General features: G+C 36.0%; 4 protein-coding genes, 1 non-coding gene and 3 pseudogenes across 7 annotated transcripts; 5 read left to right on the forward strand and 3 right to left on the reverse strand.

Annotated features, from left to right (window-relative positions):
* Positions 1–1,090: 1,090 nt before the first annotated feature.
* Positions 1,091–3,401, forward strand: LOC143602231 (tetraspanin-2-like). Its single transcript, XM_077079416.1, has 2 exons — positions 1,091–1,595; positions 2,906–3,401. Exons 1-2 carry the CDS (start codon positions 1,095–1,097, stop codon positions 3,215–3,217), a joined length of 813 nt encoding a protein of 270 aa, XP_076935531.1. The 5' UTR covers positions 1,091–1,094; the 3' UTR covers positions 3,218–3,401.
* A 2,055-nt stretch (positions 3,402–5,456) lies between these two features.
* LOC143602227 (beta-fructofuranosidase, soluble isoenzyme I-like) lies at positions 5,457–9,645 on the reverse strand. Its single transcript, XM_077079414.1, has 6 exons — positions 9,266–9,645; positions 6,653–7,512; positions 6,379–6,543; positions 5,944–6,179; positions 5,766–5,853; positions 5,457–5,651 (listed from the first exon to the last, which is right to left on the reverse strand). The coding sequence occupies exons 1-6, from the start codon at positions 9,588–9,590 to the stop codon at positions 5,460–5,462; spliced, it is 1,866 nt and encodes a 621-aa protein (XP_076935529.1). The 5' UTR covers positions 9,591–9,645; the 3' UTR covers positions 5,457–5,459.
* Positions 9,646–12,895: 3,250 nt separating this feature from the next.
* On the forward strand, positions 12,896–15,716 carry LOC143602230 (uncharacterized). Its single transcript, XM_077079415.1, has 8 exons — positions 12,896–13,001; positions 13,086–13,147; positions 13,247–13,335; positions 13,507–13,564; positions 14,035–14,481; positions 14,579–14,839; positions 14,933–15,248; positions 15,652–15,716. The coding sequence occupies exons 1-8, from the start codon at positions 12,896–12,898 to the stop codon at positions 15,714–15,716; spliced, it is 1,404 nt and encodes a 467-aa protein (XP_076935530.1).
* A 6,688-nt stretch (positions 15,717–22,404) lies between these two features.
* Positions 22,405–22,485, forward strand: TRNAL-AAG (transfer RNA leucine (anticodon AAG)). The gene has a single exon. It is a non-coding gene; the product is annotated as a tRNA-Leu (tRNA).
* Positions 22,486–24,838: 2,353 nt separating this feature from the next.
* LOC143602224 (GATA transcription factor 21-like) lies at positions 24,839–26,310 on the reverse strand (annotated as a pseudogene). The gene is made up of 3 exons (XR_013147793.1): positions 26,069–26,310; positions 25,433–25,759; positions 24,839–25,243 (listed from the first exon to the last, which is right to left on the reverse strand). The product of XR_013147793.1 is annotated as a GATA transcription factor 21-like (transcript).
* Positions 26,311–56,123: 29,813 nt separating this feature from the next.
* On the forward strand, positions 56,124–61,799 carry LOC143602228 (beta-galactosidase-like; annotated as a pseudogene). The gene is made up of 18 exons (XR_013147794.1): positions 56,124–56,417; positions 56,753–56,848; positions 56,953–57,065; positions 57,262–57,328; positions 57,421–57,513; positions 57,590–57,733; positions 58,186–58,274; positions 58,369–58,474; positions 58,907–58,994; positions 59,119–59,237; positions 59,343–59,507; positions 59,601–59,773; positions 59,868–59,977; positions 60,106–60,215; positions 60,307–60,417; positions 60,542–60,652; positions 61,201–61,406; positions 61,485–61,799. The product of XR_013147794.1 is annotated as a beta-galactosidase-like (transcript).
* A 30-nt stretch (positions 61,800–61,829) lies between these two features.
* LOC143602226 (uncharacterized) lies at positions 61,830–64,735 on the reverse strand. The gene is made up of 6 exons (XM_077079413.1): positions 64,562–64,735; positions 64,295–64,481; positions 63,425–63,614; positions 63,140–63,343; positions 62,774–63,061; positions 61,830–62,676 (listed from the first exon to the last, which is right to left on the reverse strand). Exons 1-6 carry the CDS (start codon positions 64,733–64,735, stop codon positions 61,830–61,832), a joined length of 1,890 nt encoding a protein of 629 aa, XP_076935528.1.
* Positions 64,736–69,276: 4,541 nt separating this feature from the next.
* LOC143602229 (putative polyamine oxidase 5 pseudogene) lies at positions 69,277–71,188 on the forward strand (annotated as a pseudogene).
* The last annotated feature ends 901 nt before the right edge of the window (positions 71,189–72,089 follow it).

The raw sequence follows: 72,089 nt of genomic DNA on the forward strand, positions 1-72,089 counted from the left end.
TTGAACTAAAACAAACTCATTTGCTCTCAATATCTATATTAGCACATAAATCATGATTCTTAAATAATTACAAGATATAGAGCTTATGGTACAAGATATGGAGCTTATGTTTCAACACCTAATGCAAGATAAGTAGGGCAAATTTGTCTTTTGTCATACTTTATCCGGGTAATTAGCTATATAAGTGATATATATTTGTTTTCTAAACTTTACTCATCTTTTATAGTTGAATGTGGCTCAATGGTAGAGTACTCACTTTACTAGTGAGAGGTAGGGGATTCAAACCTCACAATCACCAATTTATATGGGAGATATGAGGGATGACTCTAACCTCGCTGTCGTGCCATTTGGCGGGCGTGAGGGGTCGGGTTTTATCCGGTGAATCCCTCAATAGGTGGACCGCTAGGGCTCCGTCCGTCCGGACTAGCGGCCGGCTCGGGCTACCTTTAGCCAGTGGGGGGCCGCGTACGAAGTACCCGGTGTTACTTAGTTGGTCGTTCAAAAAAATCTAAAAGTATTTAAAGTTTTGCTTTCTCATCACTAACCATATACTTTTTTAATTTCATTTGTAAACTAAATTCACTCACAATTCCTAAATCATAACTTTTTTGTACTTTAATAAATTTTTGAAAAAACACATCATAAAACAAGTATTTTATTATTATTTTTTTAGTATTAAGCATCATATTTCTCTATGTTATACAATGCCGTTGGTTGACAGACACCGACTCAATACCTTCTAAGCTCAAAATTTTTTTAAAAAGATATATACATTAATATTTTTTTTTTTAAATATATAAAATTATAAGTTATTAGTTATAACGCCAACGCATTCCCGTTCGTAACTAATAAGTCCTAAGTTCATAACAATTAACCAGACCAACAGCCGATTGAAAACCTTTGCAAAATACTAAGACGGAATTTCAATTTTCAAATGAAAAACCAAAGATCTTATTATATACACATGTCAACCAAACCGATAGACACATTAACTTTGTTTTTTAATAAAAAAAAAAAGTTCTCCTTAACGGATATATATAACTTTATTATTACATCTACCATCCTTCACATTCCCAACCACTTGTTCATTCACGATGGCCGTAAGCAACAACATCATAACAACTCTCAACGCCATAGCCATCTTATGCTCCATCCCCATCATCACCTTAGGCATCTGGCTCGCTTCCAAACCGGACAACGAGTGCGTCCGCTGGCTCCGTTATCCCGTCCTCATCATCGGCATTCTCTTCCTCTTACTCGCCTTAACCGGCTTCATAGGCGCATACTACAACAAACAAGCCCTGTTAGCCTTATACCTATTTTGCAATGCTCTTCTCATTATCATCGGTCTTGTTCTTTTAATACTAGCATTCGTTGTTACACGGCAGACTGGAGAGTTTAATGTTAGTGGAAGGAGGTACAAGGAGTATAAGTTGCTCGGGTTTTCGACGTGGTTGAGAGACCATGTTACGGATGAGGAGAGTTGGAGGAGGGTTAGGGCGTGTTTGGCGTCATCGTCGACTTGTAGTAAGTTGACGCAGGATAAGACGTATAGTGCTGATCAGTTTTTTGCTAAGGATATCTCGCCTCTTCAGGTATTTGGTTGTTCGGTTACGCTTGTTTTGGATTGTGTTGGGTTATTAGAAGTACTTACTATGTGTTAATTTCACACTGTATATCTGAGTTTAGACTTGTTTAAGGTTTTTCTTAAAATAAATAAAAGTGATGGAAGAAACATACATTAATTAATTAGTTAATAAATAATAAACGAGTTGAGTCTGAACTTGAAAAAATGACCCACGAGCCGAGCTCAAGTTTTAGAAAACAGAGCTTGAAACGAGCCGAGTTTGAGCATGAGCTCTCCTAAGTCAAAAACGGGTCGAGCTCAGGCTCGGTTCGTTTACACCCCTACTAGGGGGTGTAAACGAGCCGTGCCAAGCTTAGCCCGATCTCGACTCGTTTTTGACTTATGAGAGCTCATGCTCAAACTCGGCTTGTTTCGAGCTCTGTTTTCTAAAGCTTGAGCTCGGCTCGTGGGTCATTTTTTTCAAGTTCGGCTAAGCTCGTTTATTAATTATTAACTAATTCATTAAAGTATGTTTCCTTAATTATTTTTATATATATTGAGAAAAAACCTTACAAAAGCCTAAGATCGGTTCGAGTTCAGCTGTGTAGCTTAAAATATATACATGGAAGCTCAAAAGAGTTAAAACTTAAAAAAAAATAAAGCTTGTTAAGGCTTGACGAGCCTAAACGAGCTTCTTATACCGAGCTCAGGCTTGAAAACTAAAAAAGTTTTATCTGAGGCTTGGGTTCAACTCGAGCTCAAAAAAAGCTCGGATCATTTCACGCGTTTTATCGATTCGATTGCAGTCTAGTCTTGTAGAACTTGTTTTTCTACACCAGATTGTTCTGGTTTACCTCTAATTTATGACCTGTTGAAAAAAGTAAACTATTTTCAGAAGTAGCTATATAAATGTTTAAATAAAACTATAAATACAAATGTTTATTTGGTATATTGTTAAAAACTCAACTTAAAATTGTTTTCATACCCTTAACAATATTATTTATGAGATAATTGCTAGTGGGCCTACTTAATTTGTCGTTATTTATTGATCAAACTTGTCAATATAATTGATAAGCTAAATGAGTGCTAAATTAGACTAACTAAAGTGTATAATGTGTGAATTTTCTACCCACTTCCATGTGGCAATGATTTTAAAACTTGCACCCAACCCATTAAGTTTCAATTTTTGGCCTCATTCAAGACACTTCAAAAAGCATCACATGCCATCCAATTTTTCTGTCTGCCTTAATGATTGGTCATGAATAAACCTATTATATACTTTATATTTATTAAATAAAATAAAAATTATATATTATCTTATTTCTTGGTATTGTTCAGTCAGGATGTTGTAAGCCTCCAACCGTGTGCGGATACCAATACGTGAACCCGATTATGTGGATCAACCTGAGTAACCCAACGGGCGATACGGATTGTCCTATATGGAACAATGACCCGAACCATTTGTGCTATGACTGTGACTCGTGTAAAGCTGGTTTGTTAGGGAACCTAAGGAAAGAATGGAGAAAGGCGAATGTGATATTGATCGTAGCTGTGGTGGCTCTCATATGCCTTTATCTTATTGCTTGTAGCGCATATAGAAATGCGCAAACCGAAGAAATTTTCCGAAGGTATAAACAAGGTTGGACTTGAAAAGTTGTAACAAACGGACTTTAAAACTTGCTAGAACTTGTTGTTTTCGGTTTCTTTTAGGTGTTTAGTGGTTTGTTTAGTTATGTTTTGGTTATTAATGTGGTAGAATGATAGCTAGTGGTGTGTATGTTCCTTTTGTGTTCTAATAGTATATGAGAGAAAGCAAGTTAACAATGGGATTGAGTTTATATAATTACATCATTTTCAGTATTTTTTTTTGTTTACTTAGTGTCAATTTCGCCATTTCAAAATAGAAAAAAAAAACCCTGAAATCTAATGTGCATTTCTATATAAAAAAATAAAAATTGAACACATTATTGTTGACAAGTGGCTTGATTTTAGTTTTACAATGATTTATCTTTTTGCATATATACAAAGAAAATATAAATTGTGAGGATTAGAGTCTTGTGTTTATTAGCAAATGTGTATCTTAGGAATAAAGCTTAAGAGTTTGATTTGCCGTTTATAAAACTAAAAAGGAAATTATGATTTTAGTAGTAAACAACCAAATAATGTAATATGTTTTTAAGTTTAACACTATAAATAACTAAATAAGTAGCCCGCTAATTTTTTTTCTTTTAGCTCTGTGATACGATTTAATCTAATTACTTTTACTTCATTAAGTACGGCAAACATGAATCTAACGGACAAATGAACCCTGAACCAATAGACAAATTTGAAACCTAAAATATCAGGGAGGTGTAATTCGACAAGTATTTAGCTATGGAATCAAGCATGTTATTAGTTTTAACAATTTTCTTAGGTTTTGGATCCATCCTGATTACCCGAAACATATATAACCATTTTACTCTTACCAACTATGTAAATTTTTTTTCTTTTTATTGTTAGCTTTCTTCGTCATTAGGTAATAGAATAATCTATTATTTCACTAATTTTATAATTTAATATTTCTATATTTTTTATGTATTTGAAATCCTAACGGGTGGTATTTATTACACTAACGACTACATTTGATTTCCGATGAGTGATTACCCAACCAATACCTGCATATATATGACACGGTTTTGTAATCAAGTATGGCACTAAGAACTCTAAATCTCATTGACATCCCTATATTTCACCTGTTTAACTTGTCTAAATAACTTAACTCATTTTAAAAAGTGTATAAGTAACTATTATAAAAGGAGATTCTAAACCAATTTTAAAACCTAAACAATGAAAAAAAAAATTGATGCATTATTAATTTATTATAGAGGAATATGTCGGTGTTTTGTTTGTTTTGGTGTTGTCTACAAAAGATGTGTTGATTAGTGTGATTCAATGTTGAATGCTTGAATGTTGCATAATATGCACCGACTTCATGAGACCAATGTTCTTTAGTCTCGGTATTCCATATTTAATCTTTTGTCCCTTTTTCCTAGTAATATTTTAACCATTGTATGAATGTATCCATACTATAAAAACATTAACATTATTGAAATCCAAAAAAATTTAAAAAACCAAGTCTTTTTTATTCGCGCGTTAATCTTTAGAAAAAACATCAAGCACACGCCATTAATCTTGCTTCTAAATCTATACATTCCGTCACCACTTTGAAGGGATACATTTTTATAAAACCTCGGTACTTTGATGTTCGTGTGGTATATGACTCTAGGTTTATTTATTGCTAGCGATTTTATAACTTTCTATAATACTACTAGTTAATTCTATAGCGTATAAACAGCTTAAACGCAAATATTTAATCATAATTAATATCGATAGAGGCATCAAGCTGGGTGTAACATCTACCTAGCTCTCGTACATATCAATATTGTCCGTTTTTTCTTTTCACATGGAGCTTATGATTTTAATTTGGTTGCGGAGCAAAGACTTCCCGAGAGGTCATTAGGTTTTGGCTTGGTTCTGTCGATTTTCGTGGTCTTGTTCTCATGTATGCTTTGGTCTTCGAATAAAGAAAAGATGGTTTTTGGTTTATAAATTTAAATCTTAGTTTATCTATATGTATGCTTTCTAATGGGCCGAGTTCACTCTCGCAGCCCATTTCTTATTAATGTATTTTGACATGGATACAAACTTGTTGTAATTTTATTAAGAAAAAAAATTATCTAAAGTTTAAAGATACAAGTACCATAATTAACCATATACGATTTCGATTCAAAGTTATTTCAAACATTAATTTCCATAAGCTTATTCGGTAGTTGAGAATACGATTATTTACAGTTACAAGGATATATAACCCAAATAAAAACAAGCTTAGAAAATTACGAAACGCAAAAACAAACTAAAGGCGGAACTGGTTTAGTTTTGCTCCACCCATCTTCCATATCTTGAGAGATGCCTTAACAGTGATGCCAGTGCCATTGTTGAACAAAAACACTTTCGCTGCGTCATATATCGCCTTTGTAGGATACACTCTTGATGTGATCACCGTTCTTCCTCCTTGCGCAAAGCTTTCGATGATTGAATGGTCCACCTGCACACAATTATAGTTGGTTATATACATAACATAAGTGTATGCGTGTATGTGTTTACACATATTTATGTGCGCGCGCACATATTTATGCATGTCGTAATAATATTCACATACCAATAACCTCATGTTGTAGTTTTCACCATGGAGGACAGGAACAGTACTTCCATATACAATTTTTCCCACATCTAAAAGCTTTGATGATCTACATAAATTCCATAAAAATAGTTATTTAGTTTAATATTAATGAATCAAATTAATAACGAAAAAAAAAATTACAGTATCTAACACGAACCTTGATTCATCGGCACAAAAATACGTTCTTGAGGTACCATCAGTATTCTTTGCAATATAGAAATAAACAGGAGTTTGTTCTGAAAGCGTTGCATCGGCTAGAACCACGATCCCAAATGGTCCCAAAACACCCCTCATGGCCGAACCCTCGCTCGTAGTGCAGTTGAACACCACATCTGCTTCTACGGTTGCATCTAACAAAGCTTCATCTACCTCAAATGAGGCACTTATGTCCAACTATAAACATTGTCATATCAAATGTAAGTTAATGCCTACTAGGGTGTCATTATATTAGTGATACATAAATATATATAAATTTTAACTATCGGGTTAAATAGTTCGGATAAAATAGTTACATTAAATTATAGTGAAATTAAATTTTCAAAGACCTATGTATGTATAATATTACTATACAAGTCTGTAACATATTATTTACCTCTGCAGCTGATCCTATATCAAGCGGTACAAGTGATCCGGGTCGTAACTCAACTTCTTTGAATTCATCATATGTTTCCGATCTCAATGTCTCTATTTCCTCGACAGGCCATTGGATCAAGTTAGTTTGTGTCTTTAGGTCCAACACCACGGTTCTTGGAACATTCTATAATAAATAGATAAAATAAAAAACTAATTATTTATTTAGAAGAAAATTAAATATTTTTAGTAAAATTTAATTGAATTTTGTTTGGATTAATGTTTTTAATTATTACCAACATATTTGCCCATCCCTTTTTAATGTCATTTTGTGGAAGATCTGTTTCTCCAACGTAGCCCCATAACACCCGTCTCCTCTTACTCGGGTCATAAAACGTCTTTGATGCATAAAACTTTCCATAATCGTATCTGAGTCCGATACCCAAATCCATCTCTGGATCATCTGGATACCATTTATCTTTTACTGGATCATATGACCCGATTGCATACCAATCATGCCTATCTTCATCCCCACTTTGCTTCAGCACATACTTAGCATCTGGCTCATAACTCAACATATCTAACCCGTATGTATTCGTGGTGGATACCGGGTAAAGATCTACGCATTCCCACATACCCGTACCTGGAACCGCATGGAGCACATCATCCAATAACTCAAAATGTGTGAAATTAGTGGTGTGGTAAACCAAGGCACAGCCAATAGTATTATTGTGCTTTGATCCCATAACCATTCGATACTTGCCATCCGACCCGATCCACATAGTTGATGGGTCTCGGAAGTCTTTCAACCCGACACCCGGAGGGGGGCCGAGAATCGGGTTGGCTTCATGTTTGACCCAGTCAATGAGAAAGGGATCAGAGGAGTTGACCGGGCTAGCAAGGCATTGGAGCTGAGAGAGGTCGTGCGCATTGCCTGTGTAGTACATCATGATTTGACCGTTGGGGAGTATGGTGGCGGACCCGGTCATAACCCCTTTGAGGTCGTACCAGTGGTCTGGAACCATGGCTAGAGGAAGGTGCAACCAGTTGATGAGGTCTTTAGAGATTGAATGGGCCCATGTGATATTACCCCATATTGCTGAATGCGGATTATATTGATAGAATAAGTGGTACCAACCCATATGGTATAATGGACCTGCACTTCAATTTCATGCAAATCATGTTAAATAATTATTTAGAAAAAGAGAAAACAAAATTTAATAAACTACATAGAGAATTGTGTATAGACCATTATTTAACTCAATTTCCATTTGTCCATGTTTTCATATGCATGGTGTTCACACACACAACTTGAAAAGTTGAAATATTTGTGTTTAATATTTGAATTGAATTTGAGAAAACTGAAATTCAAACTGATGTCGATTTCGGGTTGAATTCATTAATCCAAACCAAATTCAATTATGTAGTTTAGATTCTTTACTAAACGAAGTTTATACTTTTTTCTTAATTTTTTAGGGTCGAGATATATTGTACAATAATGCCTTAACGTACGATCGGTACTCGAGACGCTCAAAAGCAAAAAAAACAAGGCAAAAGTACTAAATCGCTCAAAAAATGCTCAGATGGAAACCTAAACGCTCAGCCAAAACTAAAACGCTCCAAAACGAGTTTCGTGAAAAAAAGTAAAAATTTGATCAATTAAAGATCCAAAACTGTTTTCTTCGGTGAATCGATGATTAATTGAGCATGTATTGATGATTCTGAGATGTTGGGATGTGATTTCATCAATCGATTCGTGAAAAAAGGGATTCACGTACGTATTGTACGTTAAGGTATTATTGTATTGGATATTTTATCAATTTTTTTAAATATATCTTTTATTAAAAATAGTGAAAAAAAGAATATTTATAATTAAAAAATAAATCTTGTTAATTTAGTATATATTTATATATTTATTTTTCTCATAATATAAGAACTTTTTTCTAGCTAACTTAAACCCATAACTCAAAACTGACGTGATAAACGCACATGCAAGCATGCTAAAAATAAATATTCTCTTTATTTTTTATTTTTGTACACAACATATGAACGTATTCCTAATCAGGGTCTGGTTCAGTGGGTCTAGTTGTTCCATGACGTATTTGATTTACTAGTCTAGTGTGGATGTGCTCGGTGTGGTGATTAACGTGTCCCTTGCAAACCAAGTACACGTGTGGCTAGGTCTATCTCCTACACCTATAATGCTTATTTAGTATATATATGATGTAATTTTTATATATTTATAATGAAATAAGTTGAATCCATATAAATTCCATATAACCTAAAAGATTATGAAGTAAATAAAAGTTTCTCATTAGAGAATACTTACCATTAGGATCTTGGAGAGGAGTATATGAGAAAAATCATCCATCAAGCCAAAATCATGACATATAAGATAAAGAAAAAGATATGTTAGTGAATAATAAATTTTTAAGTATAAAAACAAATATACCACTTCTTGAACACAGATTAGAGCTTCAATCAATATGAATTCGTCATATTAATTAGATCTAGGATCTAGTTATGTGATATACGTTATGTGATAGGTAATGATCGATAATGTTAATTGAAGTATTGAGAGGATAAATTGACAGAGTAACAGTATACGCTAAGAACACTTAAATTAAGTGAGGCATGAACAACCTTATATAGAAGACGAGTTGCCATTCATGACACATCCCGTAACGAATGACCTTCATTCGTCTTCCTTACATACGTTATCTCTATGGTATAGCGAATGACTCATTTATACCCCATTCTTTATTAAATCTAAATCATAATGATTGCATAAACATTTTGTTTTATTGTTTTAGTTATGATAAATAAAACGGTTATATAACTTATAATATATTATGTACAAGTGTTTATACAGTTTTTATATAATATAATTTAATTTGACGCATATATACCACTAATGAAATTCTTATCGGGTTGAAAGTGGTAAACCGATCGTTGCCATCCAACGCTATAATCGACCTTGTCCTGCCAACCCGCTCTTGGCTTGATTTGAAACTCCCGCAACGTTGAAGTAATTATGATGGTGGCAGTGGAGTGCCCATGGTTACCATGAGGTTTTAGTAGTTGGTGGTAAACTACGGCAGTCAAGGATGAAAGAGCTAGAATGTATACCAATAAACCCGCGAGTACCCTTCGGGTGGATGATCGAGGGGTACTGGTGGAATGTTTTTCTAGTTCATTGCATGCAACAAGAGGGGTGAATATAGAAAAGGCCATGGTGGTGGACTACTGGTGGTGCAGTCAATAATAATATTATTGTATGTTTACAAGGTTTTGGATGAGGGTTTTATATATAGGAATATAGGATCACTTAAGTTAGGTGACTTTCATGGAACATGTGGGGTCCAAAGTGAGTATAATACGTAACAAAGGGGAGATATTTTTAATACACAATAGAGAAAATTACTCTAATTTTAGTGTACGTGGTTTTTAAGCGAAGTCACTTTTAGTCTGTGAATAAAAAATTAAACTTTTCTAATCCCTGTGATTTAAAATTTGAACCGTTTTCGTCCCTCTGTTAAACAGTTGTTAACCTAAAGGTTACAATCAAAGGTATATGTGTAATGTTGGTCCTTAAACATATTTTGCCCTAGATATTATTAACTGTTCAATCAAGTTACCACCAGCAAGAACAAAAAATCTACTGGCTTTCACGATGGCTACGTCTACCTCTTTCTGGCCTTCACGACGCTCCAAGAAATCAATTTTACATCAACAACAACAATTGGCCTTCACAAGGCTCACATTCGCTGGTCACAACTCGCCAGATTAAGCCGGCTTGACGGAATGTACAACTGGTCTTCACGACGCTCGCAGGTGTGACAGAATATCATATTCGTTCGCTGACCCGTGGAGTATGGAGGCTACGCCTTCCTGACGAGGAATTTGATATACAAACTTACAGTAAGTTAAAATTAGGCTTCTCTTCTTTTTTGTTTTTGTAATTAGTTCAAATTATAATGAAAGATTGATTTTTTTTTCGCGTTAATTATAGATGATAACAGTTTATTTATATTACCATGGAGGTGTAATCTAGTGAAGAAGGGGTTGTAAATTAGCGTTCATATGATGATAGTCGCTGTGTCTTTCACCTAATATAATTAATCAGGGGTAAAACCGTAAATGCAGACATTTTAAGATGGAAAAACTAACGTGAAATTGACGGTGGGAATAAAAAGGTTCGATTTTTAAACCACGGGATTAAAAAACAGTTCAATCTTTTATTCAAAGACAAAAAGTGACTCCGTTTAAGAACTATGGGACTAAAATAGTAATTTTCTATATACAATATAAAAGCGAGTAATTTATATATATATGTAATAATAATTTTTTTTTGTTGTTATTCATGCTTCATCTATATATCTATCCATCCATGTTCGATTTTGGATACATGCACACGTGTATGATGATAAGTTTCCACTTGTCGACTTATTTTATAACTTGTTTACTTGTATACATGCACTGGTTCTCTTTGGTTTACACGTTTTCAATGACGTGTTCTTCTTGCAGACATCACATACTGTGACCACCGCATAACCACCGCTTCACCACCATCGGGTTGTTCCATTTGGTGGCGTTCTGTTGTTTTTCTCTCTTGCCCCCTGGCGTCCATTTCCGGCAACGCCATAGCGCGCAGTTGGCTTCCAAACCAGACAATGAGTGCGTCCGCTGGCTCTGTTGGCCGGTTCTCATCGGCATCTCTAAACAACCATGACTTTTTCATACGTTTTTTTTTTAAATTACATCGTAAAAACGAATATTTTATTCTCTTTAATTTAAACATGAAAATAATATGTTTTTTTCTTCTCATTAACAGTTATTATTTTACATGCTAAATTGTTACGTAATTACTGGTGTCTGTGTTTCCTACCATATCACGCTGGAACTTTGAGTGAGGTGTCAACTTAAGAGATTATTATGAGTATGAGTGTATTGTTAAGTGTTATATTCTTGAAGTCTTGAGTTCAAAATAACTGAAGAGAGTTTAACATAGTGTTAGGTTTCATCCTTGCGCATGGTATTTCTGTTTGAGACCTGAAACGTCAAACTCAGTATAAACGGCTAACAACCCGTTTCTTTTTATAAAAAAAAATTATATATATTATGATTTATGAGCACTCAAAAAGTGAAGTATCATCACCGTGGGCATTTGGCTCGCATCTGATAGCTCCGTTGTTCTTTCTTTTGTTAATTAAAATATGAACATTTTATTCTTTTTTAATTTGAGTAATACATTGTTACAATTTTATTCTTTTGTTAATTCAAAAAACTTAACGTATTATATGACTACCCGTGTCCATGATCGATAAATGTATAACGGATATACATAACTTTATTATTCCATCTACCATCTTCCCACTTTCCCAACCACTTGTTCACTAGTGGCAGTAAACAACAACATCATAGCCACCCTCAACGCCTTATGCTCAATCCCGATCATCGGGCACTTGGCTCGCAGCAGCGCGCTGGCTCTGTTGGCCAGTTCTTGAACTATTACAAAACTCGAACTATAGATATTAAATTTATTAAATTTCAAACTTTTATATATTGTTATGTTTCTTGAATAGCAAGGCTTTAGTCTTTAGAGGCGTTCATATGATGCACATGTACCATGCATATATATTTATTTAATTTAATGATTAATGATTTACATGATCTGTAAACTTATAAAGTTAACATAAACTATTTTAAGATATAATATATAGGGGAAAAGATCCAATAGAATAATATCTTAACGTACAATAGGTACGTGAATTCATTTTTTTACGCAATCGATCCATGAAATCACATCGAAACAAATCGGAATCGTCAATACATATCCAATTAATCATTGGTTTACCGAAAAAACAGTTTTGGATGTTTAATCGATCAATTTTCATTTTTTTCACGAAAACCGTTTTTGAGCGTTTTAGGTTTTTGGCTGAGCATTTTAGAGTTTGGTTGAGCGTTTTTTGAGCGTTTAATACTTTTGCATTTGAGCGTCTCGCGTACCTATCTTACGTTAAAGCATTAACGTACAGTATTTCTACCCTTTTATATAAATTCCATCTATTTTAAGTATTTGAGAATATAAAATATAAATGCTTATTAAATACCTATAAACCATTCTTTTTAATTGTATGCAACTGTATGATATTATTAAATACATAATTATCGAAAATATAGTAATTTTATACCTTTAATAAACAAAATATATTATTATCAAAATATTAAATCGTAATTGAATTTAATATAAATTGTATTATGTATGAAAAAAATAAGAAATAATAAACCGTGTTTCTCCAAAACTTGGTTGCCAAGTAATAATATTATTTTGTCAATCATGCTTCCTAATTTAAATCGATAACTATAAACTATATAAGCTTGTTTAGTTTTTGTTTTAATTCCAATCAATTAAAATTTCTCTATTAATCAAAGCAAAGAATTTGATTAATTTTTTCAACATATATTATCGACCACCAGAGTTTCTCCAAAACTTGGTTGCCAAGAATCCGATTTCGAATACGTCAAGAAGAGTGAATATGGCTCGAAACAAACTAATGGAGCAGGATTTGAGCAAGCTGGATGTAGCAACGCTACATCCGCTTGCTCCTGAGGTCATATCTGGCCAGGCTACGATTAATATTGGTAAATAAAATTATTTATTCGATAGTTTATTTTTCTTATGTTGACCGGAATTAACTAGGGTTTTATATGTGTTTAACTTAATAGGCACTATTGGTCACGTGGCTCATGGCAAGTCAACAATTGTTAAAGCACTATCTGGTGTACATGTAATTTTTCTTGTCTTTATCATGCATATTTTGTTTTAACGGTTTGGTTAAAATTGTCATTTTAAATAACCTGACATTGTTATTATATATTATATCCAGACTCTTAGGTTCAAAAACGAGTTGGAGCGTAACATTACTATTAAACTCGGATATGCCAATGCAAAGATATACAAATGTGAAGACGAAAGGTGCCCTCCACCCATGTGTTACAAGTAAACATATATATCATTATATAAATGTATATATGTGATCAATACTTTAATTTACTTTAATTTTGTTGTCTGTTTGTCTGCCACTTTATTGTAATTGTTTTTGAATTTAATGGTATTACGTAAATTTGATAAAAAAAAATTTTGCAGGGCCTATGGAAGCGGAAAAGAAGATAATCCCCTTGTGACGTACCCGGATTTGAAAAAAGCAAGATGAAGTTAATGAGACATGTATCCTTTGTCGACTGCCAGGTAAGTATTATGAACCATCTATCTTTTCCTGTTTAATATTTTCGTTACGACACTTGATGTACGCAGATTTGGGTTTGGTATAAAAGGGTTCGGGCCAGTTATGGGTTGAACTCGTGAACCTGTTTAGCTAAACGGGTTGAGTTCAGGTAAATCCGTTGGGTTCGTGGGTGTTTTTGTAATAAATTAAATTGGTTGAATGGTTGGGTGTCTTATGCCAAGATATACATTTGTAATTTTTTGTTGTAAAATATAAATTTTAAGTATTAATACGTGAAAACAAGAAAAAAAAAACTTTCTTGTCAAATGGGTCGTGTTCAGGTGTCTTTTTTCTGATTTTTGTCATGTTTGGGTTCATATCAAATTTTCGAGTTTGTGTCAGGTTAGACCCGTTTCATACCCATAATATTTTTATTACTTTATTCGCAGGGACACGATATTCTGATGGCCACTATGCTTAACGGGGCAGCTATAATGGACGGAGCTTTACTTCTCATAGCCGCAAACGAACCATGTCCCCAACCTCAAACTTTAGAGCACTTGGCTGCTGTTGATCTTATGAGACTCAAACATATTATTATCCTTCAAAACAAGGTTGATTTAGTTCAAGAAAATGTAGCCCTTAACCAACACGATGCGGTTCAAAAACTCATGCAAGGCACAGTTGCTGACGGTGCTCCAGTGATCCCGGTCTCTGCTCAACTTGGGTATAATATTGACGTGGTGTGCGAGTACATAATAAAACGAATCCCTATTCCAACAAGGAACTTCGTTTCACCTCCGAATATGATAATAATCCGTTCGTTTGATGTTAATAAACCCGGGGCTGAAGTTGATAAGATTCATGGTGGTGTTGCTGGTGGAAGTATCCTTAAGGTTTGTTATTATGCTTTAATATTAATGTTTTTTAAATATATTTATAACAATTATTATGCAACTAACATGGTTTGTTAATTGTTATGTACTTATGTAGGGTGTGTTGAAGGTAAACCAGAATATCGAGGTACGACCTGGGATTATTGTTAAAGATAAGAATGGTAACGTTAAATGCAGCCCGATTTACTCGAGAATCGTGTCACTATTTGCAGAGCAAAATAAACTTCAGTTTGCTGTACCTGGAGGTCTTATCGGTGTTGGAACGACAATGGACCCGACGTTGACCCGAGCTGACCGGTTGGTGGGTCAAGTTCTCGGGGAGGTTGGGTCACTTCCTGATGTCTTTGTTGAACTAGAGGTACAATTTTTTTTTAATTTTTTTTAGTTATTAATAACTTAATATTGTTTTTATAATGTTAATTAACACGTTAGTTATTTATAAAAAATGTAGGTGAAATTTTGTCTTTTGAGACGGTTGTTGGGCGTGAAGACGGAAGGAACCGAACAACAAGCGAAGATATTGGACTTGTTAAAGGCGGAAATAGTGATGGTGAACATAGGATCGATGTCCACAGGGGCTCGTGTTTTGGAAGTTAAAGTTAAGAATGATGAAGCAAAAAGGAATGGTGTAGCGAAGCTGCAGTTGACATCACCCGTGTGCACGACGAAAGGTGAAAAGATTGCGCTGAGCAGGATAGTTGAGAGGCATTGGCGGTTAATCGGTTGGGGAACAATTCGAGGCGGTCTAACTCTTGAGATCCCACCCTGTTCAATTTTGAGATTTAGACACGTTTTTTAACTAAAGTTTTGTCTATAAATGTTTTAATGTTTGGTTACTTTTTATTAAATGTTTGGTTTTGGATACTAAAGGTCTTGTTATTTATAGTCTTGTTTGATTATTTAATTATCAAAAAATTAAATAAATGCTTGTTTTTGTTGTAAAACTATCCGTAAAACAAACGCTTATTTTCGCAAAGAAGACTAAGATTGATAAAATAGTTGTAAAACTTGCCGCGAGACAAACGATTGTTTACACAAAGATGAAGATTCAAGCAGAACCCAAAAGGCCAAAACTGTATGTATTACAGTATGGAATATTTTTTTAACATTTATCAAAATAAGAACAATATCTAAATATATGTTTTTGCCAGTTTAACTATATTTAAACAGATGATATTCAAGGGGTTAAACAAGAGGTGTACAAAGCGGTTGGGATTGAAACTGGTTCGGTTTAGTAAACAATAGTCAAAACCGGTTTACGATCGGTTTCGGTTGAAACCTAAACAGTTAATGTGGACCAATATTTGAGATATCATTTATAGCAGTGAGATATCGGTAACTTTAATATCATGCAGAATTTATATATATTTCACTTAAACGCCAACAATTCAGTATACTCTCATACTATTAACAAATTATTCTTTTGCAACTTGCAAAACACTAACAAATGTAGCAAATATGAACCGATTAAGACTCAAAATACCAACATTAAACACTAAAAAGTTGAAAATTAAGACTTAAAACACTGATATCGGGAATATCAGTGATATACCGGTGAAATATCGGTCAATATCGCCGATATTATCGGTACCGATATTCTGACCGATATTTCACATGAGGACCGATAATCGAGATACCACTGAGATTGACTGCATAGGTTGAAACCGGTTTCTTGACAAGGTTATGATCGGTTTCTGTTCAGGTTTTGATCGGTATCGGTTCGAGTTTTGACCGGTTTCGGTTGGGAACCGGTTTTGGTGGAGAAAATTACAAACTGGTTCCGAACCTACTGTTTCAATCGGTTCCAAATCGGTTTCTACATAATTGGTTTTAAACCGGTTCGATTTCGAGTTAACCGGTTTATTTGCCAAAAAACAGTTGAAGGCTTATCTATTTAATTTAACCAAAAGACCATCAAATTTAACCACTAATATTATATTGCACAACTTCAACTAATTTCCTTTTGTGGCAACCATAACTTTCTATTTTAAGAAAGTATTAGCTATGTTTAAGCATTACCAATCCTTAATGGCATAAAACCATCCTCTTTTCTTCTTCCTCACCTTCTACCTCTTTTAGAACACAATGGCTCTTGCAAAACAAACCTTAGCCCTCATCTTAATCGCTACTTGTATTGTTTTCTCAACGTTTTCGGACGCTAACCAACATCTCACACAATCAAAGCCGTGCAAGACGCCACAAAAACAATCTAAACCTGTTAAGACCGACAAACCTGTTAAGACCGAAAAATCTCTTAAGCCCGAAAAAACTTCAAAGCCCGAAAAAACTTCACAACCCAAAAAACCCGAAAAACCTTCAAAGCCCGAAAAAACTTCAAAGCCCGAAAAAAATTCAAAGCCCGAAAAACCTTCTGAACTTCCGGTTCCTGGTGCCAAGGACGGGCCACCTAAAGGAAAGGCCGAGGTGGCTAACATGGTGGCAAAACAAATGCAATGTGTACAGAAAAAAATCGATGAATTCAATGCAGCGCTCAAGAAACGGCTGGGCCATCATAAATCATCGCATAGGACCCGCGAGTGCGTTTCAGAATGCGATGAGGTGTTTGGTGCAGCCATTGCTGATATCAAAAAGACCCTTGATAGCCTCAAGAGCCTAAATCTAGTAAAAGCCAACTTTGATGTTAGCGCGGTTGCCACCAATGTAGACACGTGTAACGACTGTTTTAATGAGATAGGCTGTGGTGGCGATGCCGAGGTAAAGAAGTTAGGTGATTGGGTACGGAAGATTACCGGAGATGCCCTTGCGGCTATGCAAAAAGCAGGATAACTCGATTTTATAAGCTTGCACAAAAGGGTTTCTAGTGACATTTTGACATCAACATTTATCTTAATTAAGGTTTTTTTCGTTGTAAAATACCAATGTACTTTCCCTTTTAACATGCTCTAGTCATTGCAATTCTTTTGTATATTTGAGTTGCTAAAAGTTAGTTTTTTTGTCCCCTATCGGTCATTATGCGAACTTCTAATCCTGTTTACCCGAACGGGACAAAAAACGTTCATTTAATGACTCAAGACGTGCATAAAATATAATGACTGAAGGGGGACAAAAGTGAAGATAGTAGGTATTTTATAAAAAAAATAAAACAAAAACTTAAAGATCTATACACAATATTCCACATCATTAGCCTGCACATGAAGCTTAATAAGTCATAACACAAAGAGGGATTAAATCCTCTACCATTATTGTATTCTCAAGCGCCATTTTACAAGTAAAATGTATATCTTAATTCTTAATTATTTTAACACTATAACGATAGAATGTAGTTACTGACTCATTGTACAAACTATGTTAGATACACATACCAGGATCATGTATGAAAAGTCCATTAATTTGTGATATTTATTTGTTCGGTGGAAGTACGGTTCCTTTGTAAATCTTCCAAGGACCACCATAAAATTTTGGTCTAATGATCGGTACCGCCTCGCCAGGGTGATCTTCCCAGTATGTTTCCTGTTAATTAAATGAATGAAAACTTAGCATATTTAAATTGCAAGTGATTTTCAAAATGCATACCAAACACCCAAGAAAGATTGAAGTTTACCTAGTAAAGTTTCTTGGTGATTGCAGCTCCAACGACGCCAGTATAGAAAGCCGCCATATAGATTGTTACAAGAGGAGTAAACGATTTTGGGCGTTTAAATGGGTCAACCATGGTCCAAAGGACCTCTTTCTCCCATTTAGTGTGTAAATAATCAGCATATTTTCTCCATAAATAGGTTGTTATTCTCAAACTTGTACAAGATTCCTGAATTCTAGGACATGTTACAATGTTACAGAGCCAAGAGCTTAAACGGTCATAGTTAAATTTTAGAAATCATTGAAAAGAAGCAACCAAGAGAACAATAAATGTGCATATACAGAATCAGAAATATAGCTCAGATCTTGCATAAGTATTTTTTGGGATGTTTTGGTTACAGTCAACAAATTTAGTGGGATGAACTTGGTTGAAAACCGGGCCAAATTCTTTTCAGTTTGAACCTTACTGATATGAACAGTCAATAACCAAACAAGTTGGCTTATTCAGTTATTTTCGACATGCCTGAATTGTAACTACTTTTATAATGCAGAGCATTCTCTGCACATATAAGTACGAGATGGTTTCTTTGCATATTAATCTAAGAGAGTTTGTCTGATAAGTTATATTTCAACTAATTTTAAAAGTTCATGTTCTGTTTAAATGGACTTAAAAGCACAATTTCTTTAATGTATCAACATACTTTTGCAAGAAAACGGTTTATATGCCACTGAAATTAACATATGCGCATGTTCAATGCCTAAGTATTCTTGCCAATCTGGACTGGTAAGACTAGAGAATGAACAAGAAAGAATGGCTAGCTCCACAATGTGTCCTACGTGCAGAGAGGTGTTATATTTTTTTCTTAGAATGTTTCGTACAATTTAAGTTAATGATTAACTTAGTATGAAACGATAACAAAAAATAATAACACCTTTCAACATATAGGACATTCTGTGGTGCTTGGTATACTCTGCGGTCCATCCTCCACTCTTACCTATCCCAATCAGTAAGAACACCTCAGGCATAGAAGATGCGCACACGTCAATCCGATTAGCATATAAACAGTATGCAGGCAAAAATAATAGTTAAAACAATATGGAGATTGTGATCTTCGACCTTTTTCTTGTCTTATATTAATATGACACAAAACCATGAACACATATACGAGCACCGAGTTCTCTGCATTACAAAAAAAATGTTAAAAGATAACCTATGCCTAAATAACCAGTCGACCCATTTATGATTCGGGCAGTTTATAATAACAAAGAGGTGATACATGATTCATGATTGTTACATGGGTACAAACAATTGAGCTAGTGTATAGATCAAGAACTACAAACAACTATACACGCCTAACCTAAGCCTCGCACGTAACCAATGCCGAAAACAAGAAGCTAAGCCGAAATGTACAGTAATTTCAAACTAAGAAAAAACATTTTTTAAACCAGCCCGTTCTGACCCGACCCATTTCAATCCCAACCCGTCCTAATCCGAACCAAATTAACCCTTTTCTGAATAGACCCGTTCCGACGATAACATGTTCTGACCCAAACCACACGAACCCGTTACCCGCCCGACCTGACCCGTTTTCCAGTCTTACAAACAAGTGATACATTATAAGGCTATCCGTAGTGGGGCGACAAAAGGGGCAAAAAGGGGCGATTTTTTGGGTAAACACCGCCGCTGGGCGACAAAGGGACGATTTGCGGAGGGGGAATATACGTCGCCCTTCATCATTTTCTTTTATTATTATTATATTCAAATGTGTGTGATACACACACACATATATATAGGGGCTACAACACCACTACACCCCTAAAACACCCTTTGCTAACTGGGCGCACACGACACAAAACGCCCCATTTTGTAGCTCCTCCCTACACATAGCCTAAGGTCATTTGTGTCAGTCAGGCATTTCTACAAACAGGTGGTGTGCATAAAAACAAATAGGCATTCACCATCAACATTCAACACTGTTATGGACTGAAACCATTGCAAGGTATGGACTTGTCCCACATCAGTTGTATGGGCAATTGATGTGGGGTTTATAAGCCAAATGGGTTCCCTCATCTATCAGACTAGTCTTTTGGGTTGAGTTCTTCTGTTAATGTTACAAGCCAAACAGAAGAACCAGAAGAACTCAACCCAAAAGGCTTGAGTTCTTCTGTTTGGCTTGTAACATTGGTATCAGAGCCAACCTCGGAGTGGTTGCCTGGAGGAAGCCAGCCGTGACCAACGTGGCCGTGACCAACGAGGACTCGGAGTGGTGGCCCACGGAGTGGTGGCCTGGAGTGAGCCAGCCGTGACTGTGACCAACGAGGACGTTGGCCCTTAAAGAGGGTGCATTGTTATGGACTGAAACAATTGCAAGGTATGAGACTTGTCCCACATCAGTTGTATGGGCAACTGATGTGGGATTTATAAGCCAAATGGGTTCCCTCACCTATCAGACTAGTCTTTTCAGTACGTAACAATGCACCCTCCTTAAGGGCCAACGTCCTCGTTGGTCACGGCTGGCTCACTCCAGGCCACCACTCCGTGGGCCACCATTCCGAGTCCTCGTTGGTCACGGCTGGCTTCCTCCAAGCCACCACTCCGAGGTTGGCTCTGATACCAATGTTACAAGCTAAACAGAAGAACTCAACCCAAAAGACTAGTCTGATAGGTGAGGGAACCCATTTGGCTTATAAACCCCACATCAGTTGCCCATACAACCGATGTAGAACAAGTCACATACCTTGTAATGGTTTTAGTCCGTAACAAACACAAATCAATACATACTAACACAAATGTTGAATCTTGATGATAAAAAACACTCTTTACCTAAGAATAACAACAATGGATAATGCTCAATTGTAGAATTAACCATGGATGACGTCATCTAACAAGAACAGTGATTGAAGCTCATATATAGATCTACATTTACACTACAGCCCTTTAAGTAGCAAGAGCACATAAGTAGTCCTCATATTCTATAAGAAAAACGTTATTTGGATCTTTTAGTTGTTGTCGTTAAACAATAGAGTCGTATAATGACCTCTCTAATAAAAAAAAGTTTCAGTTCCGCGACTTAAAACGTTAAAAGTTAAAAAAAAAAAACATACTTTAAAGGTAAAAGAGTCCAACACATCTAGAAGCACCGAATGAGACAAAACCGAAGCCCTATAGTAAGATACAGGTTCGGTTATTGAACTCTATCTTTATATGTTTTTCGAGATCAAGTCGGTTGGGTTTAACCTGGTTCGGTCTGATTACTTACCTCGTTTCCTTAACACCATTAAATTATCAACAATTAAAAAAAAAAATCTTAAACGAGCTCAAGTTCAAATTATGTGTGACAAACAAGAATGTGTTTTATATACAAGCATATGTGTTATAAAAATATCATATAGTATATGTTGGCATAGTTATACATTATACATACAATACAAAATAAACTAAACAAAATATCGTATTTTATTATGTATAAAGTTATAAAAATGACTTTACATAAAATAAAACAGTTAAATTATTAAAGAACAAGCTTATTTACTAATTAATCAAGCTTGAGATGTTAAAAACGAATTATGAATCAGACTCTAGCTTTCTTGAACGCAAAACTAAATAAACCTTTTTCAACTTAAACACACGTAGCTTAAGTTTAATCGTGTGACGCTCGACTCATGCATTCCCGTATACTTTACATACAATATGTTTATTATCATTTTTCATTTCAACATATGCTAAATGGAACCGGGAGCCATCAGTCTATTACCTCGCTCATATGGTAATTTATATACTTTATAATAAATAAAAGATCACTCATGTCATGTGTCGTCTCTATATTCTTACTATTATAACCATATATTTAGCGCATCTAAGGTCTTTAATGTAAATTTAAAACAAACTTATCTTTTTAAGTCTTCCGAAAATAATAATATAGTTGAACCATTTAATGTATAGATCTAAATAGTCCAATTTAAAATGTACGAGTGTAATAAATACATTATATTTATTTCTATATAATGTAAGAGCATTCTCAATCGGTTCCCCATCCCTATCTCTATAATTACACTAAAAACACTACATTTCTCTCTCTTGTTTAATTAAATAATATTTTTTATACATTTATCATTACAGTTTATACTCTCATCTACTCACAACCAATCCAACAAATATTAAAAAATAAATAGGGGAAACAATATTTCCCCAAATGTTTCCCCAAATTTACAAAAAATCACTACATTTCCCTCTCCACCCTATAATTTACACTCACAACCTCACCCTATAATTTACAAACTTCCCTCACATAATTATAGGGATTCGGATGAGAATGCTCTAAAATGATACTTAACGTATTGTGTCTTCGGGTACTTGGTCATTGTTTTCTACGTTTAGTGTAACAAGTTGAGATGGCCGAGTTGGTCAAAGGCGCCAGATTAAGGTTCTGGTCCGAAAGTGCGTGGGTTCAAGTCCCACTCTCAACATTAGTTTTTTGTACTTGCAATATTTTTATTTTAGAAGTGAAATAAACAGACATACTACGGCCCAGTTTCCTGGTATACTGAACTTTATGAGCCCGGCCCACAATCCAAAAACATGAAATGTATGCTAAAAGCAACATGCATGAAACTTATGTTTATATTGAATAGCTTAGGCAATTAGCCACTTCATTTTCATTATTTTATTATTTTTATTTATTAGACTATATATAATTATATATTTTTTTGAATAGCCAAATTTTATAAAAAAAACTAAAAGAACCTCATGCAAGTAGAAAGAAGCCTAAGGTACAACGAACCAACCTGGAAAACCAACTAAACAAACCTACATTTATAAAGGAAAATTTTCAAAATTAAATTTGCACCAAGATTTCCAATAATGATATGTTTTGTCACCAAGATTTCGAAATTAAACAAACCTAAAATTATATGTTTTGTATCTTTAGTTTGGTTAACATTCTCTGGTTTCCAAAATTTCTCTTATTCGATTACCCTCTAGACTATAGGGGATACCGATGCACCAACCTCTCGATGGGCACAATCATTTTATCCTGCCACGTTAAGACCACATTTCCCACATGCCTCTGCTAACACCTTTCTGAATCTCGACTTCTCATTTATTGATTGTGATGACATCTCTAATCTTGTGATCAAACTAACTACGATAAAGAGTGTGCTTAGTCTCACTGCCTCTTAGTTGTGGCACATACATTAACTAGATGTTAAAATGCATTCTCATATGGACTTGAAAGACACAATATATGTGCTCCAACCGCCCGGTTTTGTTGATGAGATAGTCTTAGTTGCTTTAAGTGCCACCCTTTTCCGTCAGAACATTCATTTCATATCAAGTATCAACCGAGTTCGCCATGAATGATATGGGTGTTTTACATCATTTACTTGGCATCAATGTTGTACATAAAGCCAAGGACCATGTATGTCTAAGAGCTCATATGCCACAAACAAACTCGAACACACCAACATGATTAATTGTAAACCATCACACTAGTCACACCTCCTCAAAGTTAAGTGTTGACTCCCCAATGTATGATGGCTCTCTATATTGAATCCTTAATAATATCTCACATTCATGATTCATTTACCCGAATATTTCATACGTTGTTGAGCAGGTTTGTCTTTTCGTGCACCCTCCTAGCTAGTGACACCATTTTAAGTTCCACAAACATTTTAAGGCACTAAAACTCTTGGCGTAAAATAACACCCTCCAAATCAACTAAACTAGCAACTATTCCGACGCCATTTTTTTATGTGGGTAGCGGTGGGATATGATTTGACTCTAGTTGGTTAACTTATGGCTATTGTGTGTATGCTGGTGAAAATCTCATTTCTTGTCATCTAAACGTCAAGCCCACACTTTCATGATCCAGTGCGGATGCATATGAAAATTCACTTCAACATCAGCATACTGAACACGTTGTAATTGACATACGCTTTGTTTCAGAGAGGGTACCATTCGGTGATGTTCGGGTTCTTCATGTTCCTCCCAATGACAATCAATATGTCGATTTATTTACAAAAGGCCTTCCTAAGTAGCCATCCAATCAATTCCGATCCAGTCTACACATCCGCCAAACTGCTGGTCACACCGCGAGTACTATTAGACTATATTTCTTTAATGTTATATTTATTCTTTCGTTTAAAAGAATATTTTTAGTTAATGAAAGAAAAGCTCATGAGCTTTGTATCTTATAGATTAAAACTCTTGATACTATTTTTGAAAAGAAACATGTGTTGGAAATCGGGGCCTTGATCGAACACAAAAGTAAACTTTTATCATTCGATACACAGAACTTTTTTTTACATAAAACCCTATTTTTAAAGTAAACTTGCGTTGTGTTTGTAAAATGTCCTATCTATGTATAAACTTTTTTTTAATATTATTATTAATATATTTTCTTTTCTGCAAATTTGCTTTTCACTTGCTACTATTTTTTGTTTGTGTTCGTGACATTAACGTATCCATAGGTGCTGACCGTTCACAAATTTCTACTGTTTGAATCATCTCTTTCACCTTCCATCTTTTTCTGCAACTGTAAATTAAATCATTACAGATTCATAGATTGTTGTACTTTCAGTAACAAAAAATATTTGACATGCAATACTAATATTATTGATAACATGTTCATCATGTATTCAATTATTCTTATACAGGCATATAACTGCTCATAAAACATAATTTAATTAACCGGCCTCGTGATCACTAATTGTTAGCGAATGGAAATGAAAAATTGAAGTACGTAACACATCGACACATATGTTTAAATTGATATAACTAGCCTGGAAATCGAAAAAAATATTGAATATTTTTTTTTAGGTTTCATGAGCTATAGCCACAAGAGAGTGCCATTAGTAGGATTGCAGCCTCTCTATCATCTTGTGGCAACACATGGTAAAGTGTCAAGTACTTCTTGCTTAGGCTTACAAGAAACTCCTCCACACAATTCTTTCTTACGGGTGAAGACGATGGTGGTGGTGACGGTGATGGTGATGAAATGATGGTGGTGGTGGTGATTTGTTTGGAGTGTTGCCTTTTCTTGTACTTTGTAGCATGCCCTTTATTTGGTTTTTTAATATCTTTGTGTTGAGTTTTCATAACCTTGATTGGTGCTGTGAACTGATCATTGAAAATAGAGCTATTGCCTTTTTCTGCTGCTGCGGCTGCAGCGACAGCCATCGCTCTTCTTGCCTTCCTTTGTCTGATTCCGCAAGCATTGCAAAGTGACTACATATAAAAAAATAGTGATTTGTGAGATCACAAATAAAAATTACGATTATTTTATATATCTTACATATTATCTGAGTTTATTATCTATTATAGTTATTATTATTTAATTTTATTATTTACCAACAAGTTTGTTTTGTTTGTTACTATTCTATATTTAGTTTGAAATATTATCAGGATGGTATATACCTTAGGACCTCTAGGTCCGCTTCGCCATAGAGGCGTCTTAGTAGTGTTACAATCCGAACAAACCCTAATCGGTATGTTGTTTGAGGAAGTACTATTGCTTGAATTGTCGGTTTCTTCCATTGGAGACGACAATAGTTTATGTTCGTCAAGCTTCGCTACTTTGGTACTAGTGGAGCTATGGGTGTTTAGATTCAATGGATGATCAGATTTCTTCATTTTAAGCATCACCCTCATCTTGGAAGACATCCACTTCACTTGATGTAGATCAGTATTCATATCATTCTCAATTCCATGATCATTGTATGCTTGTGATCCAAAATTATCTCCCTACAAATGATCAAGAAACAATGATCAACCATCAAGCCTTAAATTCTATGATCATTTCAAATTTCAACAAAAACAAAACAAAAAGCATAAAGAATCAAGATGAACTCTTTTTTATCCATCTATATGTTAAAAAAAAACAATATTCACAACTTATTATTATATAGTTAACATAATTAGATGTGATTGAATAATTACTTCTTTGTGATTATCTGTCACTATACTGCTATAAATAGTTGATCAATAATTTTCTAAACGAGATTTTATTATTCTATAGTGAAGTATTACGCATGATCGATCAAGTTCACTTACCTCGTGTTGATATTGTGGAGACTCTCTCTATTGAAGATCCCATTTTCATGAGTTGAGTTCAAGAACATACGCGTTGTGAGCGATTCAGAAGACGACGAAGATCGAGATATAGGGGACAAGAACTGGTGGGTGTGAAGGTGATCTTCATAGTGATCAGTTGGGTATGATGAATAAGTGTTAGAAGATGAGTTAAAGAAGACTGGAGTCATAGTAAACTGATCAAATGATGCAAGAAAAATGATAGATTTGCTTTGTAAATAGGTGTGACAAGCAAACAATAAAACCTATATGGGCTATATGGATGATTGAATTCTTTGCTAGTTGTGTTGCATATGCCCATCACGTGACTAGAAGGCACAAAACTACATAAATGATCATAAATATCATAGGTGTGTAACCCGGTTCGTTGGATAACTGATAATATTGAGCTGAGAGTTGAGACTTGGATCAATAATAGTAATTTAAATGGTATGTATCTGTTAAACTTCACAGATATTTTTTTTTTTTGATATGATAGTTATTTGTTTTTTTTAACAACCAACAAATTAAATTTTATCAACATAAACAACCGATGATCAACCGACTGGGCTAGCAAGAAACGAGACCACACCCGAGTTTACATTTTTAACACCCCCCCCCCCCCAAAAAAAATAACTATTAAAGCTAGCCTTACAACATTTCCAAGTCAAAAGCACACCACCTTATATCCCACAATTCCAAACGAGTGAACCCATAGAAAGCTTAACGCTTTGATTTCCCCAACTACGTAATATAAGTGGGCCGGATACCCTTCAAATTCCACCGGATTTTGTACCTTCCATACACACCAAAGCTTTGTTAAACAAATTGACAGGGTGGTGTACCGGTGCAAATCTAGTATATCCTAGTATATAGTTAAATTAACCGTTATCTTCATAAAAATTATAAATTAGAAAAACTATAAATTAGTTTTATAATTAAAATATATTATTAGGCATGCAAAGGAACCGACCCCTTCATGAACAATTCGGCAATAAACTCATTCAAGTTCGTTTATTTAATAAATGAACAAATATGAAAAAAAATATTATTTATTCATTTACCTAATCGAACGAACACAGGTTTTGTTCATTTATTTATATTCATGAATGTTCGTTTATGTTGTTTATTTAATTACCTCTGTTTATATATGTTCATGATGTACCCTTAGATTTTAATTAATACGTAAGCAGTTATATTTATATAAATGTAAACATAAAAGGGGCTCGCTTAAATTGTGTGTGTATTTGGTTATGTTTGGTCAATTATGTTCATTTGTGTTTGTTTAAGTTTTTTTTTTCCGTCTGTGTTTATTTACTTTTCTTAACTATTCGTTTAGGTTTGTAAATTAACTAACATGAACATGCTCGTTTCCTTAGTGAACAAACGTAAACACAAACATTGATCGATTATATATTTGTTTTCGGTTAAAGTTAAATAAACGGACACGAACATGCCCCATTTCGTGTTCGTTCGGTTCGTTTTGTTTTGAGGCTTATATATTAGCATGGGTCCACTAGGGATGCCCTAAAATAATTGCTGCAATCGACAAACAAATCTCCAAAAATGTTAGGACCCCAAAAAACGGCTGGTCTCATGACTCATGATGACACACAATTTAAGCCTTTAAATTTTGAAAAGGTATACATCTGGAAAAATAAATTTGTAGCCATATATGCATCCTTGTGACAGGCTACCACATGATCAGCATATCATGTTTTTTTGGCAACAAGGGACCTAGATCTACTAAATTTGTTTTGTACGTGAGGCATATACGTATACGAGAAAGATCAAATAAATTTAATTTAGAGGAAATAAAATTACTTTATACATTAAAGCATGTTTTAATAGTTGTGTATATTAGGTTACTAATATATGAAATATGAACAAATACATTATATTCTTAACATGAAAACATTGAGAACCAATTTGTTGTTATTATTAGTTTTATTTTAATAGGTATTTGCTGTTATTTTTTGTTCGTATTTGCTAATTTTCGATTATGAGACGTTATGAGTATTTGTTGATTTATATTTTGTTGTTATTATTAGTTTTTTTCTTTTGTTGTTATAAGTATATGTTGGTATTTGTTGTTATTATTTTTTTCTTGTTATTATTAGTTTTGATTCTTTTGTTGTAGTTTTTAGGTTTTTTTCTTTGTTATTATAAACCATTATTTATGTATATTGGTATTGTAGTTGGTATTGTCTTTTACGTACTCATTTTTTTATAAATTAGTATTATTTTCTACGTTCTCATGTTAAAATTAAAATGTACATGAAGCTTTTAAATCTATAACGATGGCGTAAAACATGATTTTTATAAACTTATGTACAAAATTGTAAAGCGTGATTTTATTAAAATAACAATTTCATTGTATATTTTAAGATTTTTCATGTATGCATTATTATTATTATTATTATTATTTTGTTTTTTATTGAAAGATCCCGTATAATACTCATGTTTCAATCTAATATAATCTATTTTGTTATAAAATTAAGATATTTATGAAGTTGTATCAGTTAAATATACAAAAAGTAAATGATCCATATATAATATAGTTATCCTTGCCTCTTTAGAAGAGAACAAAAAAATTGTATGTTCTCGTTTGAGACGATTTGGTGCAGTAAGATAAAGGGCAATCATAACATGCAAGGCCAGGATACGTTTTATAATTTAAAATTATTTGACTCAATATTCAAATAAAACTTCTTTCGTTATATAGAAACATAGATATTACATCAACATAACAGGTAGGCGGGCAACAAGCTGCGTCGCCACCCCTTTCTGAATTGCAAACCCTAACCTGCTAAAGACATACCCCTGCCCCTTTGGAGTCGACACATTGCTATGCACAACCCGTTGGACCCTGGTTAGGAAACGGATAGTTTCTGGTGCCAAGGAGCCAAAGGTATTAAAAGCCAGAGGGACATAAACATGTTGGTTCTCTTCGCAGGCTTTAGCATGTTTCTCCACCTTATTCGTTTCAGCCCTTTTCATTGCTTGCCCAGCTAAATATTTAAATAATATTATAAATATAAACAAGAGCAGCATCACATAGATAGTTAGATACCAGCTTAATGAGTTAAGATATATTGTTTCCTTTGTATATGTCTTGAAAATTGAAATATTATGTAAGGTTATATATACATGTGCGGCAACATGACACGCACATACAACATATTCTAAAATCGTGTTTAAAACACACCTTTGACACGCGCATACAACATATACTAAGCCCAAGATGATTGTGTCTCGCTACAATAATTAGGCCAGTCGCTATCTTTTGATAGGTTGCTCATAAGATCCGTAACTTTATTAATTTCGATCAGGGAATGACTTCTTTCGTAGTCGCTATAGGATACACGATCTCATTGTTTATAAAGTGAGATATGGAGATAAGATATTGCATGGGAAGATGAATTCCCATGATCATAAAATAGTATAGTACGTATATGCCAAAACTCAATCAATGCCAATACAGGCTTGTGACAAGATTACAATATCACCACCTCCTCTTTCACCGTCACACACCCCACACTCACCTATAATTATATATGCCCAATCTTTCATAACATTATTATTCTTTTTGTCACATGAACTCTAAAGCTTCATATATATTTGCCATGGACCCTGTCTAACTAAAAATATCAACCTAACACATGCAACTTATTTATGGGACTTGTTTTACTCTCTAAAAGTTTAAGTGTTACATCATTAGATATCATATTAAACGGTTATTGCCAAAAACACGTTTAAAAACTTTTAAGTGTTACAACTTTTATTAGAAAACTCCTATTGATCAGTTAGATTATAATTTTAACATATTGGCAAATTGAATATTAAGCTCACATTTTTTAAGTTAGTCGATAATAACCTCACCTCAAAAAATTATTGAATCTTTCGTCCTATGTTTTTTTCATTGGACTCCATTAAATTTTTTTAAACTCTGTTAAGTTTTTTTCGAATTCCAAACTGATGGTTTAGGGCTTTTGATCGTAAAGATGATACGAGTCGATTGATATTATACTTACCTCGAACTGGTGCTACAAACGACGAAACGACTCTTCAATTCATGTGATTAAACTTTCAATTAACAAAAATCAAGCCATTTGGAGCACCGTTACTAGAAAAGTTTTACATCAATCAACTCATATCCTCATTCCGATCAAAAACCCTAAAACATTAGTGGCAAGAATTTTTTGAGATATGATTACTATCAACAAACTACAAAAATGTGAGATTATTGAAATTCAATTTACTAAACAGATTTAGTAAATCATATTTAACATATATTACTACTTATATAGAGAAAGCATTATATACAAAGTGTTTTTGTAACATCCTACTTTCGGTTATTATAATAAAAATAAATTTCGTTATTTCATAGTGGGTCGTTATTGGTTTAGATAAATAGAATACGAGTTGGGCTAGTGTTGTGTAAATGAATATGGGTTATGGACTTGGGTTAGGAAAGAAAGAAGGAAAGACCATGGGCTTAAGCCCATGATCTATAAATATATAAACCCTTAATATCCATTTAATCCTCATTCACACATATTCCATACACCACCCAAAACACACACTTAAGATTCTCTCTAGTTCTTCCTTATCTCTAGCCGAAATCAAGAAGGAAACCGAGCACCGACCCGAGGTAATAATAGTTTAATATTGTACGAGCCTAAACCATTAGTTATAGTCGCGTAACGACGAGCCGACACCGTTAAACCGTTTAAATCACAAGATCCGGGTAGAATCGGGTATAAACCGGACCTAAGAGGAGTTTAGGGATCACCCTAGCTCAAATCTGGATCAAACGGGACGAAAAACGATGAAAACGGTGGAAGAACGAGTGAGATCTCGTTTTTCCGGCGAAAACGCGGTTTTCCGGCGATGACGGCGCCGGAAAAGATAAAGGTGTCAGGGAATGTTCCCTGACCTAACCCTAGTTCGCTAAGGAAACTTAGCGAATCAGAGGGTGATTCGTTAGCTAGTTCGTTATGGGAGCTTAGCGAATCAGAGGGTGATTCGTTAGCTAATTCGTTATGGGAGCTTAGCGAATCAGAGGGTGATTCGTTAGCTAGTTCGCTAAGGAAACTTAGCGAATCAGATGGTGATTCGTTAGCTAGTTCGTTATGGGAGCTTAGCGAATCAGAGGGTGATTCGTTAGCTAATTCGTTATGGGAGCTTAGCGAATCAGAGGGTGATTCGTTAGCTAGTTCGTTATGAGAGCTTAGCAAATCAGAGGGTGATTCGTTAGCTAGTTCGTTATGGGAGCTTAGCGAATCAAAGGGTGATTCTTTACCCAATTCGTTAAGGTAAAAGTAACGAACTAGGAGTTTAATATAAAGACAGAATGGTCCCTGGACTTAGAAAAGAATTATATAATTACATAACAGCCCTTGGAGTTTGGCAATTTATAAAAGATACCTTTAAAGGTAAATGAGTAACGATTAACTAACCAGGTAATGATTTAATGAAGTAAAACAGCTTAGACGTGTAAGACTAATTAAGTAGCAATGAGATGACTAGAGCGGTACTTAATACTGTAATTATTATACAGTTAGTCGTGCACAGCTCAAGAAGGGAATAACCGTAAACGGTGAACGCAACCGCATTGAGGTGAGTTTCTAGCCCCAATTATGTGTCATGTTTTCGGGGCTGTGTGCATACTCAATATGTTTGTTAATACGCTTATCCTTAGAGATAAGTGTATGCCTTATGTGAATAATGTGAAATGTATGAATGATTGCTTGATGGTACGTGAACGATCTTCAGATATTGCACGTACTGTCAGGTTGTAACGCTATGTATAAGGTAAGTATGATACGTATGCTTATGTGTATGAACGTGATAAAGTTAATAAAAGAAGGAAAGGATGGTTGTATGGTTGTATGGCTACGAAAAGGGCACCGAGCCCTAATAATACTCGAGGTATTATGTATGGTTGTATGGTAACGAAGAGGGAATCGAACCCTACTAATATTCGAGAACTAGGGAACCGAACCCTACTAATATTCGAGGAAAGAGGGTACCGAGCCCTAATAATACTCGAGGAAGGAGGGTACCGAGCCCTAATAATACTCGAGGAAGGAGGGTACCGAGCCCTAATAATACTCGAGGAATGTATGGCGTAATGCTCTTTATAACGTAAGATATGAAAGTAAGTTAGTACAAAAGAAAGTATGAAAGTATGAATGAAAGAATATAAGTTTGTGTGTATTATATAATGTATGATTAACTAGAACTCACTCAGCGTAGCTGACTTTTAGTATGCACGCAGGTGAGTAGGATGAGGCAGCTCGCTTGAGGAGACACGTGACACTGAATAAGAGGCTGGCATCGGAAGACTCAAGACGTTTAAGTTTAATGTTTGTTTATTTTGAAAGACAAGATGACGTTTTAAGACAAGATGTGTTTTGTTATGAAATGTTTTATGAAAGCTTTTATATTCTGCGAATGTTTTAATTAACTCTGATATTTAGAACTGCGTTTATGAGTAAATCCAACACGAAAGTAGGTCTACCGGTAACGGGGCCTTACAAATTGGTATCAGAGCAAAGTTCAAGAGATTTAAGCATCCTACATGCTTAGACTCGAACAGAGAATGGGATTTAAGTAAGAAAAGAAAGAAGATGCCAGTTCAAGATAGCCATGTGTCGCTCAAGCAAGATCAGTAAAGGTAAAGTGTATGATTAAATGATATATGTTAATGAGAAAGAAAAGATATGTGAACGGCAGGGATAGGAATAATTGATTGTTTGATTTGACTAACTGCTTAAGTAGAACCAGCACAAATAGACTCATAAAGGGAAGTGTATAGGACACGGAAAGTAACGTGATCAGCTAATCACAGCTGGCCACTGTTATTACCTGTTAGCCTTACTATCCTTGTACTACAGAGTTCCTTAAGTGATGATGTTTGTGTTTTCCCTTTTAGAATACGATGGCTGGAGCGGGAGACATTGCTGGAGCTGGAGGTCGCCCTGGACGACGCGGCAGGCCTCGTCGTGTCCAGCAACCTTCGGTTGAGACAGCTTCCAACACCAGAGATGAGGGAGTGCAGCTGGAGGAGGTCCGGTCAACAACGAAGGGGTTCAACTGGATCCCGCAGTTCAAGCAGCTATTGTTCAAGCTGTAGCCACTGCTGTAAAGAATATAACTCCTGAAGGGTCTGCTGGAAGCCGTGAAAGAACTGCTGAAGGGGCAGGTGGTGATGGTAGGAAGGATGATGAGAGGGAAAAGGGTGATTCAAGTGAGGTAAGGTCTGTGAAAGTTGATAATAGGAAAAGGGGCCGAGGCGGGTGCAACTATAAGTCCTTCAAAGGATGTGACCCGCCGAAGCTGACTGGTTTGGGTGATGCCATCGCCACTCTTCAGTGGATAACAGCCATGGATAAAATTATCCGAATCAGCGAGTGTCGTCCTGACCAAGCTGTCGGTTATGCCACCCAATCGTTTGAAGATGAGGCTATGTATTGGTGGGAGAGTGTGGAGCAGAGGAAGACCCGTGAAGAGATCAAAGCGATGAAGTGGGAGGATCTGAAGGAATTAGTGATGAAGAAGTTCTGTGCTGACGCCGAGGTTGAGAGGGCGGAGATGAAGTTCCTGAACTTGAAAGCTGGGACGATGACACATCGTAAGTACACCACTGAGTTCAACCGAATGTCTAGGTTGGTACCCGATATGGTCAGCACTGAGGCTAAGAGAATCAATTGTTATGTGAGGGGATTACCACAGAGAGTCCGCATGTTAGTCAGGACAAGTAAACCTGCTACTTTCGATTCTGCTGTCGAACTCGCAGAGATGGTCTATGCAGACCTGGCTGCGGATGATGTGGTGATGGGAGACGAGAAGAAAGAGAAGAAATGGGTCGCTCCTGCTAAACGACCCGGTACCCAGATGTGGAACCCTAAGAACAAGCAGCCGAGAGTTTGGGAGAACAGGTCGTGCAAGACTTGTGGCAAGGCACACAGTGGTGAGTGTAGGTGGGGAAAGGGTTCAGATACATGTCATAAGTGTGGAAAGATGCATGCTGGAGAATGTAGAGTTGGGTCGAATGTTTGCTACAAGTGTGGGAAGGCAGGCCATTATGCTCATGAGTGCAGTTCTAAGCTTGCATGCTACAAGTGTGGTAAGACAGGTCACTTTGCTAGGGAGTGTACCGAGGGTGAAGCTGGAGGGAGTGGGAAGAAGGATACTGAGCAAGCTAGGCCAAGAACCAGGGCCTACATGCTGACCCAGGAGCAAGCTAAGCAGATTCCAGATGTCGTCATAGGTACGTTTCTAGTGAACGGTGTTTCCGCTTCTGTATTATTTGATTCGGGCGCAAACAAAAGTTTCGTAGCCACACCATTTAGTAAAGTAGCTAAAATGAAATGTTGTCGAGTGTCTGAAACTCTTATAGTAGAAACCGCTAGTGACACTTCGGTTAAAATAATGAAAATGGTTAGGGACTGTAAGATAGAATTGGAGGGACATGAGTTCCCTGTTACCTTGTATGTTATGACCTTAGGAGGGTTCGATGTGGTTTTGGGGATGGATTGGTTGTCTGAGTTTGAGGCTCAGATAGTATGTAAGAGTAGGATAATAAGGTTAAAGTCCTTGGATGGTAGTGCGGTGACGGTTTATGTTGATAAGGAAAGTTATGGGCTTAATGTCATTTCGATGATAAAAGCCGAGGGTTTGTTAAGGCGAGGGTGCGGTGCCTACCTGGCATATGTTGTCGATGCTACGGCCGAGACGAAAGAAATGAAAGATGTTCCTATTGTGCGCGACTACCCAGAAGTGTTCCCTGAGGATCTTCCGGGGTTGCCACCAGAGCGAGAGAAAGAATTTCAGATAGATTTAGTACCAGGAGCCCAACCTGTCGCGAAAGCGCCTTACCGTCTAGCACCATCCGAGATGAAAGAATTGATGTCCCAACTTCAAGAACTCCTCGACAAAGGTTTCATAAGACCAGTGTTGTTCGTGAAGAAGAAGGACGGAAGTATGAGAATGTGCATAGACTATCGTGAGTTGAATAAGCTTACGGTAAAGAATAGATATCCTTTGCCAAGGATTGATGATCTGTTTGACCAACTGCAAGGTTCAAGTTGGTTCTCACGAATAGATCTCAGATCAGGCTACATCAGCTGAAGGTGAAGGAGGCAGACATCCCTAAGACAGCGTTCCGAACGCGGTATGGACACTATGAGTTCCTCATAATGTCATTCGGTCTAACAAATGCTCCTGCAGCATTTATGGACATGATGAATAGGGTGTGTCGACCGATGTTGGATAAGTCGGTTATCGTCTTCATTGATGATATATTGATTTATTCAAAGAGCGAGTCTGACCATGCTGAACATCTGAGAGAGGTATTGGAGACCCTGAAGAAAGAGAAGTTGTATGCTATGTTTTCGAAGTGCGCGTTCTGGTTAAGAGAAGTGCAATTTTTAGGTCACGTGATTAATCCGGAAGGGATTACTGTGGACCCAACTAAGATTGAAACGATAACAAATTGGAAGACTCCACAGAATCCGACTGATATATGAAGCTTCCTAGGGTTAGCTGGCTACTATAGGAGATTCATCGAAGGTTTCTCCAAGATAGCCGCACCATTGACCGGTATGACCCGAAAGTCGGTAGTATTCAGTTGGGGTAAGTTTCAGGAAGAAGCTTTTGAGGAGTTGAAGAAAAGACTCACACAAGCTCCAATCCTTACTCTACCCGATGGTGATGAGGATTTGGTTGTTTGTGCAGATGCCTCGCATCAGGGTTTAGGTTGCGTGTTGATGTAACGAGGAAAGGTGATAGCTTACGCGTCTAGACAGTTGAAAGTCCATGAGAGTACTTATCCAACGCATGATTTAGAGTTAGCAGCTGTAGTGCATGCTCTTAAGATATGGAGGCATTATCTGTACGGTACTAAGTGTACTATCTATACAGATCATAAGAGTTTAAAGTACTTCTTCGAGCAGAAAGAATTGAACATGAGGCAGAGAAGATGGTTGGAGTTAATTAAGGATTATGACTGCGACATTAAGTACTATCCCGGTAAAGCTAACGTGGTCGCTGACGCGCTAAGCCGTAAGAACGAGGAAGTCTTTGCAACAGTAAAGTCGTACAAGTTGATCATGAACCCAAGTCTCTTTGAAGAAATCATCAAGGTGCAGTCAGAGGTGTTAGTAGATGAAGGGTTAGTAAAGAAAGAAAGGATTTATGGCCAGCAAGATGAGTTGATGGAAAACACTCATGGAGTTAAGACTAGGTTCGACCGTATGTGAATCCCACGCCATGGTGATCTTAGAAGTCGAATCTTAGATGAGGCTCATAAGTCAAGATATTCGATTCATCCAGGAGCTACAAAGATGTATCAAGATTTGAAAAGAGACTACCGGTGGCCTGGGATGAAGAATGATGTAGTGGATTATGTTAGTAAGTGCTTAACTTGCTTACAAGTCAAAGCCGAACATCAAAAGTCCGGGTTAACCCATCTAGAGAACAAAAACTCACATATTATAGTTTTGAGAAAATAACTAAAAATACAAGTTTAACATAATTGGGAGCTTCCAAGGCTCCTGGCCTCGCACTTGCCGACTTGACATGAATGCAGGCCTTCATTGGAGGTCGAAGTCACAACTCAGTGGATGAAGCAATATTAGCCATCGCATAATCCTCGATCTTCAATCGCTAATAAGGCTTCATCCACCGAGATGGTGATTTCGGTTTGGAGAAGTAAGAAGTGTTTGTGTGTGTGTAAAATCCAGGAGATTGAGATGTGTGGTGGTTGGTTTGGTGTAAAGGGTTGGTCTATATATATATATATATATATATATATATATATATATATATTATATAGATGTATAACCGGACAAGATCATGTAACTATCTAGTTGAGCATCCTAATTTTACTATAAAGTATGTTTTTCCAACAGAACTATAATTATGGTTGTAAACGAACACGAACAATGTCTTGTTCATATTCGTTTGTTAAGCAAGTAATGTGTTCACGAACAGTTCATATGTATACAACCTCTGAGTTATTTTCGTTATTCATTTAACTTGTATATTTTCCATAAAGTAATTAGAAATTTGATGGTTATGTCATGACAATTTTCTTACAGGGTTTATAAATGTATTTTAAACAATCTATAGATTTTTCTATGCTAAAGTTACACATCGAACATACTTTTCTTCAAGAAATTGTACGATGCGCGCTTAACAAACAATCAAGAACACACAAATAAAATCAAATGATTTTTAATCAAAAGTTTGATCGAGTTTATTTGTGGAAGGTATTTTCGTAAATCGATCTATTTATTTAATAAATAAAACAATAATGAATAAATACATGAGACAAGATTTAACAAGAAAATACCTTAATGTGCCTTGCAAACGACCAGATTTAACAAAAAAAATTAACTGAGTTAGTGTTAAAGGACATAACGTGATAGGATTGTAAAATGTAAAGGATATTTTCCGCCATTTCTTTTGATAAAGGACATTATTGAAAAATCGATCAAAACATAAATAACGTCTTTTGCTATTTTGTCTTTATTTTATTTTATATTGAACCAGCTTTGGGCTATATGTGGATCATAGTATTGTTCTCTTTTTAGCTTTTCCAAGATATGGGCCACTGATGGCCCATCAACTTAAATGTGTTCCAATTGTTATTGAGCAAAGGTATAATTTGCATGTGAGTATTCATATACAAGTATACAACTTTTCTGTTTATTTGTATTTATATTTCTCTTTTTCAAAACTGAATTAACCGGATTTTGATTACAAAAATAAAAGTAAATGAATTAATAAAAATAAGCTAGGATTTGGTTATGAGTTGTTAAGTTTGTCATAATTATTTAAAATATGTAAACTTAAAACAATGTTATGTGAAGTTTAGATATACTAAGAAATTGATGTAGGAGCATTTACGGGTTCTCATGTTGGTTCATGACTTCATGCACATCATCGGGCTCCCATGTTGGTTTCATGTGTATCACCAGTCTGGTGGGATGTTACGATCGAGCATGTCCCCGTACGAAGCATTGGCAAGGGTTTGCCTAATCTTTTCACAAACTATTTGAGTTTTAATTTCCTATTTTATAAGTTGGGATCTAGAGTTTTGGTTTTACCTTGGAGGTTGATTACTAATTTGTTTAAAATAAACTCGATCAAACTTTTGATTAAAAATCATTTATTTTATTCGCGTGTTCTTGATTGCTGGTTCCACGCTCATCGTGCAATTTCTTGGAGAAAAGTATGTTCGATATGCAACTTTAGTATAGTAAAATCTATATTTTGTCACGACATAAACATCAAATTTCTAATTACTTTATGGAGAATCTATAGGTTAAATGAATAACGAAATAACTCTTTGTATGGACACTATATTTGTAGAAAGAATAATGAAATGATCATTAACAACTAACTTTGTAATGTGTCATTTGGTATTTTGTTATTGATAAATATAAGTTTCAAAAGACAAGAGTATTAATGCAATTTATTAGCTATTGAAAAAGAAATTGACTTTGACAACCACACCTTTAAAGCTAACTTAGAATATTTCTGGAAGGTTGAGTGTAAACCAAAAATTCCATATGTAAAAATCTATAACAAAATAAAGAAGATTAAATTGAATTTTTTTTTCTAGTAAAATTGTATAAGAATGAACCTTTCTAGGGTTACTAACAAATTTAAAAAATTTAGATACTTACTAGTAAAATTATATAAAACTATAACAAGTTATTCATAAGTTAATCTCCAGTTCAATAATTTTCATGATAACTATGTGATGATTGCACTTTTTTTTATCAATCATGCAATGCAAACATATGACACAAAAATTGTAATAAAAAAATGCAAAAATAAAATTTTGGATTGCTGAATAATGGAGGTTGGCCAACCAGCAAGTCAGTAACCACTATATGTGCAACATGGCATGGGTTTGTAACCAAATGGGCCAAAATGCTAACCACATGACCAAAATGTCCCAACACAACCAACTTAAGTGCATAGGTGTCTTTGGTTTGTTGTATGGATGGTTCAACTAACTTCACTACCATAAAATACTGAATAAATATATTTATAGTAATATGATATAAGTTTCCTATCCTAAAAATGATATATTATCAGAAATGATATATTACTATTTCTATTTTCTAATAGGTTGTTAAACCGAAATCGACGTACTACTGAAACTCGTGGGCCCGCAATCGACTTCTATTTGCGAATAGTCACTCACCACTAGCAATGTTAAGAAGATTTCGTACCCAATGATTACAAGTATTAAAATAAATCTGAAAAACAACGTTTTCGGTTGTTAAAAACATGATGTCATGGCAAAGATTATAATTATAGTTATGAAAATGAAAGTTAGTTTAGTATTAAGTTGAAGCTATTTTGTTGAAGGCAAAGATTATAATCAATTAGTTGAACCTGCTACATAGTTTGTTGTAGCTGTCACCATTATTTCAAAATAATATCTTTTAAGTAATAACCAATGAGAACCGAATTAACACGTATATGTACGCATTATTTTGAATGTGATATAAGACGATTTACTAACCTCTTACCATATGTAGCACTCGCTACAAAGAACAGTATTATTCGCTTCTCGTGATATTCTATTTAAAATTAGTTCTATATTAGCACGTCCAACAAAAGCATCGGTTGAAAATCATTGTCACTTCAAATAGAAAATGCAAATATAACATAAAGCAAAATAATCTTCAAATGACATAAAAATTGGTTCGTATTGCATAGAGAAAAAAAAATTAATAAAACATGATTAAATTAATTTGTTTTATAATATAAAGCAAGACACATAAAATTGACTGGGTTAATTTATAATTCAATTAAGTTATATTAACAAACTTTGATTACGATATTGATTGACTTGTAGTCTTCTAGTTTACGACAATAAAGACAATTATGTCTTTATATTATAAATTCGATACATCATATTCTTTGTAGCATGATCAATTAATATTCATACTATTTTGATGTGTAGGATGACACCTTATAACAATTATGTCTTTATATTATAAATTCGATACATCATATTCTTTGTAGCATGATCAATTAATATTCATACTATTTTGATGTGTAGGATGACACCTTATAAAACACTAATCACTTTATATAAAATAGGTTTAATCTTCATTTTTATCTTAAAATATTATGCATATACTTATTTTACACAATTAGACCATGTGTAGTCATAACTCTTCACATCCAGGCATTATGCGCCACGTGACGTCCAATCAGAGTTATGGTTTTTTACAAAAACAGGCTGTAGTCATAACTCTCCACCCCCAGGCATTATGCGCCACGTGGCGCTCAATCACTTTTACACTTTTTGTTTTTTTTTTATTTTTAATAACAATAATCAAATAACAATAATATTTTATTAAATAAATATTACATGAAAATAAAAATAAAAACTATTCGTCGTTGTTGTCGTCGTCGTCTTCGCCCTCGTCGTCTTCGCCCTCTTCGTTGTCGTCGTCCTCGTCCTCGTCGTCATCATCGTCGACATTGTTGCCCTCGTTTTGATCATCGTTTTCACCAGGCAGAGGTCGATACATCCAAAGATGTTGGACCAAATCCTCCTTTAGTTTGTTATGTATCTCTCTTGACCGCACGGAATCCGAGTTTTCCAGTCGTTGCTCCATACTTGCCGGAGTCCGTGGTGGATCCGGGTCCGGTATGAAAGTTGGACATATTGCTTTTCCCTCGTCCTCTGTCACACCCTCAAAGTCCACTAACGGAGTTTTACCGTCAGAGGGTGTGAACTAACAGGATCGGAATCATTAGTTATAATCAAACACCATGTTTAAAGTTTTCAAACCAACAAGACATTAAGTCTTAAATAAAATGCAGAAGTGTAAATTGTAAACCAAAAAGTTTGCGCCACACAGGACGACTTAAAAACCCAAGTTATTAAGATAAAAATTAAAAGAAGTTTTCAAGCGATGGTGTTTAGCGAATGCATGTTCCTATACAGCGCGCCCGCCTCGGCTACCTGAGAATAACATACTAAAAGTGTCAACACATGGTTGGTGAGTTCACAGGTTTATATAAATAAAGTGTTTGCGTTTGCGTTTGCGTTACCAGATAGTGTTAAGTCAATTACATATCAATAGGTAGCTAACCTATCAAGCATGTATTACTAAGTGTTCGACATCGAAGCTGACTGTTTATCAATTGCCTTGCCACCATGTCAACCACGACCATGGTAATGTGTTAGCCAAGATTGCACCCACTTGACCTACAGTCGAGTTTAGAGTTGGGTGGGGTTTGTCAAACCCAGTAGTACTACTCAACAGTGACTCGATATTATCCAAATATTAACCGGTTCGATGTTCTGAAGGACTTTGGTTGGTTTGTTTGCCACTTAGCCTTACAAGTGATATATAAAAACTAAACAAAATTTACAGTGTTGGAGTATGTTATCTCCCCCAAATAAAAGCGTTTAAAAAGAGTAAAACGGGGACGTGAAACTCACTGTTTGCGAAGATAACCAAAAAGATCCGAGAAAGGTGTGCGTCACAGAAAATCCTCACTAGTGTTCTAAAAACAAAAACGAGATTTTCTAAGCATTGAACTACGAGTGAGTCCCTAGACTCGACACATACAACTTATGCATGAGATGCGTTTCGTGTTCCATTTGTGAAATAAGTGCGACTCGACAAATACGTTGGTGATACGTTACATGTGTGAACAACTACTTAAGTGTCAAGTATTAACATTGTACATTACTAGCAATTATCCCCCACAAGGGCAATTTGGTCAAAACATAGCAAACATCGATCAGTTATGCACTTTTCATGACAGTTCAAGTATTACAGCAGCTAAATTGTCCAGGCAGATTTTCACTCGACAAGATTACTCTTATTAATAAATCCTAACATGTCAAATAAATCACCAAAAATCATCACAGAAGCACACGTGAGTTAGATTTCTAAAAATATTTTTATTATATTTTTATCATATACGGTTTTATCACAATGATCAAAACATCACAGTAAATACACAGCAATCATTATCATGCGTAACAGAATTTTATTTGTTATTACCGTTAAATGACAAATCCAATTAATGCAAGACCAATTGGGTTAGATTTCTAACTCAAAATATTAACTTCCAGAAGTGGAACCAACCCATTTGGTCTTGTCTTTTATGAGATATCTAAATCGTAAAACAGCCTAACAGCAGGTCTCCCGAATCAGCCTTGCACAACAGTTTTGTAAAATCATAAAAACTAACTTATATATGTCCAAAAATTACAAACTTGGACTTTTCAGAAACTAGACTCGACCTAGTATATTGTAGAATCAACAATCACAACATAACATGTAATTAACATCGAGGTACAGTCATCCAAACACGAATTCAATAATCTGTCCAGCATCAGTTTTCATTAAAACTCAACATACAAATAACCTTTGCACACAAAATCATGTATGTAACCCTAACTCATCATCAATCATCAATTTTTAAGAACTAGGGTTTTGATTAACATGTTCAATCATGCAATTAAATCAATAGAATAGACTAGAGAGGATGTAAATTACCTAACTAGCACCTTCAATTCTTCAAACAAGCTTGGAAATTATATTGTATGTATGTGTGTGTGTGTTGAGGGTGGGGCAGCTGTCGATCAAGAGGAGGGAGAGAGAAGGGGATTAGGGTTTATGTTAATGTTGTTTATATATTAAGATAATATATCATATGTTACAACTAGCACCCTCAAGTTTAATTTAGTGTAATTCTAATACCAACTAATCTTTTTCATCCATAACGTGATGTTATACATACAAGCACAAGTTTACACATATAAACGCAACACAAAATTTTACTAAGTACTTGTTTATAATATTCATCGTTTGTTCACCAATGGTTTGAGTCGACTCGTGTGTGTTTCGGTGAAATTCCGAAAGACTACTTGTGTAGTGATTGTCATGCATCATCTAAACCCTAGTTTAAATGTAATGAGATATGCGTTACAGTTCGTGTGATCTAAAGTTTGAATTAACGGAGTTCGGGTTAACGGCGTTAACCTGAAATTGACGAGTGTCACATCCTCGATGATCATGTTATGCATTATGATACACGCATACATAGCACATCTCATTCTTTCTAAAGACCACAGACGACAAGGATTTTTAACATAATGTCATCGTTGTTGAAGAACACCAAAACACCTCTCGATATCCTTTCTCGCAGACTCTTGCACTTTCTTAAAATACTGTCTTTTTTCATCCATCGGGTCTTTGAATGTTTTAACGATTATCGCGAACTCTGGATATATTCCATCACCCAGATAGTACCCATGATGGTAGAAGTTATCGTTAGCCCAAAACGAAGCGACTGGAACGGTCCCAGATATGTAACTCTCCATCACAGGAGACTGCTCTAAGACGGTTATGTCATTGTTGGAACCGGGAAAACCAAAGAATGCCGACCAAATCCAAAGGTCGTATGAAGCAATCGCTTGAAGGATGACCGTTGGTCCCTTTTGGTCACCTCGTGTGAATTGACCTCGCCATGCAGTTGGACAATTAGCCCATTCCCAATGCATGCAATCTACACTCCCTATCATGCCGGGGAAACCATGCACCCTTGTATGTGCCTCGTAAAGACGTTGTAGATCGTTAACGTTGGGCTCTCTCAGATAATGTGGTCCATATAGTTTCAATATTCCTATATTTTACAAAACTTTTATAAAATAAATGATCACAATGAACAAGTGATAAACTATTTTAAAAAAAAAACAAAACGTACCGTAACAAAAATACTCCAAGGTATCCCGAGTTGTTTTTTCGGCCATCTTTAAATACTCGTCGTTGATGTCGATCGTGTTTCCGTAGGCGAGCACGCGTACGGCTGACGTAACCTTCTGAACAGCCGTGAATCCTAGCGTCCCTCTAGCGTCAGGCTTTTGCTGAAAGTAATCAAACTCACGCTCCAAATCATTGGTGATGCGCATAAATAAATTTTTAGACATCCGAAAACGACGCCTAAAGGTCTTCGGGTTCTTGTATCTCGGCGAGTCGCAGAAGTAATCCGCCATCAACCGGTTGTTGGCTTCGGCACGATCTCGTTCGATATATGCTCTTTTTGAAACGGGGGGTGGAGAGCTAATCGCACTCGTAACGGAAGTCATATACTTTGTCGCGAGCATAATCGCACTCGTAACCGCCTGTTCCTCCTCCACGTCCTCGGCTTGTTGGTCGGGCCCGAAAAACTGCTTATATATAGATGGAGGATCCATATATAGTGAATTTTGTGTAAGGAATCACAGAGTTGTAGAGTTGAAAGAAAATTTTTATAAATTTGATGAGTTTTGATTGGGAATTAGTTAGTTTAATATATAAAGAAATAATTTTTTTTTTATTCTCCAACGGTAACATGCAACGGTCATTTTTTGATTTTCGTGCCCTTTTCTCGTGTCACACCCGGCCCTGAGCGGCGGAAACAGCCGGGCGCGCACGAGTGGGGATTGATAATTAAGCACGGGCCATTGCAAAACATTCAAAGATTTTTATTGCGCATGAGAAGTTTAGTACAAACACATTACATTGTTCAAAGATTACAAAAAAAAACATCCAAGTATAAAACTGAAGATTTCCTCGCCATATCCCCTTGCGCGGCGGATAACCGTGCGCATCGAGGGGATAAAACCAAAATCTTCCAAAAAGCTTGTTTTAGATGTTCAGCGTGTGGTGCTCTAAGTGTGACTCCATGCGCTACCTAGTTATCTCCTGAAAGACACGTAAAAACATTGGAATCAGTATAAACTGAGTGAGTTCACAAGTTTTAGTAACTTGATAAATCGTATTGCATCATAATCATTCTGAAACATAATTCTGTTAGCATCATTAAAACACATGCTAGGTAAAACATAGTTCTATCAACATATTCTGATAAAATCGTTCCGCGGGTTACGCGCGAACATTTCTGGGAACTGTGCTCGTCTGTGTAAGTGGCGCTGCCACTACGAGCTAAAATAACGTAATACCGTCCCGCGGGTTACGCGCGGACACTTCTGGAAAACTGTGCTCGTCTGTGTAAGTGGCGCTGCCACTACGAGCGAGTATGTGCTGTAATACCGTCCCGCGGGTTACGCGCGGACGTTGTGCCGGAAAACAAGGCGCTCGTCTGCGTAAGAGGAGCGACCTCTACGAGCGGGCTCAAACCCATAGTACTGCCCCATGACCATACTAGGCACTCGTCTGTGTAAGAGGTGCGACCCCTACGAGTGGGCGGATCAAACCAGCAGTCCCTACCCTTAGAGTTCCAATGGTAAAGTGATCACTTACTCGAATCTGGTGCACTATCATCGAAAAACCATAGATAACTGTTCGCATTGCTCATCATGAAACATAACTTAAACACGTGATCGTTTGCTTAGCTTGTAAGTATACCATGATAAAACATTATTTAAGTACGTGTCCCTCGCCCCGAAAACAGTTTAAAATAGTGAAAACAGTGGAAATGGGGCTGTGAGACTCACCTGTGGTTCTTGTTAAGGGATTAATCGAGATTCGGGTTTTCTTGGTGTTGGCCTCGGAATCGAAGGTCTAGAATACGATTAAATAACAAATATATATATTAAGATCAAGATATAAGGGTTGGAAAGTAGATCTCAAGGTTATAATCTCGGCTTACCTAGTAACAGGATCGGAGCTGGAAACAACGGATGCTTGGGAAAAGATTAGTGCAAGTTTGTAGTTCTTTGAAGTGTGTTTTGGGTGATAATTTAGGCTACAAATTTATAGGCAAACTCAAGGGAACATAATCCCTTGCTTTAGGGAATTGTAATCTTTTGAAATGATGATAAAGTATGGAAATTATTATTATTTATTAAAAAGAGTAGAAAAGTAGATTAAAGATTCTGATTTGATATGGACAGGACATGCAGGGCTGTGGTTGGTGAGAGTGGGTGGCTGGCAGTTGACTTTTACAGTTTGCTTTTTCAGTGCTTTAGACAGTGTACAGTAAAAAGTAGAAGTTTTCTGAAACACGCAACCGCCCTCTTTTGGGCGGGGATAATTTCCTTAAATCTGATCATTTTGACTAAGTGTTCTACGCGTATAACTTGGTGCGCATAGCTTCCTGCGTGTAGAACATTTCTTTGCTGCGGGTAGGTGCGTAACCTTCTCGCAGTTAGGGACATTTGAGTTTCATTTGTAGATTCTCCAGGTGGTTTTGGTATTTCAACATAGTGATCAGTTATGTTGAAGTCAATTCCATCCTGGAGCTTCAGACAAACTAGCTCTCAACGTTCCCGCCATGCGGGTAGGTTAGTTCCCTTCCGCACGCGCATAAACGATGTAGGATGCACCCGCCTTAGCATCATGCGGGATGGTCAACCCATAGACAACATAACGTTTAAGTTACATGAAAACATAAGGCCAAAACGTTCACGCATGGCGCATATAACATATGCTCACGCTGGTTCTTAACATGGTGCGCTCGCGCAGGACGCACATAACACATGCACGCGCTGACTAACATGGCGCGCTTGCGCAGGGCAAACATAAATGCCCACGCTGATTCTAACATATGCTCGCGCCGGGCGCACATAATGTGCCCGCGCTGATTCTTAACATAGCGCGCTCGCGCAGGGCGCACATAACAAATGCACGCGCTGACTAACATGGCGCGCATAATATTTACAATCACCTAATTATTAGGTTGATTACTTAGTTTAAGGGGTTGGGAATTTACCGGGTGTCACATTCTCCCCTCGTTAAACGAATTTCGTCCCGAAATTTAGGAGACGTTGCTGGCAGAAGCCATGTTCTGAAAGAGGTGTGGGTATTTTATGCGCATCTGATCTTCTCTCTCCCAAGTGAATTCAGGCCCACGCCTTGAGTTCCAATGAACTTTTACCAACTTGATTCTGCTTCTGCGCAACCTTTGTTCTTTCCAATCGGTTACTGCTATAGGCTCTTCTACGAAGTGCAGCTGTTTGTCAATATGAATTTCTTCCACCGGTAAAATCAACGTTTCGTCAGATAAACATTTCTTGAGGTTGGATACATGAAACGTATCATGAACTCCACTGAGTTCGGCGGGTAGACGGAGTTTATAAGCAACTGGACCGATCCTCTCCAGGATCTCAAAAGGTCCAATGTAGCGCGGATTTAGCTTTCCTCGCTTACCGAAACGGGGGACTCCCTTCCATGGAGAGACTTTCAAAAGTACTTTATCCCCTACTTGAAACTCCAACGGTTTCCTTCTCATATCAGCATAACTTTTCTGTCTGTCGCGTGCTGCCTTAAGGCGATCCCTTATCTGAAAAATCTTGTCTGTTGTTTCTTGGATCACTTCTGGACCAGTCATTTGCTTGTCGCCCACTTCAGCCCAACACAGTGGGGATCTACACTTGCGCCCATATAAAGCTTCGAACGGCGCAGCCTTAATGCTTGTGTGATAACTGTTATTGTAAGAAAATTCAACCAACGGGAGGTGGGTATCCCAACTACCTCCAAAATCGATCGCGCACGCGCGCAGCATATCTTCCAATGTCTGGATCGTTCGTTCGCTTTGTCCATCCGTTTGGGGGTGATAAGCCGTACTCATGTCCAGTCGAGTACCTAACCCCTCTTGTAATGATCTCCAAAACCTTGAGGTGAACCGACTATCTCTATCAGAAATGATGGACACTGGGACTCCATGTTTTGAAACTACTTCTCGAATATACAGTCGGGCTAACTTTTCCATTTTATCAGTTTCTTTAATCGGCAGGAAGTGCGCTGACTTAGTTAGCCGATCTACAATAACCCATATCGTGTCATAACCCCCAGGTGTCCTTGGTAGTTTGGTGATGAAGTCCATAGAGATTTGTTCCCACTTCCACATGGGAATTTCTGGCTGCTGAAGCATCCCCGATGGTTTCTGGTATTCAGCCTTTACCTTCGAACACGTCAGGCACTTACTGACATACGTCGCGATGGCGCCTTTAAGATTGGGCCACCAATACAGCGTTTTAACATCTTGGTACATCTTGTCTGCGCCAGGATGTACGGAATATCGCGTCTTGTGAGCTTCGTTTAAAATTTGCTCGCGCAATCCTCCCTTGAGAGGGACCCATATGCGGTTAGCGAAACATAGATTGCCGTTCTCTTTCAGTTCCAAACTTTTAACCATACCCCCAAGGCATTCGTTTTTAACAAACTCTGGTTTCAAGGCTTCTTGCTGAGCGTCTCGGATGCGCGTAGAGAGCTCTGCGTGAATGGTCAACCTTAGAGCCTTGACTCGCGTTTTTATTCGCTCCTTTCTGCTTAGCGCGTCTGCTACCACATTCGCTTTCCCCGGATGATACTTGATCTCGCAATCATAATCATTCAACAATTCAACCCATCTTCGTTGCCTCATGTTTAATTCCTTCTGATCGAATATATGTTGGAGGCTCTTATGATCCGTAAAGATTACACATTTCGTACCGTAGAGGTAATGGCGCCAAATCTTTAGCGCGAAGACAACAGCTCCAAGTTCTAAATCATGCGTTGTGTAGTTCTTCTCATTGGTCTTAAGTTGGCGCGAGGCATACGCTATAACTTTGTCTCGCTGCATAAGGACACATCCGAGTCCCTGGTGTGAAGCGTCGCAGTAAACAACGATGTCATCTGTCCCCTCGGGCAGGGATAAGATTGGCGCACTACATAACTTCTGTTTCAACATTTGAAATGCCGCTTCCTGATTCTTGCCCCAAATAAACGCCTTGTCTTTCTGAGTTAGCGCGGTCAGAGATAGAGCTATCTTGGAGAAGTTCTCAATGAAGCGTCGATAGTAGCCAGCTAGTCCAAGGAATTGCCTCACCTCAGTTGGGGTTTTTGGCGCTTCCCAGTTTTCGATGGCTTTAACCTTAGAAGGATCGACGTGTATTCCTTTCTTGTTTACAACGTGACCGAGAAAGTGAACTTCTCTAAGCCAGAACTCGCACTTGGAAAACTTCGCATACAACTTTTCTTTCCTTAACAATTCCAAAATCATTCTCAGGTGTTGCTCATGCTCGGCCTTGGTTCGAGAGTAAATCAAAATATCATCTATAAACACAATCACAAACTTGTCCAAGTATGGTTTGCACACACGGTTCATCAGATCCATGAATATAGCTGGCGCATTAGTTAGCCCGAAAGGCATTACTAAGAACTCATAATGGCCATATCTGGTTCGGAAGGCTGTCTTTGGCGCGTCTTCCTCATGGACCCTAAGTTGGTGGTATCCTGACCGTAGATCTATCTTCGAATAATAACCGGATCCCTGCAGCTGGTCAAATAAGTCGTCAATCCTCGGTAAGGGGTACCGATTTTTGACTGTCAGCTTGTTCAGCTCCCTGTAGTCAATACACATCCGGAACGAACCATCCTTCTTCTTTACAAACAGTACTGGAGCTCCCCAAGGTGAAAAGCTTGGGCGTATGAAACCCTTATCCAATAGTTCCTGTAACTGATTGGATAGCTCTTGCATCTCAGATGGAGCTAAGCGATAAGGCGCTCGAGCTACTGGCGCAGCTCCTGGGACCAAATCAATACGAAACTCGACTTGTCGCGGCGGCGGTAACCCGGGCAATTCTTCAGGAAAAACTTCTGGAAATTCGCGTACTACTGGTAAGTCTTCAATTCTTCGCTCATCTCCTTTCTCTACTACATGCGCCAGGAAGGCGTAGCACCCTTTCCTTAGGCACTTACGCGCCTTTAGGCATGAAATCAGTTTCGTCGCAACTCCCCTTCTTTCCCCTTGAATCATCAAAGTTTCTCCGTTCAACAGTGGAATCCGAACCTGCTTCTCATGACAAACAATCTCCGCGAGATTCTCGACCAACCAATCCATACCTACCACAATATCGAAACTTCCCAAATCTATTGGTAACAAGTTAATATTGAACTCATGACCTCCCATGACTAATACACATTGTTCAGTCCTTTCATTCGCGCATAACTGCCTACCATTGGCTAGTTCTATAGTATAAGGTTTGTCTAGCCTACTGGTCGCTAAGCCCAGGGAGTTTTTAAACTCATGGGATATAAAACTTAGGTCAGCGCCAGTATCAAATAAGACAGATGCATAATGACCGTTAAGCAAAAACGTACCGGTTACCACATTCGGCTCTTCCTTTGCCTCACCCGCGCCGATCACAAAAGCTCTCCCGCGAGCTTGGTTTCCTTTCTGTGGGCAATCCCGACTGAAGTGTCCAGGCTTCCCGCATGCGTAGCAGTTGTCATTGGCTCCAGCTTCTTTAGCACGGCAATTCACCGTCTTGTGTCCTGGTCTGCCACATTTGGCGCACGTGACGTTCGCGCATTCGCCTTCGTGGTGGTACTTGCATTTGCTGCACCATGGGTAAGGCCCGCTGTATCCTTTCCTTGATGGTTCCGCGGCTTGAATCGCGTAAACCCTTGTGTTTTCCTGCTTCTTGGGCGGTGGCTGCTTGAAGTCTGATCCTCGGCGGGAGTTCCATTTCCTCTTGGAGTCAGAGGTTCGCTGCTCGTTCAAGCGAGCAGTCAACATACCCGCACGAACCGTATCCCTTGTAAGGGTGATGGCTCGCGCAACCGCCTCGTCAAAGGTCGGAGGTGCGGCGGCGTTGAGCGGAACTCTAACGACAGGAGGTAACCCAAAGATGTACCTCTCGATTTTCTTTTCTTCTGTGTTTGCCATGTCTGGCACCAGCTGGCAAAGCTCGTTGAAACGATTGGTGTAGGCATCGATATCCGTTCCTACCATGGTGTGGTTCCAGAATTCTTGTTGCAAGCTCTGAATTTCTGCGCGAGAGCAGAACTTTCTCATCAACATTTCTTTCAATTCTTCCCAGGTCTTGTGAAGAGCAACTTCTCGCCCCAAAGTCTTTACTTGGAGCTTCCACCAAGACGAAGCTGCTTCTTGGAACATGCAGGTCGCGTAAAGGACCTTCTGGTTTTCACTACATCCGCTGATGGAGAGAACTGTCTCCATCTTGTCAATCCAATTGTAGAGCCCAATGGCTCCTTCGGTGCCTTTGAACGGCCAAGGCCTACAGGCCATGAATGTTTTATAGGAGCAACCTTTGTCCAAGGCTCCTGATTCGGGTTCTGGGGTCTCGTTCTCTTGGCGACCCTGACTAGATTCGGCCTTGCTGGCCTCATGCGTTGCAATCGCCTGCGCGATTATTTCTGCGAGCTCCTCGGGTGTCATGGTAATTCCCTTGGCTCTGGTTGGAGGCATTCTTTTCATAAAAAGAAAATGTAACAAACTTAGCGCATGTACTCAGAGTACATAATGTTCTTATCTCTAGACACTGTGACCCGTGTTCCTAAGTGCGTGTGTGATTTTTCTTTTGAAAATATTCTTTGAAAAATATTTCATGCGATTCCCCAAAGGTTATAGTCTAGGTTAAAAACTTCTTTTCCTAGTTCGCTATAACCAGTGCTCTGATACCAATCTGTCACACCCGGCCCTGAGCGGCGGAAACAGCCGGGCGCGCACGAGTGGGGATTGATAATTAAGCACGGGCCATTGCAAAACATTCAAAGATTTTTATTGCGCATGAGAAGTTTAGTACAAACACATTACATTGTTCAAAGATTACAAAAAAAAACATCCAAGTATAAAACTGAAGATTTCCTCGCCATATCCCCTTGCGCGGCGGATAACCGTGCGCATCGAGGGGATAAAACCAAAATCTTCCAAAAAGCTTGTTTTAGATGTTCAGCGTGTGGTGCTCTAAGTGTGACTCCATGCGCTACCTAGTTATCTCCTGAAAGACACGTAAAAACATTGGAATCAGTATAAACTGAGTGAGTTCACAAGTTTTAGTAACTTGATAAATCGTATTGCATCATAATCATTCTGAAACATAATTCTGTTAGCATCATTAAAACACATGCTAGGTAAAACATAGTTCTATCAACATATTCTGATAAAATCGTTCCGCGGGTTACGCGCGAACATTTCTGGGAACTGTGCTCGTCTGTGTAAGTGGCGCTGCCACTACGAGCTAAAATAACGTAATACCGTCCCGCGGGTTACGCGCGGACACTTCTGGAAAACTGTGCTCGTCTGTGTAAGTGGCGCTGCCACTACGAGCGAGTATGTGCTGTAATACCGTCCCGCGGGTTACACGCGGACGTTGTGCCGGAAAACAAGGCGCTCGTCTGCGTAAGAGGAGCGACCTCTACGAGCGGGCTCAAACCCATAGTACTGCCCCATGACCATACTAGGCACTCGTCTGTGTAAGAGGTGCGACCCCTACGAGTGGGCGGATCAAACCAGCAGTCCCTACCCTTAGAGTTCCAATGGTAAAGTGATCACTTACTCGAATCTGGTGCACTATCATCGAAAAACCATAGATAACTGTTCGCATTGCTCATCATGAAACATAACTTAAACACGTGATCGTTTGCTTAGCTTGTAAGTATACCATGATAAAACATTATTTAAGTACGTGTCCCTCGCCCCGAAAACAGTTTAAAATAGTGAAAACAGTGGAAATGGGGCTGTGAGACTCACCTGTGGTTCTTGTTAAGGGATTAATCGAGATTCGGGTTTTCTTGGTGTTGGCCTCGGAATCGAAGGTCTAGAATACGATTAAATAACAAATATATATATTAAGATCAAGATATAAGGGTTGGAAAGTAGATCTCAAGGTTATAATCTCGGCTTACCTAGTAACAGGATCGGAGCTGGAAATAACGGATGCTTGGGAAAAGATTAGTGCAAGTTTGTAGTTCTTTGAAGTGTGTTTTGGGTGATAATTTAGGCTACAAATTTATAGGCAAACTCAAGGGAACATAATCCCTTGCTTTAGGGAATTGTAATCTTTTGAAATGATGATAAAGTATGGAAATTATTATTATTTATTAAAAAGAGTAGAAAAGTAGATTAAAGATTCTGATTTGATATGGACAGGACATGCAGGGCTGTGGTTGGTGAGAGTGGGTGGCTGGCAGTTGACTTTTACAGTTTGCTTTTTCAGTGCTTTAGACAGTGTACAGTAAAAAGTAGAAGTTTTCTGAAACACGCAACCGCCCTCTTTTGGGCGGGGATAATTTCCTTAAATCTGATCATTTTGACTAAGTGTTCTGCGCGTATAACTTGGTGCGCATAGCTTCCTGCGTGTAGAACATTTCTTTGCTGCGGGTAGGTGCGTAACCTTCTCGCAGTTAGGGACATTTGAGTTTCATTTGTAGATTCTCCAGGTGGTTTTGGTATTTCAACATAGTGATCAGTTATGTTGAAGTCAATTCCATCCTGGAGCTTCAGACAAACTAGCTCTCAACGTTCCCGCCATGCGGGTAGGTTAGTTCCCTTCCGCACGCGCATAAACGATGTAGGATGCACCCGCCTTAGCATCATGCGGGATGGTCAACCCATAGACAACATAACGTTTAAGTTACATGAAAACATAAGGCCAAAACGTTCACGCATGGCGCATATAACATATGCTCACGCTGGTTCTTAACATGGTGCGCTCGCACAGGGCGCACATAACACATGCACGCGCTGACTAACATGGCGCGCTTGCGCAGGGCAAACATAAATGCCCGCGCTGATTCTAACATATGCTCGCGCCGGGCGCACATAATGTGCCCGCGCTGATTCTTAACATAGCGCGCTCGCGCAGGGCGCACATAACAAATGCACGCGCTGACTAACATGGCGCGCATAATATTTACAATCACCTAATTATTAGGTTGATTACTTAGTTTAAGGGGTTGGGAATTTACCGGGTGTCACATCTCGCGTTTTAGATACGACGCTACCAAAAAAAATTCAAAACGGGGGGGGGGGGGTTGTACCCCCCGCGTTATCCATCAAAAAGCAACCCATAACGCACCCAGTACGGGTGGTCTTATAATGTTATCATGATTTATTATTACGGAGTATTATTATTTATTTTATTATTAGTATTATTATTATTAGATTAACTTATTAGTTTTAAAATTTGTTCCAAAATGAAAAGAAACAAAACGAGAATGATTTATTTTGAATACAAGTTGCTAAAATTAAGCTTTGAATGCTTGAAAAGAATAAATTGACGGCCACAAGAGATGTGACCACTAAAATATGTAGCAACTACAATTATTATTGTATTAAAGCCAAAACTTTTTTTTAAGTATACTTCCTTTAAGAAAATTTAGCATTTAACTATTATTAATAAATCAAACAAAAGGGATTTGAATAAAAGTTATTGAATTATTAAACATTTAAGAATTTAGCTCTTTATTCTTTAAAATATATATTTAATGAATAAGTGAGATATAAACAACTATGTATATATAAGGATCATATCCAAGTAGGGACATATGATCATCGTTATATATATGTGGCTTTCTCATCCATATGAATGATTGAATAATCCACTTGGATACAATTCTACGTTGCATGAAAGCGAACTCAATATCTATCATTTTAAATTAACATTCCAATATTTACGCGCGAGAACATTATCTTGTTATCTCGATACAATGATTTAGATATTTGGAATTAACTCTTGTATATGTATGGTAAAACCCAATGATACATTTTATTCACCTCATTCATCATGTAGTTCATCATGATTATACATATAGCATGTCTTATACATTAAGTTATCACATAATTCATTTAATTTGCATGCTTTACTCTAATCCAAGTAAATTACTATACAATACATATTCGTAAATACTAAATAGTGACAAGCATATTGATTTTAACATGTGTATCAATAGAAGTTAATAAAAAAACATACATAATTCAATTTATTCGTGTGTTGATCTTCTTCGTTTTATTCAGTCATAATTTAGGTCAAATTGGATCAATTTCACCAAAAACACCAACACTTAAATTGAAACCTGTCATCAAATAATTGAGTGACTTTATAACTTTTCAAACTGACTTAGTGGTCATCCTCCGGCTTGTAAAGGGTGTCATGTTTTGGCGCTCTTGTACCGTTTATAAAAGTTTACAGTTCGGAAAAGAAAGTGAGAATCTAAAGTCCAAAAATCATTTGGCTATAACCTATAATCTAACTGAACCGGTTTATGCTCACATCTTGTTATAACTAATAACAAAAGTGGATTACTTAAAGCCAAAAGAAAAAGTCATTTTCAATTGTTTTTACTATATTCAATTATTAATTGTTGAATTTGCTAGATGAAATGACTATAATAGGTCTCCAAAGTCTCCATCATCTCAAATTTAGGGGCACCTTTAAAAGAATATCTTTAATGCATGGGTCTGGAATAGAGTTATGCTTGAAGAAGTAAGTTTGTTGCATGAAATAAAAAATGGATAAGGTTATATCACTTCAATGTTGTATAAATTTTAAATACAATAGTTGTCCTAAATAGTTATTGCGTTCATATTATTGGTTTTGAAATAAACGTCCCTATATATAGATAAAATTTATTGTTACTTTCTTTCTAAATATATAATTTCATTAAAACAACTATCAAGACGTTTGGAATCAAATAATTAAACGAGAATTACAATGGAAAATTACACCACTCCTTTTAAAGCATATTTTAAAAATAGGGTCGATTTTTTATCTAAAGAATGCATAACGATTTTTTATCGATTTAAACTCCATTGTTGCTAATTTATATATTGATTATTACCAAATAATTTTTGAACTAAACATCACTAGAATATGTTCTTTTATAAGTTCATGAATATGATATTTAATTTTTATTTTCTTTTATTTGAGAAAATATAAGGTATGAGATCTTCATACACCACCTTAAATTTTCACACATCACTTTTCGCCTATACGACTCGTATAGGTCCTGAGTCGTGTCAGACCTATACGACTCGTATAGGACTACACGACCCATATAGGCTACAAAACCTGTTTTTGTGTCACCTTCTATACACTTGTCAGTCGTATATGACATATACAACCGGTGTAGCCCTGCTAAATCTGAATCATATCCCAAAAAAAATTCAAAGTTGGTTATGGTGGAGCCAGTTTTACTATAAAACCAAAAGTGAGAAAAACTAAAGAAAATGGGACCCATTGAATCTTTAAAAGGAGTTGCTCAACTTCTTAAAATTCAACACACTAACTCACACCCCCTATACAAATACCCATTTACACTTCATCATTAAAAGCATCAAAAACACAAATAAAAATAAAAACAAAAACAAGTTTCTTTCTTTGAAACTTTTTAATATTTAAAGTAAAGGGTAAAAGTAATATTCAAGAATGTGGAGAATGCCCAGAAACAAGATACTATTGTTACTAATTATACTTTCTTGTGCTTGTTACTCCATTAAAGCAACTGTATCTTATGATGATAAAGCCATTATCATCAATGGCAGAAGAAGAATCCTTATGTCTGGGTCTATTCATTACCCAAGAAGCACCCCTGAGGTAATTCACCATGTTCAAGTTTTTTTTTTTTTTTTTTTAATGCTCCATCAAAGATTGTATATTTTTTTTCATGTAATGCCATTTTTCTGGGCTTTGTTTATTAGGAGTCTTTATGTGTGAAAAATGAATATTTTAGTTTTTTCTCTTTTATTTTCCATAAATTTTGGTGCTTTTGGTCTTTAATGCCTCAAAATATGTTAAATTTCATATCTTTTTACATGGGTTTCTTTTGTCTTCCATAACTTTTGGTGCTTTTGGTCCTAATTTTGATTATCCCAAATAAATTTCTTAACTTTATTGAATTTTGTTGTGTGTGTGTGTGTGAGAGAGTGCAGATGTGGCCTGATCTTATAAAAAAGGCTAAAGATGGAGGCTTAGATGTCATACAAACATATGTATTTTGGAATGGGCATGAACCATCTCCTGGGAAGGTACAAAATCAATTTCAAAAGTACCAATTTATGCATTTATTAATATATTTAATGAATTATTATTATTATTATAATAATTATTATTATTATGTTTATGTTTCCAGTACAACTTTGAAGGGAGGTATGATTTAGTGAAGTTCATAAAACTGATACAAGAAGAAGGTCTCTATGTTAACTTACGAATCGGACCTTACGTTTGTGCCGAATGGAATTTCGGGTAATACATTAAATCTCTCATGTTTGCATCACAATATGCACTTTTTGTAGTTATCGGTTTTCCGCATTATGAAAGTCTATTTCAAATTTGACTAAAATGAGGTGTAACAATCTTAATATAAAAATGATAAAATAAAAGTATGTGACTTTATTATTTAGAGATGAATATACCTAACTATACTCTGTTTTGGATTCAGGGGATTCCCTGTTTGGCTTAAATATCTACCCGGTATGTCGTTCAGAACCGATAATGAACCTTTCAAGGTTAGCAATTAATATTCTGAAAGTTAAGTCATATAACTTAATACAAGAATCTAGCTTTGTTAATATTTTTAATTGTTTTTATCATTATAAAGATTGCAATGGAAAGATTTACAAAGAAAATAGTCAGCATGATGAAGTCAGAGGGACTATTTGAACCTCAAGGAGGTCCAATTATCATGTCTCAGGTTTTGACTTTTGACCTTAGTTTATCTGACTTAAGTTAGAATTTTTACTTCATATGAGTCTTGGTTGTGTTTTCAGATAGAAAACGAGTACGGGCCCGTTGAGTGGGATATCGGTGCACCGGGAAAAGCTTACACTAAATGGGCAGCCCAAATGGCTGCTGGTCTAGGAACCGGTGTCCCTTGGATCATGTGCAAACAAGAAGATGCCCCTGATCCAATGGTGAGCATTTACTTATTTAGAAAAAAATTCATATATATATCCTCATAAAAATTTGAAAACTTTGATATAAATTTTTCTAAATTTTATAAGATAATATTTTCTTTTAAAAAATTATCATATATGCTCAACCAGACCGGAACATTATACGTTGAGATGATTCATAGTAATAATGTTGCTAATTTATTTACTATGAATGAGTATATACTTTTTGTATTACAAAAGGGCAAATACGGTATTATGAAATTTGGAAGGATACATATTAAATTAATAAAAAAAAGTTATATTCATACATACATACCTTGTTCAAAATCCTGGATATGTATACATATATGATGTCACTATCCATGCATGTTTTCTAGCTTTATGTATTGTGTACCTCTAATTTTGCACATGGTACAATCCATGAAGCTTGTAATAATATAATTTGGTTGTACATGTTGATTACATGACAGATTGATACATGTAATGGTTTTTACTGTGAAAAATTCACTCCAAACAAGCCTTACAAACCTAAAATGTTTACAGAGCTTTGGACTGGTTGGTAAGTCATGTAAATCTCACTTTTTAAATTATAATTATGTTCACTTAAATGTTATAATTGTCTTTTTAATGGTTGTTAATCTTTGTTTTTTAAGGTTCACGGAATTTGGTGGACCGGTTCCTACTAGACCTGTAGAAGATATTGCATATGCAGTTGCAAGATTCATACAGAATAACGGTTCTTTTGTCAACTATTATATGGTATGTCACCATATAAATTATATTGCATGAAAAAAATACAAACCTTACACTTTTTATTTCCAATTTTAGCAACTAAAATAAAAAACCTACTAACTGATTGTAACAACAAATGACACGTTCAACGATATCGATTTCTTTTCCCTAATATTTCAAAAATATATATATTTCTAAACATATATGTTAAAAGAATGTATTTTTTAAACTTGCAAATAATTTTTTTATAAAATTTTTTCAAAACATGCACTTTTTTTCGCCTATGTGGCATCTTATATAAATCAACAATGTCATGCCAAGTCACATGTAAAATGAGTTAAAATGAGTGTTGGTAGCTAAATTATTATAAATTTTAAGTTGGTTTCTATTTTGAGAATAATTAGATTGTATTAATTTTCTAGTTTACTAATAATACTTATATTATAATGATGGCTTTAGTACCATGGAGGAACAAATTTCGGCCGGACAGCTGGCGGTCTATTCATCACAACTAGTTATGATTACGATGCTCCTATTGATGAATATGGTATAAAAATAGATCATATAGTTTTATATATATATATATATATATATATATATATATATATATCATAGATGCATGTTTTCAGCTGGAAAGGTTGGCTTATTATTTATTAATTGTAATGTTTCAGGATTACCAAATGAACCGAAATGGGGGCATTTAAGGGATTTACACACAGCGATAAAACTAATTGAACCGGCTTTAGTCTCAGCTTATCCTACTGTTACCTATCCTGGAAATAATCAAGAGGTTAGCTAACTAGTTTAGTCAAATAGTCAAAAATATTGTATTTATAGTGGCAGTAAATTCAGCCCGTTTACTTATGATCGGTCAACCCAAACGGGCCCGTTACAGATACATGTATTTCAACCAAAGTCCGGGAGCTGTGCAGCATTTCTCTCAAACTTTGACCCGCAAACTTCAACAAAAATAACATTTGAAAATTCCGAATATGACCTTCCTCCTTGGTCAATTAGCATTCTTCATGACTGCAAATATGAAGTTTTTAACACTGCAAAGGTAAGAAAATTACCCTCTTACCCTTCTAAATTTCATAATATCAACTTTCGAAACACTAAAACTGTCATATGATATTGGCTGATTAATTTGTAGGTTAATGTTCCAAGCACAGAAAAAAAGATGACAACCGTCGCAACTTTTGATTGGCAATCGTATGATGAAGAAGCTCCGTCTTCTGATGGCGGTGATACGTTTGCAATGTCGGGGTTGTATGAGCAGTTAAATGTTACTAGAGATGCCTCTGATTACTTGTGGTACCTTACTGAGTGAGTATCAATGATTTATTATTATTATTATTATTGTTATTATTATTATTATTTTATAAATATTCAACTGTTATGTATTTATTTGATTTTACAGAATAGATATATCGCCAAACGAACAGTTTCTGACAAACGGACAGCTTCCTGTGCTGACCGTTATGTCAGCAGGGCATGCTTTGCATGTCTTTATCAACAACCAACTTGCAGGTAAACCTTACTTTTCATGAGCATTAACCTTAAACTAGATGGGCTAAACAGGCTGGCCCGTTGGGTCGAGTAATGGGTCAAGACGGGTTTGCGTTGAAATTGTCACATCTTGTTTGGTCATATTACAGGAACAGTCTAGGGATCACTAAAAAACCCGAAATTAACGTTTAGTCAGAATGTTAAGTTGAGAGCGGGCGTTAACAAAATCTCTATGCTAAGTGTTTCTGTGGGCCTTGCGGTTAGTTGTTGCATTTTTTTATTTTTGTATATATATGTCAACAACTCAACATTTTAAAACATTTAACTAAATTATTTAATCACCGTTTTAGAACGTCGGCACGCACTTCGAGAACTACAATGTAGGGATTCTAGGTCCAATTACTATGAAAGGTCTAAATGAGGGTACAAGAGACTTGACAAAGCAACAATGGTCTTACAAGGTTGGTTCATTAGCTTATAAACTAATAAACACTTATATAAATATATTTATATTAATATAATTTTCGGTTAAGAGTTGCGGTGTGTTGTGATTAATGTAATAAAGTGAATTCTTTATTGATGCAGGTTGGTTTAAAAGGCGAAACTTTAAGTCTACATACAGCTGATGGAAGTTCATCCGTTGAGTGGCTACAAGGAACCTTTGTGGCTCAAAAACAACCTCTTACTTGGTACAAGGTAATTTTGTTGTTCAACATTTGACCTAGGGGTGTGCACGGTTCGGTTCGGTTATTAGCCTAAACTAAAACCGAAAACAGAGTCGTTGGTTAATCTATTTTATTAACCAATCGGTTTTGGTTAATCGTTTTAGTTTATTCGGTTAATTTTTCGGTTTTATATGATTCTCGTCGGTTTTTGGTTCGGTTAAGTTAATTTCGGTTAATAACTAAAACCAAACTTAGGCTAAAATTTTTGCATAAAAATGCATGAAATGGAGGTATAAAACATGAAATACGTAAAATGAAGGTATAAAGCATGAAATATGTGAAATGGAGGTATACAAGCTAGAAATATATGAAAATATGAATGGCTCGGTTTGATTAATTTCGGTTAATTAAGGATACAAAAAAAACGATAACAGGTTTTTGGTTAATTCCGGTTTAGTTTCATCAGTTTTTGGTTCAGTTTTGATCAACGGTTCGGTGATTGGTCACCCCTTGAACAAAAGAACTAAAATCTAGCATCAACGTATGCTAACATTGATTTTTATTTTTTTTTACTTTTAGACTACATTTAACGCTCCAAAAGGAGACGAACCACTAGCTTTAGATATGAACGGCATGGGAAAAGGTCAAATATGGGTCAACAGTGAGGGCGTCGGGAGATACTGGCCCGCAAACAAAGCTCGTGGTAACTGTGATAAATGCAGTTACACCGGGATTTATAATGAAAATAAATGCAACAATTATTGCGGCGACCCGTCTCAAAGATGGTGAGAAATTAACTTTATTTTCTCTTATGTTTGTTAAGCTAATTGCATATAATGTAACAAGCTTTCATCTGATTTCAGGTATCATGTTCCGCGCTCATGGTTGAGACCGACGGGTAACTTTTTGGTTATTTTTGAGGAATTGGGAGGCAATCCAGACTGGATAACTTTGGTCCAAAGAACAACTTAAACAATAATATTTGGTTAAAGTTTTTAGTGAATTTCATAGGTTTAGTACATAAAAGTAAAGATGAAAATAAAGGTATTGGTTACCATGTAAAGGCATATCACTTGCCATATTGGCCAGTTAGAAAATTAGTATAGTTTCATTAGTGTGTATGAACACAAAAAGTGATGCATTGTAACAAGTTTAATTTTGAATATCATATCATCTAACAGCCCATTTCTGTTTTACTATAATATCGATCAAAACTTACTAGCGACAATATTAATTGTATCGTCGAGATCTTTGTAACCATGAAAAACATTCTGTCCTTGATGTCTCCACCGCAACATTCTTCTGTGTAGATCCTTGAACAAGATATCGTTGTTTTCGTTGGTTTCAAACTGTAGCAGTCTTTTGACACGTTTAAGGAGATATCCGGCAACCTTTAGTTTGACTTTGCAAATAAAGTCAACTGCAGTCTCTCGAGTTTCAAATAACGAATCAGAAATCTTTTCTGCTATATCAGTTAGATTGAAAACAATACAAGCGCCTTCAGTTTGCTCCTTTCGACTGTATATATCAATAGATTCATGGTTCCGTCTTTTATGTTTTAATCCAGCGTGTTGACTTTCTGTTGACTGAAGAAGCGTCCCAGTGGCGACATAATGAAGAAGCAATTCATATCCATCTTCAGTTATGACATCCGAGCACCCGATCAAGATTCCTAAAATAACCCTTCTAAATATCACACTATTCTTTATATCAACTGTTTCCGCATCTTCTAACTTCTCCAGCCATAACCGAATAGTTTGACTTTGACATGCGTTAGCTTTCGGTTTCTTGAGCTTTTTATGTTCATATGAACTCAAATGCTTATTGTTTAACGCCCTTGATAAATTTTCAAACTTTTCAACCAATAAACGACAAATTGATTCATCATTAGGATCTATAATCCATGCAATATACCAAGCTGCGTTGACTGAAAAAGATGATGTCAGCGGTTGATTATCTTCATTTACCGCACAAATATTACCGTCACTAAAAGTAGCTCCAGTGAGTAATATTGAAGCAAAATAAAACCAATCTGGGAAGTTCATTGCCATTGCCCTGTTCAGTAAAAGAATAAAAATGTAATCTTGAACCAAAACGATACCAAATTTAATTAAAAATTAAAGTATCATTGTAATCTGCCATTGACACGTACCATGTTGATTTGTGATCCACCATTGAAGCTGTTGTTGGAACATGTTTAAGTTTTCTCTTGGAACTAGCAACACTTTTCTCTATATTATGAACCAACTCAAGAAACCGGTCACGTGACAAGGGTCGAGCCAAGATTCTGAATAACTGATGATTAAAACATAAATAAGCATATGAAAATGGCAGCTTTGATCCTATTTCCGCAGATAAACCCCACCACATTGGTCTTGAAAGTACATCTAACACCATTGAAACAAGTTCAACTTCAAGCTCTAACACAGAAGCTAGTCCCCTGATATGATAATCAACCCTTAAGTTTAACGAGCGTTATGTTTTGCAAAAACTTAAACTAGGGTCAAGAGGTACTCACGTTAGCAGAAACCAACGATGTAACAAAGCCCTCGTTTCAATAAACATTAATGGAGATAATGCTAAACAAATGATAATTGAACGCCATTTGATATTTTCATAAAGTTCTTCATTCAGACAAATAAAAGGTCTTCCGATAGCATCCTGCAGTATTTGTGATACATCTTTCACAAGGTTTTGAGGGTCAAGATACCATAATGTTAACCTGCAAAATGCTTCAAACTGAGAGTAAAAAAAAAATATTATTTTCCATTTGAAACGGTTATTGTAAACTAGTAATGCACACCTCATTTTCAACCCTTGGCTCTCAAGACTGATTTCTTTTGGCATATAATACGCCAACTTTGAAATTGCAGAAACCGTTTCGTCGATTGGATGAACATTGAGAATTGGAGTAAGTTGCGTCGTGTACCCGAATTGAGTTGTCATTGCAGCCAGTCTTAAAACAGCATGGAGTAATGAACAATAAAGCATTCCTGCAAAACCGATGGTTTGATTTTATGTTTTTGTAAAAAGCTGAACTTTCGATTCTGTTTCGGTTTTGTGTGTAGCTAAAACCGAACCTAACTTATAGGTTTTTATTTTAAAATTTAAATTTTAAGTAATTTATAACAATTTAATACATAGTTTAACCTGAATATTTTAGCCCGAATGTATAATAATTAATTAGTAATTAACTAACAACAAAACCAGGCCCAAATTCATTATTTTTAAGCAACTTTTTTTTAGTCCAAAACTCAAAACCGAACTGTCTTCAAAAACTCGAAACTGGCATTTTGTTTTTTAATTTGGTTTTAGCCCAAAACCAAAACCGAACCAAAAACTGAAAAAATTGAAACCGAAAGGTTTTTAAAAACTCGAAAGCCGACATTTTAGATTTTTGTCCGGTTTTAGCACGGGTCCCAACCCAAAAGCCGAAATACTGAAACCGAGCGTTTTTTTAAAACTCGAAAACCGACATTTTGGTTTTGGTTCAGTTTCAGCCCAAAACTGAAAAGACCAAAATCAAACGGTTTTCAAAAAACTCAAAAACGACATTTCGGTTTTCAGTTCCATACTTCCGTTTTAAGCTAAATCCCAACCGACCCATGCACACCCCCGACAATTGGTAATAATATCAGTTAACCAACTAAACAAAAAAATATAATAACCTCACCATGATCAATTACTTTCCTCAAAACATCACCACAAGCCTCCATCACTACCAAACACTCACTACCCGAAACCGAGCTACCGACTCTTAAAACCTCCGCTTTACCAAACCTCAACACCTTACAATCCACCAAAGAATATAAAACCGACACAATTGTATTCACCGAACACTCAACCACCGATCCAAACACCTAATAAACCATAATTAATAAAATTCAAATTAAACACATCAATAACAATAATAATACGAACAAGTTCATATGAAGTTTACCTGTGGTGCCGTGAAGCACATCAACGATAACGCAGTGTCCAAAACCCTAACCCTAGGTACTTCGTTCAAGTTGAGTAATTGATTCAAAGCTTCAATTAATACATCATTCGATTGGTCTTCAGTTCCGTATGCGAGTGACGCGAATACGGCGGTGAGTTCCGGCGAGTTGGACATCGGCGGGAACGGAAAACTGAGAACGGTGACTGAAATGATATTATTCGCGCCAAAATTAAGAGGTTTTGGATATTGAATAGAGTTTGGGTTAATAATGATTTGGGCTGATGGGTCTAGCTTAAAACATTTTAAAGCCCAATTTACAAAATAAGCCTTTGAGCCGACCCGGCGTACCGGAATAGCGGGTATAGATCGGTTTCCGGTTCCTCACAGAAAATGGAACTGGAATCACCAGAACTTGTTCCAGCTCTACCGGTCAAAACTGAAACCGAACCAACTCAAAAGACGATAAAAACATGGTAAAGGTCAAAAACCTGACAGTACTTGCATGGGCGAAGCTTACTGAGGGCCATCCCCTCACCCATGTTTTTTTTTTGCGAAGTTGTGGAAATTTACCCGAAAAATTTATACGTTGTGTAAATTTTCCCATTTTCTGTTGAAAAATTGAGCCCCCCCCCCACCCCCACCCAAAAAAAATGTTCTCGTCCAAGCTTCGCCACTGCATACTCGGAACTGGTTGATACCCGGCCCGGTTCTTGTCTTTGTGTACCAAAAACATAACCGGTTCTTAAAAAAACCTTATTTGTGCACCTGTGCTTACAAGCTTAAACAATCTAACCGAGTCAAACAAAGCATAAACTGAGGTGAATCAATTTTTTTCAAACAAAAGCTAATCCAAACCAAGATTGAGCTCAAATTTTCAGCTCAATCCGAAATTCGAGCAAAGCTCAAGCTAGTCCTGGCTTGAATTGTGAACTACCCTGAAAAACAGTAATAGACTAACGATAACATGTTAGTGTGTTACGCTGTTTTATAAATTTGATCTTTAGTTATGTAATGTTAATTTTTTTTATTGTTTATATCACGAAGTTCTAAAAATTCAAGTGAACCTAAATCGCGGCTAATACTACTTCTTTCGAAGGTTCAATAGGCGATAAAAGATGTTTGTAATAGTTTATTCGGTTTGATTTCGTGTTTTAAATTTGACCAGTTTGGTGTAGAGAATTAAAAAGTGTAACCATTTGATATTAAGTGATACCAAAGCTTAAATTTTAAACATTTGAGCCTAAGAAATACAATGTTCATACATAACTTTCAATCTAATCAATAATTAGTACTTTATACGTTAGCTATATGACTATAAGCAACATTTAATGGCCATAACAAAGTGAAAAATGAAATATAAGTTACCATATATAGAAGTTTGTGTTACGTTTGGATCATATATAACTAGGGGTCTCTAGAAAAATAAAGACCATTCATAGTGGTGGACCATATTTTATTGGATTCACATGTGCCAGTTTGGTGAGACTTGAGAGGCATCATCATCCTATTATTGACCCCAACACCATCATCTAACACCTATACTTAACTCTTGCACTGGTTACTAGCTAGCAATATAACATATACAGCTGTTTATAAAATCAATTTCAATTAAATAACAATGCAAAATCATTCTATGTTTTACTTTAAAAGTGTAAATATGATACATAAATCGGTTATGTATCTATCATTCACTACATACGCGTGTTATATAAGCTTTAAAGATAGTTATTATACAAAGAATCCCAAGAAGCTAAAAAATAACCAAGATGTGTCACGTACTCACGTGTACTAACAATTTAAGGGTAGAAAGTCTTGCTTTTTCAACTAAAAAAATCGAAGCACGACCACTTTTATATGGGATAAATGTAATGAGTTATGGGTCGTCAATAAAGTTAGACGTGCCAGTAAAAAATCCTGACGTGTGATTGTACGTACCCAGTTCAACACGCCTTAAGAAAAATACTTGTTATACTCAAATGAAATAAAAAAATGTTCAGTTTTATAGTGTAATTTGATTAAAAAAAATAATAACGCATATAAAAGTTATTTGCATTATCTAATTGTGAAATTGAATAATAATTCAAGAAGGTTTATCACATTCCACATTCCACCATCATATGATCTCATTTAAATTGAGTTTATCCTAATCTTTTTGATTGATATTGTTATACATAAAAAATATAAAATATTAAACACATCAAATGTGACTTGGTAATAACTTACTATATAAAAGATAATAAAAACAAATTATCAAAGTTTCATGCATGCATTTACAGCCGTAATCCCGTGTTTAGTTGGATAATTAATTATACATTAAAAAAATAAAATTTTTTTGTGGCCTGAAAACAAAGTTGATACAGTCATGCACTCCCTACATTTGTTGTATACATGTCAGGATCTTGCTGTAACTGTGGTCTGTGGGTGCAAATTCGGATACACTTGGTGGCAAATTTCAAACAGAAAACATATCCAGGGAACAAAATCAAGCTTATGAAAATCTTAAAATAATTGTATATCTTTTTGATAATGTATAGACATGTCAGTTACATATATTTATTTGTATTAACACTATTCATGCACATGTTACCAAGTATAAAAGATTCGGATAACAAGCTACGCTACAAGTTTGCAACCTCAAAATATGTTATTTTTAATCATAAAGTTGTTTCGAAATATTTAAAAAATGATCCAATTATAATAGAGAGGTGAGTAAATGAGCAATTAGCTGCGCCGCCACCCTCTATAATATATAAAAATATTTTAGTTTTCTTTACATATATAGAATGATATAAGGTATTATTTTGTTTCCAATGGATATATTCATATTTATGCATATATTTAGCATAATTACTATTACTATTCGCTAGTAAGTATAATTGACAACTTTGGTGTCGCTAAGCCCTTATTGGGCCAAGTGGCTGCCCCAAAGTGGTCTCCGTCTCTTTTTTGTTTTTTTTTTATTTTGATAACTAAACACTTAATCATATGAGTATAGATTCACCGCTGAAACTCCGGAAAAGACAATGCTCGGATTACCAACGTTCGGTAACTGACCGAATAAATGTTGTTTTAAATTTCTTATTTTGCTTATGTGTAATAAGCCGACCACTTGGGTTTTGCCAACGTTGCTTATCGTAACAAACGTAATCGATATTGACAGAATTCGTGTCGACTCGTTGTCGTAACGCCTAGTTTCTACTTTCTACCACCAGGGTATTAACGGCGCCCAGGTTTCAACGCTCGGGTTTCACCAATGTCTGGATTTTACTGACCGAATACATGTCATTTTAATTATTTTAATTTTCTATATATTAATCAACTGAACCCACATTAGTATATGAATGTATACAAATTGTATACATTGTTTGTAATGTTAATAAAAGATATTGATTACATTGGTGCAATCACATATATTATTTTGTATATATGAGTTGATGTATACACAATAAAGGTTGTTGCATACACAATAAAATCCGAATAAGACAGAAAAAAAATATATTTTTAATATTAGTCATGCACACAAGTACACAACACATATTGATGTTTAAAAGACCTTAAGTATTGGTTTTTTTAATTTGGGTTGTTAAGATGTAACACTTTAAAACTTGACATGATCATATATCATGCTAAAATAAGTTTAATGATGACTAATATAGATTATTGATAAGATAACATAATCAATTAGATACATACGAATAATACGATAGTTATTTTCTCGTAAAATATGATGTCTATATATTGTAATTTAATTTTTATATAATGACCAACTAAGTATTTTATCATCGCGTATTTAGAATGAAGTGGCAATCTTAATTGGTTCAAATAAGAGCACCCACATCGCTAAGGCTGTATGTGTGGTTTGTGTGATGTGGTTGGATTACGAACCAAGAGAGGGAGGGGCTAGCGTTGTGGTAAAAAGCTTGTATGGAAGGACTTGAACACGGACCACATGTGGCCAAAGAAATGCGGCCACTCTCTCTCTCTCTCATACATATGTATACACACACATATTATATATATAATTATAAAAAAATTTAACTGGATTTGTAAAATCTGATGTGGCGCTGATACGACGGTTTGTGAAGTTTTAGCGTAGTGCATGCTCTAAGTTTTAAACGAAGTACTAATATTGCCTGAAAATTTGGTTGGCCCTAACATAAGTACATAACATTTTTAACACTAGATTATGTCATAAACTATAAGTTTGATTATTAATATAGATATATTATTTATAAATAGTGGAATCAATTAGGTGCACACAATACTAATAACCCCCAAGAGCTACTCAAAGTACATTAACTTATTTCAAACTTCACCTGTCATCAACACCCTCCCCCCATAAGATACCCACACACACTCTTGTTTCTTTCACTAAAAAACAAAGAGAGTGAAAACTGAAAACACTCAAGCTCTAATCTTTTATGCAAAAATTTTATCTTTCTTGAAAACCCACAACTTATTCATACATTCATGGCACCATAAGCTAAAATCCACAATATTTTTTTATCAAAGATCTTATCTTTCTTGAAAGCCCACAAGTTATTCATACATTCATGACACCATAAGCTCAAATCCAATCTTTTTTATAAAAGATCTTATCTTTCTTGAAAACCCACAAGTTATTCATATATTCATGGCACCATAAGCTCAAATCCACAATCTTTTTAACAAAAAAAATCAATCTTTCTTGAGAACCATAAGTTATTCTATTCATACTTTCATGGCACCATAAGCTCAAATCCACAATCTTTTTCACAAAAGATCTTATCTTTATTAAAACCCCACAAATTTTATAACTATTAATTACCAAAATGGTTATAAAGAAGCCAAGAATAGTGATAATAGGTGCAGGAATGGCAGGCTTAACAGCTGCAAACAAGCTCTATAAATCTGGTGTTACAAAGGGTGCATTTGAGCTTTGTGTTGTTGAAGGTGGAAATAGAATTGGTGGCAGGATTAACACATCAGAGTTTGGTGGTGATAGAGTTGAGATGGGTGCCACTTGGATCCATGGTATTAAAGGCAGTCCAGTTCACAAGATTGCTCAAGAAATCAACTCTTTGGAATCAGAACAGCCATGGGAATGCATGGATGGCTTTCTTGATGATCCAATCACCATTGCTGAAAGTGGGTATGTGTTAAATGACTTGAATCCATCTTTAGTTGATCCAGTTTCAAATCTTTTCAACAGTTTAATGGATTTTGCACAAGGGAAAAAGAAAACAATAGGAAATGGTATTGAAAATGATATTAATATTAATATTACAAGTGTTGGATCTTTTTTAAAAAAAGGTCTTGAATGTTATTGGAAAATGGAATCAAGAAAAGAAGTTGAGAATTTGGATGGATTTAAGGGGTGGAATAAGAAGTCATTAGAAGAAGCAATATTTGCAATGCATGAAAACACACAAAGGACTTATACAGCTGCTAATGATTTGCATAATCTTGATTACTTAGCAGAAAGTGAGTATGTTATGTTCCCTGGTGAAGAACTCACCATTGCTAAAGGCTATTCAAGTATTATACAATCATTAGCATCTGTTTTACCATGTGGGGTCATTCAGTTAAACAAGAAAGTGAATAATATTGAGTGGCAGCCTGAAAGTGTAATGAATGGTTCAAGTTCAAGTTCAAGACCAGTAAAGATTCACTTTCTTGATGGTACAAGTATGTCAGCAGATCATGTTATTATCACAGTTTCATTAGGGGTTCTTAAAGCAGGAATCTTTAAGGACGCGAAAGAAGATTCGGGTGCGTTTAAGTTCAAGTTCAATCCTTCACTTCCTAATTACAAGATTGAAGCAATTTCAAGATTAGGGTTTGGTGTTGTTAACAAGTTGTTCTTGAAACTAAGTCCTGAGGTTAATCTTGGTGTTCCGAATTATCGGTTTCCATTCTTGCAAATGGTGTTTCATAAATCAGATCATGAAGTAAAGAACCCGAAGATTCCATGGTGGATCAGGAAGACGGCTTCTTTGCAACCGATTTACAAGAAGTCGAACGTGTTATTATCTTGGTTTGCGGGTGAAGAAGCACTTAAGCTAGAAGAACTTTCGGATGAAGTGATCCTTGATGAGGTTTCCACAACTATTTCAAGCTTTTTTTCACATAAAAAAGATAACGGGAATGTGAAGTTTGATAACGTTTTGAAAACTCGATGGGCGAGTGACCCACTGTTTATGGGATCATATAGTTACATAGCAGTCGGGTCAAGTATCGCTGACATGGATTTACTGGCTGAGCCGTTGCCAAAGACAACGACTTTCGAGTCAACAAGTGGTTCATCATCAGCGCCACTTCAGATTCTATTCGCGGGAGAAGCAACACATAAAACTCATTACTCTACAACTCATGGTGCATATTTTAGTGGTCTTAGAGAAGCCAATAGGCTTCTTGAACACTATCATTGTATTGATGATGTATGAGAGGTATGTGTGTTTGTATTATTAGATTCACTAGTTTTTTGTTCTCTAATGATTTATGATCATACTCAATATTGTGGAATGAAAGGGAAAGATTTGGACATTTTCAAGAAGCTTCTTTTGAGTATTATAATGCTCTTTGATGAGCTCCTTGGCTATTTTTTATGTTTTGAGTTTATCTTTGTCATTAAATATATGTTTTATTGGTGGAATTGTTTATAAATAAAGCTTTGGATCCAATTAAAATAGATTCTTTTATGACTGGATTGCGACTTACTTACGGGACCATCACTACCCTACTAACCAACGTAACATAAAAAAAATTGAAGCCAGTATTTGGTTTGTGACATTGTGTTATGTTTTTGTGACCATGTTTATGACTCCATGAACATAACTTAAATCACCAAAAACAGTTTATAATGACAAGGCATATCCTGATAAAATTCTAGATCTGACACTAATAATAAGACACACTTTTTGGGTTTTGGGTACAAAATGTCCCAAGTAATGAGACAAGCAGAGATGCTCATGGACAACTTGATCTTTTAGTGCAATTAAGACTTATTGGTTTGTGTAGGACCCATTGCCCTTGATAGGTCCAATTTCATGCACATGAAGACATACATTGGGACATCTACTCTTTGTACTAGAACCCTATAGATACCTTTCAATAATGCAACCCCCCCCCCCCCCCCCCCAAAAAAAAAAACATAAATAATAATAATAATACCCCTTTGTTTGAAACTTGTAGAATATAAGTTTAGCTTATTTTGTAGATTTATAGATAATTGTTTGTTTTCTATGACTATTGGATTGTTATGCAACTTAAATTGCACTTGTTTTGTTATTTGTTAGGTTAGTTCCAACTTTCAAGATAGAGCTTTATATCTTACTCAAAGTAACCTTGTTTGTAGGTTTGTTGCCATAGATTAAAATGTTACTACTAAAACTTCTAATCAAAATTTTAAATTTAATCTATTCTAATTCCATTACAATAATGAGGCTATTTGACATGTGTTTCAACGGCATTTTCTCCGTTTATACGTTATTTGTTGTATGCATTCATTTATTAAAATACGACGTGTTATATTTGTCAATGAATTGAA

This window comes from Bidens hawaiensis, unplaced genomic scaffold (genome assembly GCF_021521415.1).
Source record: "Bidens hawaiensis isolate Kalapana, Puna unplaced genomic scaffold, B.hawaiensis_p1.1 tig00058151_1, whole genome shotgun sequence".
In the NCBI taxonomy this organism is placed as follows: domain Eukaryota; kingdom Viridiplantae; phylum Streptophyta; class Magnoliopsida; order Asterales; family Asteraceae; genus Bidens; species Bidens hawaiensis.

What these genes read in the sequence shown, in the direction of transcription:
- LOC143602231 (XM_077079416.1), top strand. Translation starts at nt 1,095, where the DNA reads ATGGCCGTAAGCAACAACATCATAACAACTCTCAACGCCATAGCCATC. An exon ending in AGGATATCTCGCCTCTTCAG is followed by an intron (nt 1,596 to 2,905) that starts GTATTTGGTTGT and finishes GGTATTGTTCAG; the next exon opens with TCAGGATGTTGTAAGCCTCC.
- LOC143602227 (XM_077079414.1), bottom strand. Translation starts at nt 9,590, where the DNA reads ATGGCCTTTTCTATATTCACCCCTCTTGTTGCATGCAATGAACTAGAA. An exon ending in TTTTGTGCCGATGAATCAAG is followed by an intron (nt 5,854 to 5,943) that starts GTTCGTGTTAGA and finishes GAATTTATGTAG; the next exon opens with ATCATCAAAGCTTTTAGATG. An exon ending in ACTACAACATGAGGTTATTG is followed by an intron (nt 5,652 to 5,765) that starts GTATGTGAATAT and finishes AATTGTGTGCAG; the next exon opens with GTGGACCATTCAATCATCGA.
- LOC143602230 (XM_077079415.1), top strand. Translation starts at nt 12,896, where the DNA reads ATGGCTCGAAACAAACTAATGGAGCAGGATTTGAGCAAGCTGGATGTA. An exon ending in CTGGTGGAAGTATCCTTAAG is followed by an intron (nt 14,482 to 14,578) that starts GTTTGTTATTAT and finishes GTACTTATGTAG; the next exon opens with GGTGTGTTGAAGGTAAACCA. An exon ending in AACTCTTGAGATCCCACCCT is followed by an intron (nt 15,249 to 15,651) that starts GTTCAATTTTGA and finishes ATATTTAAACAG; the next exon opens with ATGATATTCAAGGGGTTAAA.
- LOC143602226 (XM_077079413.1), bottom strand. Translation starts at nt 64,735, where the DNA reads ATGTCCAACTCGCCGGAACTCACCGCCGTATTCGCGTCACTCGCATAC. An exon ending in AGCCAAGGGTTGAAAATGAG is followed by an intron (nt 63,344 to 63,424) that starts GTGTGCATTACT and finishes AGCATTTTGCAG; the next exon opens with GTTAACATTATGGTATCTTG. An exon ending in CATCGTTGGTTTCTGCTAAC is followed by an intron (nt 63,062 to 63,139) that starts GTGAGTACCTCT and finishes TTATCATATCAG; the next exon opens with GGGACTAGCTTCTGTGTTAG.